Source organism: Arachis ipaensis, chromosome B08, assembly GCF_000816755.2.
Source record: "Arachis ipaensis cultivar K30076 chromosome B08, Araip1.1, whole genome shotgun sequence".
Taxonomy (NCBI): domain Eukaryota; kingdom Viridiplantae; phylum Streptophyta; class Magnoliopsida; order Fabales; family Fabaceae; genus Arachis; species Arachis ipaensis.
The window spans coordinates 118483727-118555815 of NC_029792.2; the positions used below are offsets into that span (position 1 = coordinate 118483727).

Below are 72089 nucleotides of genomic sequence, written 5' to 3' on the forward strand. Positions count from 1 at the left end.
CACTAACACTAACAGTAATCCTAACAAAATACTTTCTGCATTTATTCTTTTGCTTGTACTCTGTTGGTTGTATGACAGGGAGAAGAAGCGGTGCTTCAACTTCTTTTGATTCTGAACCTGAGAGAACCTTCTTTAGATTAAGAAGGGAGGCAAAAGAAAAATGTGTGGTTGGTGCTGAAGAAGAGGAAGAACACTTTGAGGAATACTTTGAAACAACCATGGAAGAGAATATGGAGAACCATCGTGAGGAAGGGGTTCACAACCATGGTGGAGGAGGTAGAGCAAATCCTGGTAGGGAGGATAGAAGAGTCTTAGGCTCTTACATCAATCTAAACCCAGGAAACTGTGGAAGTAGCATCTAAAAGCCAACCATCCATGCCAACAATTTTGAACTGAAGCCACAGCTCATCACCCTTGTTCAAAACAATTGTTCGTTCGGAGGAGGGGTCCAAGAAGATCCCAACCAACACTTAAACACCTTCCTGAGAATATGTGACACAGTGAAGTCCAATGGCGTTCAACCTAACGCCTATAGACTTCTATTGTTCCCATTCTCACTCAGGGATAAGGCAGCCAAGTGGTTGGAATCTTTTCCAAAGGAGAGCTTGACAACCTGGGATGATGTGATGAACAAATTCTTAGCAAGATTTTACCCCCCTCAACGAGTCAATCGGCTGAGAGCTGAGGTCCAAACTTTCAGGCAACAAGATGGTGAGACCCTATATGAAGCATGGGAGAGGTTTAAAGACCTAACAAGGAGATGTCCACCCGATATGTTCAATGAATGGGTGTAGCTGCACATCTTCTATGAATGGCTGTCATATGAATCAAAGAAGGCCGTAGACCATTCATCCGGAGGATCTTTGAACAAGAAGAAGACCATTGAGGAAGCCATAGATGTCATTGAAACTGTGGCTGAGAATGACTACTTCTATGCTTCCGAAAGAGGGAACACTAGAGGAGTAATGGAGCTCAACAATGTAGATGCTCTGCTAGCTCAGAACAAGCTCATTACCAAGCAGCTAGCTGACCTCACCAAGAAGATGGAGAGGAATCAAGTAGCAGCAATCACCACTTCAACTCAAGAAGAAGTAAGTGAAGAGGAAGAGGGCACTCAGGAGCAAGCCAACTACATTGGGAATTCACTAGGCAAAACCATGATCCATACTCCAAGACCTACAACCCTGGATGGAGGAATCACCCAAACTTTGGGTGGGGGAATCAACAAGACCAAGGCCAAGATCAGAGACGTCACAACCCCAACATCCATATAGCTCACCAACAATTCACACAGAGGACATATCAATAAAACCACATCAACACATCTCATCCTTCTACCTCTAATCCCAAGATACCCTCATTTGATGACAGAATCTCTAAGATTGAAACCTTACTTGAAAGCATATGCAAAGACATCGAAGACAATAAGGTGTTCAAAGAAGAGGTGCGAACCAGCATCAAGAATCGAGGAGAAGCAATCAAGAAGCTAGAATTCCAAGTGGGATATTTATCTGAGAATATTCCCAGACCAACTGATAGCTTCCCAAGTGATACGGAGAAGAACCCGAGGGGAGAAACAAAGAAGGTAAGATGGGAAGATTGCAAGATGGTCACTACAAATGATAAGAAGACTGAGGATAAGTCAAGCAAGCTGCCTGAACAACCTGAAGATACCTCAGTAGAAAAGAAGGAAAAAGACCATCAAGAGCCAGAAATCTCACAACAGGAGTTGCTGAGACTCTATGCACCATTTCCCCAACTACTCAATGGTGCTGTGGGAAAGAGAATATACTCAAGATTTCTGGATTTGTTTGCATCTCTGCATGTAAACATACCATTCATCAAGGCCATCCAACAAATGCCTGAATACATCAAGTATATGAAGGAGCTTCTGCCCAGGAAAAGCTCACTCAAAGGAGGCCAAACTATAGTGATGAACAAAGACTGCAGTGCCCTTATTCAAACACAACTGCCTGCAAAAAGAAAAGACCCAGGGAGTTTTCAAATCCCCTGTGCCATAGGGGAAACAATGTTTGATAGAGCACTCTGCGATTTGGGAGTAAGCATCAACTTAATACCCTTATCCCTGGTAAAGAGGCTGCAGATCAATGAGATAATGCCCACGGATGTGGTCATTAGGCTGGCTGACAAAACTCAAAAACAAGCAATAGGGGTGGTGGAGAATGTGTTACTGAAGGTGGGAAAATACTTCTTACCAACAGATTTTGTTATCCTGGACATGGAAGAAAGTCACACTCACCCACTCATATTGGGAAGACCATTCTTAGCTACAGCCAGAGCACTGATAGATGTGGAGCAAGGGGAGCTAATATTGAGAATCCATGATGAACGGCTTAGCTTCAATGTCTTCAAATTCTCACAAGAAACAGACCAAGAGGACAAAGAACTAAGCAAAGATCATCATGAGATACTGAAGGAAGAAGCAAGGATTGAAGCACAACCAGCCCACTCTGAGATTCACTGGGTTGATGGACAAGGCAAACAGCAAGTGCCACAGGTCAAGGAAAAATTGGAGGAACCTAAGCCACCAGAGGCTTGTGAGGACATCAACAAAAGCTCATCAAAAAAGGAGGCCACCAAGAGTAAGAAAACAGCACCAGGGACAAAGAAGAAGGTACCAAGGGGATGGCGGAACAAGAAGATTCCTACGGAAGACTTCTCTCCGGGGGATAAAGTGATCTCAGCCTACTACATAGATATCCCCCCTAATCTCCCCACTGTACCATCTCAGCTACCTAAGGTTTTCACCATAAACAGAGTTCTCTCCTTGGAGCATGTAGAGATCATTGACACAACCAATGGATATAAATCCACTGCCAGAGGAGAAGACTTCAAGCACTACCAACCTCCTTGATGGAAGCAAAACGTCAAGCTAGTGACGATAAAGAAGCGCTTCATGGGAGGCAACCCATGTTTTATATTGCTTTTAGAAAATAGTAAATAAGTTAATATTCATGAAGTCCAACAAAAACTTGACAAAACACTTAGTGAAAATCTTCATATGCAGTATATAGTGAAGAACAAGTTTGGTGTTCAAAGCATTATTCTTGAAGCTTTGAACAAAACTTTTCATCACAGTGCTCCACACTAAGTTTGGTGTCACCCCATGGTGCCACCTATGTACATATGAGGATACACAGTTAGTCAGTTAGTTGGAGTTCATGAATAAGCAAAAATTCTTTTTCTTTTTTTTATTATTCTAGCCGTAAAGATGAAGTATTTTTGTTTCTTTTATGATAGTAATTCTTAACTTTCTTCTTTTTGTCCTTATAGGGAAAAGAAAGGAGCATTGAAGAGGATTGATTGGACAATTAAATGGGAAAGTTCGGCCACTTCATGAAGAGGAGCCACACACGTGTTTCAAGAGGGAGTGCATTGGAAAATGTTGCCATGCAACATTGAAAAGAGAAGACGCTTGAAGACCGAGCAATCTTCATCATAAAGTGGTGATCCTTGTCTCTTATCCATGCACTACCCCAACCGTCCATCAAGCAACCACTCCAACAATCCACACCCTCTATTCACTCACCCATTCTCTATTTAAGTGGATTTAGTCCACACCACTTCCACACTCAAAGTTGCTACTCTTGCACTTCCCTTTCTGAAAATCAGTTCTCCAACTTCCCATTCTCTAAAATCCTACGTTTCTTCTTTTCACTACACCCCTCACATTTAACTTAACCCATGGCAGCATCAAGTTCCAAAAGGCAAAAGAGGAAGGAACCAATGGAAAGTGTCCCCTTCGATAAGAGTAGATTCAAATCAGCCTTTCATGAATGGGAATTTGAGCGGATAAAGCTCAAGAAGATACTACCCGAGTTAACCTTCCAATTCGATGAAGATGAATGTCCATAGATTCGGGAGAAGATTGAACGAAGAGGATGGAAAAAGCTCACTAATCCGGAGGGGAAGATCAATGCAAACCTCATCAAGGAGTTTTATGCAAATGTGGTGAGAGAGGACAAAACCAAGGCCTCTACCTTCACGAGTTATGTGCGAGGAAAGGAGGTGGATTTCAGCCCTAATGCCATAACAAAGGCCCCTAAGCTGAAATCTCCACACTTCAATGAGTCTAGCTATCATGCAAGGATAAGTGGAAGTCAAGACAATGATGAGCTGAGCGAGATCGCAAGTGACATCTGTGTTTTATGCGCAGACTGGGAGAGGTATGGAGACGGGAGACCCCGATTCATCAAGAGGGGAGACCTTAGCCCGGAAGGAAAAGGGTGGTTCGAACTCGTGAGAAGGTCTATCCTCCCAGCTGCAAATAACTCAGAGGTGAATATTAATCGAGCAACCATGGTGCATTGTCTAATACAAGGTGGAGAAATTAGGGTGCATGAACTTATAGCTGAGGGGATTCAAGATGCAGCTGAGAAGCTTGAATCAGGGTCCAGACTTTGGTATCCTAGCACCATTCTCCGACTATGCAAAAAGGCCAAAGTAGTCTTCGAGGATGGTAATCCGAATTGGGTAAACCCTGGGAGGCTAATGACAATCCAGCGTCTGGAATATACTACGGCCGCTCAGCAACAAAGGAGACCTCACATAGGAGGACGAAGGCCAAGAGAAGGAACTCATCAAGAAAGACCTCATCAGGAAGAACATCAACAAGAAGAGCATCCTTACCCAGCTGATTTGAATATGAATTCCATCCTAAGAGCCATTGAAGATTTGGGGATGAGGCATATGGAAGGACAAGATCAAATATTACACATTCAGTCTAGCTGGATGAACAAACAAGAAGAGTGGCAGAGACAACACATGGAGCAGCAACAGGAGCAATACTCACAGCTCACTCAAGCCATCCACCAAGTTACTGAGAGGCAAGAGCGGCAAGAGAAGCACTTGCAAGAGCTTAATCAACGAACAGTGGCTCAGATGAAAGCATTCAATGAGTTCAATGTGCTTAACGAAGGGAGGCAATTGCATAGGGAAGAGTTCAACGTGAACACTCAGGCAAGGTTGAACTATATGTCTAATCATTTGCATCATTTACACTATGCCATTCCCACATATGATGAGGTTCAAAAAGATCTTGAAGAGCAAGAAGAAAGGAAGGTGAAACAGCAAAAAGAAACACTCAAGAAGAAGATGGAAGATGGGGGTTTCTGGAAGAAGTTAATTGGAAGAAGCAAAGGAAATGGAAGTTCGAGCACACAAGGAGAACAAGAAAAAGAGCACAACCAACCACATGAATAAAAGGTGGTGGAGTTCCTTCTTTACTCCATTTTTTCTCTATGTTTTAAATAAGGAAGATCTTATATGAAATAGAACATGCTTCCATGCTAGTTTGAACATTTCTTTTTAATTCTGTCTTTTAAATTTCTTTTCATTGAAAATGGTCTGTGATTCTGGTTTTAAATGTCACTGCATCTTTCATTTACTTACTTGTATGTTTGTTCCTTAGAATCAAATGAAAAAGAGAATGAGTGTTTACAAAGGACCAAAGAGGAGTTTTTAATGTGGAGTCAGTTCATGAGTTTGTGGTGTGATCATAAGTTAGCTAAGTTGATTCAACCACAAGGTGGGAGGACAACTATCTGTCATGAATACTTTGCTTTGAACATAACCATGAGACTAACTGAATAAGAATGATCCTAATAAGAAAAAGAGAAAGAACAATAAAGGTTGAAAAATAAAAGAAAAAGAGTAAGCAATAAGGCTAGGCACCAATGGTTTTAGGCTTGAGGCATGTGTCTGTGGTGCTCCTGTGTGAGGGATCTACTTGGATGAATAAGCTCTTTGGGGTGCTTTATCACCTGGTAACTTGGGTTAACTAACTCGGGATTATCAGCTGAAAGTCCACTATCAAGAGTAACCCTCACCACAGAGTATTTAGTAACCCAAAGAGGTGCTGGACACCAAGGTCTCAAGCCAAGAAAAATAAGTAAACTATGTGCCTGTGGTGTGTATGTATGGGGGAGAGGCTTGAGCAAGTAAGTCCTTAGGGGTGCTTCAACACCTAGCACCTTGAACCAACTGGTTCGGGAGTGTTGGATGAAAGCTTATTTTAAAGAGTTACCCCCTTACAAGGCACTTAGCCTAAGAACACAAATAAGCCCTGAAATGACAAACAAAGGATCAATGAATAAAAGTCTCATGGTATGCAGTCACAGTGAGTATTCTAGGACATGATAAAGGTCTGAAAACTAGGAATGAACCTAAGTTGCTATGCATGAAACCACCATAAAACCAGCAACATGACCTCCACAAGAATGACTCACTTCTCTTGGCATTCCATTCATCATTCTCTTGTTCCAGTACTTGCTTAGGGACAAGCAAGCTTTAAGTTTGGTGTTGTGATGTCAGGGCATTTTGGTCAGTTTCACTGACCTTTTCTTTACTGTTTTTAGGTAGTTTCATTGCATTTTCTTAGGAAATAAGCTAGTTTTGGATAGAAAATCATTTACATCTTGATTCAAGCATGCATTGTGCATTTTACATGATTTCATGAGGATTTTGCATGGTTTTAATGACAAAATTGATATTGCATATCCCATGACTTGGATTAGAACTTTGATGCACTTTACTGCTTGATTTCAGGACAAAGGAAGCAAGGAATGGGAATAACTTGCAAAGTAATGAGACAAACAATTGCCAATAAAGCTATAGAAGCCATCATTGCCCACGTTAAGAGTCATGTTAACTAGGTTAACGTGAGCTCTAACGTAGAAGAAGAAAAATGGAACCAACGTTAGTGACACTTAACATTATCACTAACGTTGGTCCATGCTCATAAGTGGCCACGTTAGTTGCCACGTTAACTTAGTTAACGTGGCCTCTAACGTTAAGAACAAAGGGGGAAGCCAACGTTAGTGACATTAAACATAATCACTAACGTTGGCCAAGGGTACAAGAGCCACGTTAACTCCCACGTTAACCTAGTTAACGTGAAGCAACAAAGTGGTCGACAACGTTAGTGACACTCAACATTGTCACTAACGTTGGAATGAAACCACAAAGCCCCTAAGAAGCCACGTTAACTTCCACGTTAACCTAGTTAACGTGGAAGCTAACGTGAAAGAGGAAGGCCATCGCCAACGTTAGTGACACTTAACATTGTCACTAACGTTGGAAGCAACCACTCAAGCCACTATGAGCCACGTTAACTCCCATGTTAACTTAGTTAACGTGGAAGCTAACATGGATAAAGGATTCAAGAGCCAACGTTAGTGACACTCAACATTGTCACTAACGTTGGAGATGGCTACCAAGGCCACGTTAACCAAGTTAACGTGGACTCTAACGTGAGACTAATGGAACAATGGAACATTAGTGACAATGTTGAGTGTCACTAACGTTCTCGAAGATTGGCAAGCCTACGTTAGAGGAGCCACGTTAACTAAGTTAACGTGGACTCTAACGTAGGGAAGTGGAAGGATTTGCAACGTTATTGGGAATGTTGAGTCCCAATAACGTGTGCGAAGGATGAAAGGGCCACGTTAGTGGCAACGTTTGTGCCACTAACGTCAAGGTTAACGTGGCTTCTAAATTGGTGAGGAACGTTAGTGAAAATGTTGAATGACACTAACGTTCTCGAATCCACTCTTCATTTAAACGTTAACACCCTTAACGTCCTAAGCTCAAGTCTCTGCCCACTTCACACTTTCTCTCTGCAAGTGAAGTTAAGCCCAATGAAGAAGAGGAACTGCTTCAAACTCAAGATCCAAGGCCCATACCCAAGACTTGAAGAATCAACTAGAAGAGCAGAAGAGTAGTATATATAGGGGTAGTTTTGAATTAGAGGGGAGCTTTTGGAGAGTTAGAAATTATAGAGAGCCTCTTGGCTTAGAACTACTCTCTGTATTTTACTTTCTCTGCACTTCTAGTTCTATCATGTATTCTCCATCTTTGTTTTCATTTTCCAGAGCTATGAACAACTAAACCCCTTTCATTGGGTTAGGGAGCTCTGTTGTAATTTGATGGATCAATACTAATTTTCTTGTTCTTCTTCTATCTTTCCTCTTGATTTTACTTGAAAGCTTTCGATCTTCATCCAATTGGATAGTTATCTTGGAAAAGAAGCTATTCAAACTTGGATCTCTTCGGAGCCTTGAAAGAGGAATGAAGAGATCAGCTAGAAATGCTTTCTCATGCTGGACCAAATTGGGTGTGGATGGGTATGTGGCTATAACCCTCTCAACACTTGATTTGGGAAATGCATGTGGTATAATCAGTGACCACACTTCATCTCTTTTCATGAGTAATTGACCAAGGAATTGGCTATTGATCAAGATTTGAGAGATTGAATTGCAAGAAATTGTGATTCAATCACTTAAGATTGCCAAGGAGATCAATGAGTGCATTGATTGAGGAAGAGATGAAAATGAAATTGATCCGGAGAATGCAACATCTCCTGAGCCCAATGAATTCCCCATTCCTAATCTTACCCATTCTCTTTAATTTCTGCAATTTACTTTTACGAGCAATTCCCCAATTCCCATTTACAATTCTGCAATTTACTTTCAGTCATTTATTTTCCCGCCATTTTATTTTCTGCAATTATCAACTCTAATTCTGGATTCGTTCAACTAGAACATTCCTCTAATTAAAGTTGCTTGATCAATCAATCCCTGTGGGATTCGACCTCACTCTATTGTGAGTTTTTACTTGACGACAAGTTCGGTACACTTGCCGAATGGAAATTTGTTGAGAGACAAGTTTTCCGCGATCAGCCATTACCATGAAGTGGACGCGCAACAGCCTTTTTGTGATGTGCATAATGAAGTAAGGGTGCTCGGACTGAAATGTCTGCTCCACCTCAGCTGCAGCTGCGCTCCTAGGAACATTGATGCACCCCGTTCGACCGCGGGGCTTTTGAGGAGTGCGCGGACGGTTCCTTGGCACCTGGGGGGGTGTGAGGTCACCGAAGTCATCACCGGACGCAGCATACGTCCTCTCCACACCCGGTGATTGAAATATGCGAACGCTGAAGTCGTCTCTGCCCTTGTGCTTGAACAGCAGAATGTTAAAGGGTTGTAGCTTGTAATCATGATAAAACCTTTGCCATCCCCTCCCGAGAGTGATCTCTTTCAACCCCTTGGGGCTGCATGCAATCTGGTAAGTACGGTCTGACTCGTCGGCGACCGTGATGTAGATATGGTTGCTACCCTTGGGGAGGAGACCACTGGGTAATGGTAGACGCTGCAGATATGGGCATATCAAGATACAGTGTAAGAGATAGAACAAAATGCGGAGAGGAGAGTCAGAAATAATGGAAAGAATAGAAGAGCAAGCTTTAACCTACCATCGGTCGCGACGGCTCTCCTACCGCTTTGATAACCCTAACGACGTCACCTTTCGCGTGTTCTTTGGCCATTTTCTCGTCCAGGCGCCAACAGAGAAGAAGGAGATATTCTGAGTTAGGAGAACAACAACAGAGTGGACAGCGTGTGAATCGAGCAGATATGAAGGGTGAATCCTATCTAATTAATTAATTTAGTCAGAGTTTCACCCCTTAGGATTGTGTGCCATCACCCTTCCATGAAGTCTTCCTCTAGAAGCCAAAAAGTTTCGTGCCTGATGGGTCAGATGGGAATATATTTTTTTTTTGTGGTTGTGTTAAGCGAGACTTTGGATTTTAAAACAATTTTGTCCTGAATCCGTCTCCATTAAAAGGCCATAACCAATCGGTACGCACAAAAAAACTCATGGAACCATATATTGTGGGCATAAAGGAGGATATGAGTACGTAGTTGTTAGTGGGCTCAGGTTATTGCGTTGGCCTGGCCCATGAAAGCGTAAATCATCCCCTGGCGTTTAGTATGGTCCTTTTCACTGCACGAAAAAAAAATTCTCACACGGCTGCGCAAGGAAGAGGAACACCAAGATAGTTATCGCATGTATAATAAGTTGTTGAACCGTTTAACAGCAATATTAATTTTCTGTATGATATTAATTGTCTGTATGATACGGTAAATGAAAAAAATCTGAATGTTTATTCCGGTGTTGTAAAACTGATTTGCAAGGACATAACGCACCCGTAAATAGTTGCTGAAATGTTCTGGGATCATGATTTGGAAACGTTAAATGCTAACGGCGCAATACGATTCCCTAATTTTGTTTAAACCGCTCAAACGACTTGTTTTATTTGGCTGATTTATAGGCAGAGGGGCTGAGTTATGAGTAACTCCAAACAATTCACGATAAGCAGAGAACGAACCGATGAAAGTAGATATAATAATCGCTATAGAGTTTTAATTAGCATTTCATAAGATCAAAAGGACAACGAAACAAACAAACTAGATAGATCATTCAGGGCTTTAGGCCTCGACAAAAAACCAAAACAACATAAAGATGTCACCCATGTGCACCAGGTCAAATACCTTCGTCACTGTGTTCAATCTACACCGGTTGAACGCCTGCCTGGCGGGACAAAGATTTCTCCTTGACCTCCAAAACATTGATGACACTGTTTGCCAGGAGAAGCCACCTTGAGCTTTCCACCATCATTTCGTCTGCTTTGTGATACAGTCGGCGAGCGGTCGCTTCAGACTGTTGCAAGCCCCTGCGAAGCAACTTTTCCTGCCGGCACCGTGCCTTCTCCTCTTCCTCCAGTTGATCCTTCTTTTTCTTTAACTTGACCATTAAGTCTAACCTCTCGTTATCGACCTCAGAGAGTTCACCTGAGGCTTTTACAAGCCTCTCCTCTCAAAAATCCTCCCTCCTGAGAAGTTCGGCCTCAACGAGATCACAATCCGCAGACTTTTGATCTGTACGGACGATGTTGATCAGATTGGAGATCGGCTCATTCGTGAGGTCGACGGGACTAACGGCGTGGTCAGTGACGGTCTCCTTCGACATTTTCTCGGATGTACACAGAGGAGAGAGCAGTGGATGGTGGCAGAAATAAGGAGGGGGGTAAGGATAGACGGAGAGGTGAGAGAAGGAGTTACGGCAGAGAAGAACTGGCAAAGAAGCGATAGGAGGGATAGGGTTTGTCATTAGACGGCACATATACATATATAGTGTAAAGTGGGAAGCTGCTTCGAATACCTTTATTTATTTGTAGAAAATGTGTAATTAGTGTACTTCGTTTATTTTTGGGAAAATAAACGATTTGTATTTAAACTAGTTCGATGGAAGAAAAAAAAAGGAAGAGATAATAATTTACTTACATAATAGCTTAAATTAACATTTCGCGTTAATATAGTTTTAAGTTTGTTTTTCAATTACAATGCTCATCTTTAATAATTACGTCTAGGATCCCTTCGATTCACGTGCAAAACCCACAGATATAATAACTACGTCTAGGATCTCTTCGATTCACGTGCCAAACCCACAGACGGGGAGCATCGGTTACAGTGGGCGCAAATGAATGCGTATGTGGCACGGTACCCCACTTATCTAGTAAGGCGGTTTACAGTATATAATCTCCCTCCCCAGCGTTCCCTCATCGCGTCTGGTCTTCCATGCTAACAACGCAAGATAATTCCCTAATTATGTATCAACCCCTCAGATAAATTGTTTTATATTGGATGATTTGCATCCCCCGTTTTTTTGCTTGGCGCAAATGATTCGCCGAAAAGTGTGTTTAGCGTATGTTTACGTAATATTTATTTCAATTTAAATCAATCAAATTATTACTAACAAGCAAGGAGATGAAAAGATATTGATTGTTAACCGCATCTAGATTAAACGAGTTTATGCTGGCTACGAAGAATATAATATTAATCTTCCGAATCAATGGCACTCAAAATGGAAATAACTCAGAAATTTTGTTCTTTTCGTGTGATACTCACTGGCGAGGAAGGATAAACGAACCGATTAACAATTGAAGATAAACAGATTTTTAATATTGAACAGATGAAAGTAGATATAATAATCGCTATAGAGTTTTAGTTAGCATTTCATAAGATCAAAAGGAGGACCAAACAAACAAACCAGATAGATTATTCAGGGCTTCAGGCTTCGACAAAAAACCAAAACAACATAAAGATATCACCCAGGTCAAATATCTCAGTCACTGTCTTCAATCTGCACCAGTTGAATGCCTGCCTGGCGGGACGAAGATTTCTCCTTGACCTCCAGAACATCCACGACCCTTTGTGACAGGTCACGCCACTTTGAGGTTTGCGCCATCATTTCGTTTAATTTGTCATGCATTCGGCGAACGATCGCTTCATGCTGTGGCTGCTCCCTGCGAAACAACTTTTCCTCCCGGCGCCGTACCTTCTCCTCTTCCTCCAGTTGATCCTCCCTTTTCTTCAACTTGACCATTAACTTCAACCCCTCGGACCTGACCTCGAAGAGGTCATCTGAGATTTTCCCAAGCCTAGCCTCCCAAATTTCCTCTCTCCTGACAAGTTCGGCCTCAACGAAGTCACATTCCACGGACTTCTCATCTGTACGGACAATGTCGATCAGCTTGGACATTGGTTGTTCTGTGAGGTAGACGGGACTAACGGCGTGGTCGGTGACGGTCTCCTTAGACATTTTCTCGGAGGTACACAGCGGAGAGAGCAGTGGATGGTGGCAGAAATAAGGAGGGGGATAAGGATAGACAGAGAGGTGAGAGAAGGAGTTACAGTAGAGAAGAACTGGGAAAGAAGCATTAGGGGGGATAGGGTTTATCATTAACGGGCACGTATACATATATAGTGTAAATTGGAAAGCTGCTTCGAATACCTTTTTTTTTTTTAGAAAATGAGTAATACTTCGTTTTTTTTTATTTTTGGGAAAATAAATGATTTATATTTAAGGAAAAAGAAGAGATAACAAATTTAATGTAGTTTTAAATTTAAATTTAAAGTTATTTTTCAGTGTTCAAGTTTTAAAATTACGTTTACGATGTCTTCGATTCCTGTGCCAAAACCAAAAACGAAGCATCAGTCACAGTGGGCGTAAATGAAGGCGTACGTGGCACGGTACCTGACTTATCTAGTGAGCCGTTTTGCAGTATATAAGTTCACTACCCAGTTTTCCTTCATCGCGTCTGGTGATCCATACTAACGACGGTCCTCCTGTAACCTTCCCCTTCCACCACCTATTCAATAAATTTAAATCAAATAGGATGAGATCTGGTGCAACCTCCGAGAAAGGTAGAATGGGAAAGAAGGTCGGATATGGAAGAAGGAAAGGGAAAGGGAAAGGGGTGCCACCACGCGTCTGTCTGCTGACTCTTCTGCCTCGCAAAATATGGGAGAGAATTGCATCAAGGGTTGCGTCGTCCTCGATCCAGGATCTGTTTAACAGGCAGGCGACTTGCAAGGTATTTTTGGACACAGGCCGCTCATCTGCGGTGTACAAGGTGGCCTCCATAGCGGAGATACTCGTCGTGTTCGGTTATGACTTGGAGGACCGTTCTGAGGATGAGTTCCTTTATAGAAGCGCGCGCGCAGGAAATCCGGCCGCTATATTCCGTATAGGGATGAGAGAATTCTGCTGGATGGACCGACACGTCGCTGGGGTCGACACCCTGCTTGAGGCCGCCAATGCGGGTGACGTCCAAGCCTGCTACATGTGTGCGATGCTGCTACTGACGCCAGGTGTTGGGGACGGGGCAGACGCTGGCAGGGGGGTTGAAATGTATGAGAATGTGCTGGCTGCTGGAAAAATCGAATTGTGCAGAGAACTCTTCGGGCAGTTGTTCGCAAATCCGCTGATTGTGGTGCACCCGTCGGATCCAGGGAAGCCCGTCGTCTGCCGGTCAAGCGTCTGCCCGACCCGCGGGACCATGGGTGCCGCCAACGATTCCTCGAGTGTGCCGTGCGTCCACTGCCTTGCCGAGTTTGAGGTGTTGCATTTCTTTAGTCTGTTTACTTTCAGATGAAGTTTCGTTGTAACCAAAGTTGAATGTATTTCATTGTTAATGATTCGGGTGTTTGAGTTGGGTGGCCTTGTAAATCCCCGCTTTTGTGGACCAGATAAGTGACATATTCGAACCGATGCATATCACCGTGTTTAAACATTTAAACGGTCACACGCATAACCTTCGATAGAAGCACTATTTCATAACTTCATTAGCTAATAGGCCAAGACGAATAAAAAAAAAACGCGCCACAAAAGTTCAATATTAGCATTGGGCCTAAACAGTACAATAGTAATCCTAAACATACATTGCCGGGGAGGGGAGGGGTAGTATACGGTGTCTCCATCCCGTTGTTGCACTGACCCGTAAGACCTGGGACTTCACCTGTCCAGCAAAATGTTGGCCAACTACCGTATGATTTCTCCCAGTTGAGTCCTGAGTTCCTGTCTCTCTCTCGATCTGGGATATACGGTACTCGATCGACGCAACGGCCCATTGTATGTCCTCAATCGATTGGCTGGCTACAAGCGAAGTAACTTTGTTAGCAACGTATTGATACCGACGCAGGTGACTAGACGTGGGGGTGCTGCAAGAACACATTTTTCGCTTACCCGATGCACCTGGTTCTGTCGCGGGACTATTTCTCACCGTCGTATCGTGCCGTTCGCCTTGAATGACGAATCGATTGAACTCATACGGCGGCGGGAGCTCACTGCCCAAATTGGAATCGAGGCGCATCGGTAAACGAAATCCTCCTCCCCTGCGTTGCGTGCAGCGGTGCATGACATCCTGAGACTGCATAAGTCCCTGACGGACTGTGCTGCGGTCCTCCCGGTAATTAAGGTCCAAACATCGTGGGGAAGGTTGGCGGGGTCTGTCGGACGATACATCTCCTTTCCTTGTATTGAATGCATGAGACGCTTGATGAATGGGCCGTTATGTGTAAGCAGTGGACAACACAAAGGCTCCAAGCAGTTATCACAAAGGCTGTTGTTTACGGTGTCCGTCTTTATAGTCACCCGGTGCCGTGTGCGATCGAATCCCATCGGTTGTGTACCGTGCCTCTACACCAACTCAGTCACACTCACATCGATTAGGGAGCCTGCCGATTCATTCCCGTCGCCTCGCACACGGCTTCCTTAGCAAACACGTCCCTTGTATTCAGAGTTTTTTTTGTTTAATTTTTTTTAACTTTCCGGTCATTAACTTTATGACTTTCATTTTGCCCATTTCGTCGCTCGGGGATTCCCAATTTCTTTTTTTTTCTCTATATGTTTTGTAGTACCCGGTCAATATATCCCATAATAAGTATCAGTTTAACCAAAGAACAGTTTGCCTGTTATCCGTTGGGATTTATAAACGAGTAATTGGTTAGATAATATAAATCCGTCAAATTCTTACATCATGGATATATAAAAAACATGAAACAACAAAGCATTCATTAAACAATATGTCAATACTAAACCTAATATGATGCGTCAATACTAAGCCGAAATATTATACGTCAATACTAAACCTAATATGCATGACAATCCTAAACCCTAGGAATGTCTACGTATCGTTCCACCTCATAGTCGACGCGACAGCGAATGCACCGAATATGGTCGGCGCCTCCGACACCGTGGACGGAGCCCCGCTCTGTCGCCCTCCGGCGGTAGTCATAGAGAAGACCCATATGGCCTCGGGTCATGCATCTGGTCAAGTCACAGACCGTATGTTCTTCTCCCTTTTTCAGCATATGGACTTCATCCGGCCAAGAAATTATGAGGACCGCGAAGCAACTCGAGTAACATGCGGGGAGTAAGTCACCTGCTTCGAGCGTGCGAAATAGTTCCAAACCTTTTTTGTCTTCGCTGTCGTCCATTCGGATGAGCAACTCCATTGAAAGTGCGTACTTGGCAGCGTCCACCCCATTGCTTGCTGCATTTTGCAGCATTTCCCATCCGATGGCGTGGTTACGTCGTATGTAGAGCTCCCGCAGTGCCTCCCTAAATAGAAGCTCCGGGTGACCAATCTCAGTGCACCTTTCGAAAAATTTTCGCCCTACAGGGTCCCGTATTCACAACCAATTCATCTCATGCGGGGGTGGTATGGCAACCATCCTGAGCACAGTATCCTCGTCGCCTACATCGCGCGTAACGCAACACGTCATACGGAACCTGCACAGGTCCGCAATGGAGTTCGTCGCAACTTTAATGGCTATGACTAACCAAACGTCGCAGGGTAGTTCGAAGGCGGTAGACAAACGCTCCATTGTAACTTCCCGTTGGACGAGGGCCTGGCAATGTATATGCTTAAGATGGTGTTATCCAGTGGTGTTGAGAATATGCATGCTAGTATATTTATGGTTGAGGATCGCCCTTTGGAATATAGTTCCCTCGGACTTAATCGACGCATCTTATGGTTGGCGAAATCCATTCTCGTTTTTTTTAAAAAAAAAAAAAAGCCTTCTACGCCCTTGCGTTGTAAACAGAAATAACATTATTAATTGAGGGCATTTATTAGATTTGTCGTTACGCGCTGGTGCATATTTAGTTGATGGCTAGGAGGGTTAAAATAAAATCTAATTAAAATATATTTTAACTAATCGTCATCGCATTCATTCATATGTATATATATAATTAAGGAAGATTAGTCTTGGAAACTTCAACAGGCGTCCATGCACGAAATACGAAATATGAAAGGAAAGGCCGTAAACACACAAAGTCTTAATTTGTGAGTATGATGAACTTGAATCGGCACGCATGCTCGCAGTGAACCCAAATAAAAAACTAGAGAAGGAAGCAACCTAATACTAACTTGGGCATGGGGACATTGGCATCATAGCTGGCTGAACGATGTATCCTACGCAGTACCAGGCTGTCGACTTAGGTGTTCTTCTTTGATTTCGTCCGCCATAACTCTGCCTTGCTCAACACACGATCCCTGAGTTTGTTGAATGGTGTGCTGGTCAGGTTCACCGCAGTTGTCGCCCTGATCTCGTTCTCCCATAACTGCAAAACGGTAAACGATCGGATTTAATGTGTCCCTACGATATAATAGCCGTAATCTACGTTTTTATTTGAGCATACTTACAATCTCGTCTATGATCGGGCTGAATTTGTCTCCCATGTTGAGCCACCCAATGACCCATATCCCGGAGTTAATGCTGAATGTTGGTCGGACGAATAGACAGTAACCGTTAGTATGTATTACGGATAAAAAAAATGCTTCACTCTCATACATGCATGTTTCACTTGGTGATAACGTACCTCTGCCCACAATTTGGTATCCCTATGGGGCTCTTTATCTGGAAATCTCCGAAGTTGCTTGGCAAGTTCATTAAGTTCTTCTCGTAAACTGCCTGTGTCACGTTGTATAAGACCCTTGCCTGCACGAACCGTGAAACATAGGTCAGAACGCTATTATGCACGTCGTGTTGCATGCTATGCCAAATTAAATTAAAGACTACAATCAAAATGGTTGCATGGTTTGCCAAATTAAAGTAAAGACAAAAATCAAAATTGTCTGGTAATTGTTTTTCGGATCCGGTCTTCCCGGTGAGGCGTCTCGAACTGGTTCGGCGATGAATCGAGGTTGTAAATTGCCCAGTCTTTGAAAGACACGAGCATCAAAAACCAATGGCCCAACGCGTCCTGCATGGGGACATAAATCTGCACAAAATAAAAACCTATAGTTAATCCACTTAAGACACTTGTTCGTGGTTTAGGTTTCGATTAACAAATGGTACTCCGTCAACAGATAAGTTCAAGGAATCGGAATGGCCTCATCCATTTCTCCATGTAACGATTGAGCATTAGCTCCGTCGTCTCCCCGTTCAGAATATCATCCTACAAAGACAACGTTGACGAATAAAATAAGTCGTGTTCTATAAGTATCAGAGCGTGGACGACTGTCAACGAGTGTTAATGGCGTAATGATTCATTTCGAGTACCAACAACAGATAGAGTTAAGTTACCGAGACACACGGCGGAAGGCACCAGTACGAGGGGGACGTGGCAAGGATCTTAGCACCGGTCATTGTCATGGCAACCATATGTATGATCTGGTAACGAAGAGCAGCAAAAAAAAAAAAAAAACCCGATGAAGTATCGCGATACGTTATACGTGTTTTTTCCTCGTTTAAACAAGCGTAGACAGGTGCCATACCTTGTCATCAACGTCATTTCCCGGTAGTAAGGAGTGTAAATCAACTCTGTCCGCGGACTTGACTCCAATACGAACAAGTTCCTCGCTACAGTAGGAGGAAAGAGTTTAGGCGGGAAAATAACCGTGATAAGCGGGTTTAAACACACACATGCTCGAGTTTTACCATGGATCAAGGCTCCCGTCGAACACGTACGCAAATAAGGCCGACTGTCGGTTGTTGAAATCCATGGCAGGAGTGATCTTGAACCTCATCTACGACACATGTTTGTCAAAAGTCAGTCGGTAATCGCATTTTGCGTTAAACTAACTAATCGATTATTTACCTTCTTGCTCATTGAAAGGGTAGACTTTTCCCTGCTGGAGCCGGATCGCATAGATCTATCGGTTGCCTCATCGGAACGTGGCCGTTTGGCGTTCCTAGTTGCCGAGGGTGGTGTTCGGAACAACTTTCGCATGATGGTGTCGGTTCTTGTCAGGGGTTGAGTACTATCTCAGCCGGATCTGGGGCAACTGGCGTTCCACTAGCGATGCCAGACGCAACTTTCATGGACTGCGGGGTTGACTGTTCATCCGTCTCTCTGTCGGAATCCAACAACACGATAGTTTTCTCGGGGATTGCAGCAGCTGAGTTGTCGGTCTCCTTCTCGAGGTCCTTCTGTCAGAGTGTAAGCTAAACCGGTTTATGATAAGGGACACCAACAAGACACGTTACATACATGGCCAAGGAGTAAATCCTAACCTGAACCTTTTCCACGAGGCCCCTCATCAAGTCCTTGACGATGAGACCGATCTTCGGAAACGACCAGTCCTCTTCCGACTGGCTCTGATCACCCTTGACCGCATTGACATCATCCGGCTGGCGAGCTTCGTCTGAGGTTCCAGAGTCAGCTTTGGGTCCACTGGGGAGCTACATATTATAAAAAAAGGGTCCAAAATCGAACAGTTATTTGTTGAAAGATTGTGTGAAGTACACCTGAGCAGAAGATTTACCTCAGATGCTTGCGGGGGCTGCGAGTGCTCAACTGTATCTGCGTCGTGGACCTCTTCGAATACGTCCCTGCATGTACCCCGTACGTGGTTGTTAATACGAATATTCATCTACCATGCATATGCAACGTACTGCATTTTGTTGTATTCTAATAGTCATAAATAAAACTTGTCTAACCTGTTGTGTGTGTCACCGTCGGAGCTCGAGCGTGCTTCTCCGTCGCCCATTGTTTTTCCTTTTTTTTCTTGGTGTGTTTCGAATAATGGTGGTTTAGAAGGATGGGTGGGTTTATTTAATTGCAAAGACCCTTGCAAAATTCGACGGTTGTGTACTCCGTTTACGGATGCGTCTATGATAACGTTACTCGGGTGTTGTGGGTGGAGTCACGGGTATACGTTGTAATCGTCACACTCGCGACAAATCTTTCACCCGTAAAGTACGTTCGTATGCGGCCTCGTTTTATGGTCTGTTCCGTATCCAAAAGTGTAAGTTCTGAGTGACATTATACTGTAAAATTTCCTTTTGCAATCACTTATTCTAGGATGATTGCGGTCAAATCTATCCAAAACTACCGACAGGCTTCCATTACGGCGTTAAATCTGACCATGCCTTCCCCACCCCCTCCACCCATTATTTTAAAAATTATATCGTACAGGCATGGGACTGCGTGCTACTTTTGCAATGGGCGTAATGCTTTATTTCCTACACCAGTACACCGCCAAAAGGCATTTGTTGGGAGATGGGACAAAGCCAAAATGGATAATACATTAGATACCTTTAGCTATTTGGTTCCCTTCCTATCGTACCGATTAACCGGTTTGTCCAAAGATTGTGCCATACTTGTTTAAGCATAAATATCTATACACAGTGTATTGTCCCATACCCCGAATTAACATATACACCTACTAGTCTACAGCTATCCAGACCCTAGGTCAGCGCGTCACAAAGTTGGACACCTCATGCGCATCAACACGAAGGGCACGGATTTGGTACGCAGGCCTCTCTTGGGAACCAAAACGCCAAAAACTTATTTATTGGTGCGCCTTTTTAATAGGAAGGCATTAGATCCTTTATATTTTTTTAGTTCAATGGTAAAGATTATCCCGAATATAATTTAATGTAATTAGTTTTTTAATATTTTTTTAGCTTTTGTGTTAGTAGATTATTTTAAAGATATTATTTTTTTATGTTTGTTATTGTTATATAAAAAATATATGTGGGCGTATATAAAAAAAATTAAGAATATGTAAAATTAAATTAATTAGAGTTAAATATTTCCGATTATGTTAAGTGTCATCTTCAACTTCTTCAACGGAGACGACGTTGCCGGAGAAACCTTCTTCGACGATTCTGGCCGAAACAGCACGGCTCTGATATTCAACGGATGAGGTAGTTTCGACGAAGCGCGGTCATATTCTTTGCTTATGTGCGTCAGATCTTCGTTGTTGGTGAGGGAGATCAAGGTTTCTAAGTCTTCGTTCGGCAATTGACACCGTAATGTCACAGACGAACCGCACAACGCTCCTACCTTTACCAACAAGTCAGCACAACGCAAAACATAAACAGTTAATGAACAATCACAGAAAAAAAACGAGGAACACTTAAAATTGAGAGAGAAACAACGCTAAAAAATGGATATGAGAAGCAAATGGAACGGTCCACGGTGACTCTGGTGTGGCCACCGATGAAACGGAGCCCGCCGTCGGTAGCACGTGGGAGGATCTTTCCGCCGTAGCTGCAGAGGAGCTTAATCGTACGGCTGGGACTCGTTTCCATGGCGATCTACTCTGTTAGTTCGAAAACAGAAGAAGCTTAGAAGATTCTAGAAACAGAAAACTGAAGAATAGGAGAGGTAAAGGAAAATTTGAGTCGTTATTGGCGGTGGAGATAATAGAAGGGGCAGCTTGCAACGGCAGAGGAAGGAGAAAAAGAGAACCAGACGGAGGAAGGAGAAGAAGATAACCAGGAGCAGGAGGGAGCGGCAGTAATAATAACACGATAATGGTCCAACTAATTTTAACAATTAAACTAAATATGTTCATTCAAGAAATTAATAAATAACTCCTTTATTTTTTAAGTAATTGCAAAAAGACTCCATTAAAATTAATATATTATTTTGGCCTTCTCTAATTGCAAAAGAGACTCCATTAACCAAAATTAATATATGAACCCTAAACCCTAAACCCTAAACCCTAAACCATAAACCCTAAACCCTAAACCCTAAACCAAAAACCATAAATCCCAAATCCTAAACCTTAAACCCTAAACCCTAAACCATAAACCCTAAACACTAAAGCCAAAACCGTAAACTATAAACCCTAAACCTTGAACCCTAAACCATAAACCCTAAACCATAAATCATAAACCCTAAACCATAAGCCCTAAACCTTAAACCCTAAACCTTAAACCCTAAACCTTAAACCCTAAACCCTAAATCCTAAACCATAAACCCTAAACCATAAACCCTAAACCCTAAACCATAAACCATAAACCCTAAACCATAAACCCTAAACCATAAACCCTAAACCATAAACCCTAAACCATAAACCATAAACCATAAACCATAAACCTTAAACCATAAATCATAAACCCTAAACCATAAGCCTTAGACCATAAACCATAAACCCTAAACCCTAACCCTTGAACCCTAAACCATAAACCATAAACCATAAACCATAAACCCTAAACCCTAAACCCTAAACCATGGACCATAAACCCTAAACCATAAACCCTAAACCATAAACAATAAACCATAAACACTAAACCCTAAACCCTAAACCCTAAACCATAAACCCTAAACCCTAAACCCTAAACCTTAAACCCTAAACCCTAAACCATAAACCATAAACTGCAAACCCTAAACCTTGAACCCTAAACCATAAACCATAAACTGTAAACCATAAATCATAAACCCTAAATCATAAGCCATAAACCCTAAACCCTAAACCATAAACCCTAAACCTTGAACCCTAAACCATAAACCATAAACCCTAAACCCTAAACCATGGACCATAAACCATAAACCATAAACCCTAAACCATAAACCCTAAACACTAAACCCTAAACCATAAACCCTAAACCCTAAACCCCAAACCCTAAACCATAAACCATAAACCCCAAACCCTAAACCCTAAACCCTAAACCATAAACCCCAAACCCTAAACCATGAACCATAAACCCTAAACCATAAACCATAAACCCTAAACTCTAAACCATAAACCCTAAACACTAAACCCTAAACACTAAACACTAAACCCTAAACCATAAACCCTAAACCATAAATCATAAATCCTAAACCATAAACCATAAACCCTAAACCATAAACCCTAAACACTAAACCATAAACCATAAACCCTAAATCCTACACCATAAATCCTAACCCGTAAACCCTACACCCTAAACCCTAAACCATAAACCATAAACCATAAACCCTAAACCATAAACCCTAACCCATAAACCATAAACCATAAACCCTAAACCATAAGCCATAAACCCTAAACCCTAAACCCTAAACCTTAAACCCTAAACCCTAAATCATAAACCCTAAACCATAAACTCTAAACCCTAACCCATAAACCATAAGCCATAAACCCTAATCCCTAAACCCTAAACCATAAACCTTGAACCCTAAACCATAAACCATAAACCCTAAACCATAAATCAAAAACCATAAACCATAAACCATAAGCCCTAAACCCTAAATCCTAAACCCTAAACCCTAAACCCTAAACCATAAACCATAAATCCTAAACCATAAATTATAAACCCTAAACCATAAGCCATAAACCCTAAACCATAACCCCTAAACACTAAACCATAAACCCTAAACCCTAAACCATAAATCATAAACCCTAAACCATAAGCCCTAAACCTTAAACCCTAAACCTTAAACCCTAAACCTTAAACCCTAAACCCTAAATCCTAAACCATAAACCCTAAACCATAAACCCTAAACCCTAAACCATAAACCATAAACCCTAAACCATAAACCCTAAACCATAAACCCTAAACCATAAACCCTAAACCCTAAACCCTAAACCATAAACCATAAACCATAAACCATAAACCTTAAACCATAAATCATAAACCCTAAACCATAAGCCTTAGACAATAAACCATAAACCCTAAACCCTAACCCTTGAACCCTAAACCATAAACCATAAACCATAAACCATAAACCCTAAACCCTAAACCCTAAACCATGGACCATAAACCCTAAACCATAAACCCTAAACCCTAAACCATAAACAATAAACCATAAACACTAAACCCTAAACCCTAAACCCTAAACCATAAACCCTAAACCCTAAACCTTAAACCCTAAACCCTAAACCCTAAACCATAAACCATAAACTGCAAACCCTAAACCTTGAACCCTAAACCCTAAACCATAAACCCTAAACCATAAACCCTAAACCCTAAACCCTAAACCTTAAACCCTAAACCCTAAACCATAAACCCTAAACCTTGAACCCTAAACCATAAACCCTAAACCCTAAACCCTAAACCATGGACCATAAACCATAAACCATAAACCCTAAACCATAAACCCTAAACACTAAACCCTAAACCATAAACCCTAAACCCTAAACCCCAAACCCTAAACCATAAACCATAAACCCCAAACCCTAAACCCTAAACCATAAACCATAAACCCCAAACCCTAAACCATGAACTATAAACCCTAAACCATAAACCATAAACCCTAAACTCTAAACCATAAACCCTAAACACTAAACCCTAAACCCTAAACACTAAACCCTAAACCATAAACCCTAAACCATAAATCATAAATCCTAAACCATAAACCATAAACCCTAAACCATAAACCCTAAACACTAAACCATAAACCATAAACCCTAAATCCTACACCATAAATCCTAACCCGTAAACCCTACACCCTAAACCCTAAACCATAAACCATAAACCCTAAACCATAAACCCTAACCCATAAACCATAAACCATAAACCCTAAACCATATGCCATAAACCCTAAACCATAAACCCTAAACCATAAACCTTGAACCTAAACCATAAACCATAAACCCTAAACCATAAATCATAAACCCTAAACCATAAGCCATAAACCCTAAACCATAAGCCATAAATCCTAAACCATAAACCATAAACCCTAAACCATAAGCCATAAACCCTAAACCCTAAACCCTAAACCTTAAACCCTAAACCCTAAATCATAAACCCTAAACCATAAACTCTAAACCCTAACCCATAAACCATAAGCCATAAACCCTAATCCCTAAACACTAAACCATAAACCTTGAACCCTAAACCATAAACCATAAACCCTAAACCATAAATCAAAAACCATAAACCATAAACCATAAGCCCTAAACCCTAAATCCTAAACCCTAAACCCTAAACCCTAAACCATAAATCATAAACCATAAACCCTAAACCATAAACCCTAAACCCTAAACCATAAACCCTAAACCCTAACCCGTAAACCATAAATCATAAACCCTAAACCATAGGCCATAAAACCTAAACCATAAACCATAAACCTTGAACCCTAAATCATAAACCATAACCCATAAGCTATAAACCCTAAACCCTAAACCCTAAACCCTAAACCCTAAACCCTAAACCTTAAACCCTAAGCCCTAAACCTTAAACCCTAAACCTTAAACCCTAAACCTTAAACCCTAAACCCTAAACCCTAAATCCTAAACCTTAAACCATGGACCATAAACCATAAACCCTAAACCCTAAACCATAAACCCTAAACCCTAAACACTAAACCCTAAACCATAAACCCTAAACCCTAAACTCTAAACCCTAAACCCTAAACCATAAACCATAAACCTTAAACCATAAATCATAAACCCTAAACCATAAGCCTTAAACCATAAACCATAAACCCTAAACCCTAACCCTTGAACCCTAAACCATAAACCATAAACCATAAACCATAAACCATAAACCCTAAACCCTAAACCCTAAACCATAGACCATAAACCCTAAACCATAAACAATAAACACTAAACACTAAACCCTAAACCCTAAACCCTAAACCATAAACCCTAAACCCTAAACCCTAAACCTTAAACCCTAAACCATAAACCATAAATCATAAACTGCAAACCCTAAACCTTGAACCCTAAACCATAAACCATAAACTGTAAACCATAAATCATAAACCCTAAACCATAAGCCATAAACCCTAAACCCTAACCCATAAATCCTAAACCTTGAACCCTAAACCATAAACCATAAACCATAAACCCTAAACCCTAAACCCTAAACCATGGACCATAAACCCTAAACCATAAACCCTAAACCCTAAACCATAAACCCTAAACGCTAAACCCTAAACCCTAAACCATAAACCATAAACCCTAAACCCCAAACCCTAAACCATAAACCATAAACCCCAAACCATAAACCCTAAACCCTAAACCATAAACCCCAAACCCTAAACCTTGAACCAAAAACCCTAAACCCTAAACCATAAACCCTAAACCCTAAACCATAAACCCTAAACACTAAACCCTAAACCCTAAACACTAAACCCTAAACCATAAACCCTAAACCATAAATCATAAATCCTAAACCATAAACCATAAACCCTAAACCATAAACCCTAAACACTAAACCATAAACCATAAACCCTAAATCTTACACCATAAATCCTAACCCGTAAACCCTACACCCTAAACCCTAAACCATAAACCATAAACCCTAAACCATAAACCCTAAACCATAAACCCTAACCCATAAACCATAAACCATAAACCCTAAACCATACGCCATAAACCATAAACCATAAACCATAAACCCTAAACCATAAACCTTGAACCTAAACCATAAACCATAAACCCTAAACCATAAATCATAAACCCTAAACCATAAGCCATAAACCCTAAACCATAAGCCATAAATCCTAAACCATAAACCATAAACCCTAAACCATAAGCCATAAACCCTAAACCCTAAACCTTAAATCCTAAACCCTAAATCATAAACCCTAAACCATAAACTCTAAACCCTAACCCATAAACCATAAGCCATAAACCCTAATCCCTAAACCCTAAACCATAAACCTTGAACCCTAAACTATAAACCATAAACCCTAAACCATAAATCATAAACCATAAACCATAAGCCATAAACCATAAACCCTAAATCCTAAACCCTAAACCCTAAACCCTAATCCCTAAACCATAAACCATAAATCCTAAACCATAAATTATAAACCCTAAACTATAAGCCAGAAACCCTAAACCATAACCCCTAAACACTAAACCATAAACCATAAACCCTAAACCCTACACCCTACACCCTAACCCGTAAACCCTACACCCTAAACCATAAACCCTAAACCATAAACCCTAAACCCTAAACCATAAACCCTAAACCCTAACCCGTAAACCATAAATCATAAACCCTAAACCATAGGCCATAAACCCTAAACCATAAACCATAAACCATAAACCTTGAACCCTAAATCATAAACCATAAACCATAAGCCATAAACCCTAAACCCTAAACCATAAAACCTAAACCATAAATCATAAACCCTAAACCATAAGCCATAAACCCTAAACCTTAAACCCTAAACCCTAAACCCTAAACCATGGACCCTAAACCATGGACCATAAACCCTAAACCCCAAACCATAAACCATAACCTCTAAACCATAAACCTTAAACCATAAACCCTAAACCATAGACCCTAAACCCTAAACACTAAACCCTAAACCATAAATCCTAAATTCTAAACCCTAAACCCTGAACCTTAAACCCTAAACCCTAAACCATAAACGCTAAACACTAAACACTAAACCATAAACCATAAACCATAAACCCTAAACTCTAAACCGTAAACTATAAACCATAAACCCTAAACCCTAAACCCTACACCCTGAACCCCAAACATAAACCCCAATGTAGAATAACATAAAGTATTATAAAATACATTTCTTTATAATTGGACATTTTTGAAATACCATGATTATTCATTGTTTCACGGCTAACAATGTAATAACGATGTTAATATTGTTATCATTATTATTATTTAGTATTAACATTTATCCCTCACATTATTATAAGAGAGAGAGGAAACCACGCTACATTTCTTGAGGCCACCTGCCTACCTTCGTCCTGGCCAGCTGGTTTTTTTTATTATTGTTATTATTAATATTATTATTATTATTACTATTATTTCATATTTTATTGTATTTAAGGGGCATTTACGTTTCTTGATGTGACGTGAGTGACTGCTCAAGACGACATGCGGAACAAGATGGTCAGACTCATCATGATGCCCAACTCTACGCGGTCGTCGACTATATAATACAGCAAATGTGAGAAAGTGTATACTATACGGTTCCCTTAAATGCTTATTCGATTGCCCCTGTTGTGGATAGTCTAACTCACGGCATAGGAAGGAAAAAAAAGGGAAAAGAAAAGCAATTTCGAAAATAGAAAATCAGTTTCTGGATTCGTTGGCTGAGATGGGTGAGCAGGTCTTTCCAGACGATCTTTTGATGGAGATTTTCACTCGAATAAACCCGAAGACGGCGGCGAGATGCAGAACCGCAAGTACAACCTGGCGTGTCCGACTGTCTTCCGACAGATTTAGGAGAGACAACACACTCGCGAACATCAAGAAACACCGTAAGGTGTTGCTCCAGATTGGTGACCCGGAGACGTACGGCAAACGAATCTTTCTGTATTGTGGACTGTGTAGACGGAGGAAGAGTAGCCACGCCAATGCCAGAACAACTGGGTCCCCGCGGATGGTGGAATGTCATCGGCTCCGATTGCAGTGTGATCTGCGTGCAGTATAGCACGACTGGTCCTGATTTGAGACTTCTATTATGGAACCCACTGCTGCGAGTCGCTCGGGAACTGGACGATCCGGCCGACAAACTACTTAAACAAGCCGTCATCGGTTACGCATTTGGATACTGGGCGGGAACTGACAATTACTGCGTCGTCCATATGTCCAAGAGGCACGTCCTAGACAGGTTTTTGCACTGCAATGTTTTCAATTCCGCAGAGGGAAGCTGGAAACACGCGTACATAAATGATCAGCGTCTCACTCACCTCGATGAGGGATCAACGTTCCACCTTGGTAAGGCCGTGTGGGTCAACTGGGGTGGACGTGGTTTGATGATTGCAACGCATGTGGTCGTGTTGGATGCAGAAACCTTTCTTCTGAGCAAGATAAGGATAAACCGTAGGTCAATTCAGCACGTGCAGGCTCTCGACAGCATCCCACATCTGGTCGGCTATGAACGATCCCCGTACGGAGGACTGTCAACCATATGGTGCAAGATTGACTTGGAATCGATGTGCGTCGTCCCGTTCATCAAGCTAGGAGTTGCCGATCAGTATGGCGTTCCATGGAATCCTGTGACCATCATGGGTGATCATATGATCACAGCACGTGAAAACAATCGCAAACGGGCTGGAGGCGCTAACGGTTCTTTTCTGACAGATATTTCGTTGGATCAGATTAATTTTGTGAGCCGACACAGAGTCACCACATTCAAAGGTGAGTGGCCGAGAGACATGTCCCTTCAGCGCGTTATAATTGTGGGGGTGGGTTGTCTAGTTCCCTGAGGGAGCGGCCGATTGTGTGATTCGATCGAATATGCGGCAAGTAGGCTGTCACTCCGTAAATCCGTCGCGAGTACGTATGGACCAAGTGTAATCGTTGTTTGTATTCCGGGTATGTTTAAATTGTGCTTTTCAAATGGATTGATGTGCATCGCGGTTTATTATATTTAGTAGAATGCATAGGGGAAACGAAAATTATCCAATTAGACTGAAAACACAGTGCCAATGTAATCAAATCCACGCTACAACTCAGGCTAAACAAATCGTTCGAAGTAATTATGTTCTCCAGACGTGAAAAAAAAAAATAGGCTAAGCTAGCGACTTCAATCGAAAAAAAAATCAACAAGACGATCACGGATATCAGCACGATGATCACAACCCCACGCCTCCTCGTCGTTGCGACACTCGCAAGCATGTTGTCTTCCATGGCCGTAGAGGCCGCAATGACAGCCTCGAGCTCTGCCCTTGTTTCATGCACACTCTGTTGCAAACGACGCAGCTCGTCTAGGAGTTCCTGTCTTGTCTTCTTCAACTCTGTGTTCTCGCTTCTAATGCACTCGTTCATTTCTAGCAACCTGCGAATGACATCGGAATAACGAGCCGGGGGCTCTGGATCGTACCACTGAAAGAACGAGCATTTCCTGCTGGTTCTGTACCCAGAACATCCATAAAACCTTCTGCCTGGATAGTCAGATCTCCAAGCGGTTTCTGATTGGCGATGTCACGCCACAGTGACAGCGAGGCGTCGGTGCATCGACGAAGATGAGCTTATGGAGGAGGATCTCTGCATTGTGTGTTCAATAGTTCACGGAGAGAGTGATAGAGTGGCTTTTGAAATAGCAGTTCGCAACGAGGGTTCATATTCACCTCTCTGGTAATGGCACCATGTCCTCGCATTCCAACGGTCTTGTTGTTGACTGACACCTGTGACGCCAACCTGGCAGAAAACGGTCGATTAAAGCCCCTAGTCACAGGGCGGAGGCATCTTCCCCCATGGAGTTGTTAGCTGACGATTCAAAGTTCAAACCATTAACATTAAATATGTGACCCGTTGTCTCCAATTGGTATAATCTTTCTCTACGAAAAATGGTATGGAAAAAAATAATTCATACGTATATATCTTGTACGATCTGGTTGCATCTGGGTCTATGGGGAGATTGGGTTGGTCTGCGGGATGGATTCTTTCTACTGTTTTGAACCGTGTCGGACGGCTGGCCCATAGTAACGTTTTAAAAAAATAAAAAAGGCTTTCCATGGTCATTATTGCGGGAGTTTTCCCAACGCAATCGCCGTAGGTTGATTGTAACTGGAATAAAACGAATTTATTGTCACCTAATCTCTTGTTATTCATTGGAAGATGATGTTACTTAATGAGGCGTTTCATATTTTTTTGTGTTTAAGGGGCATTTACGTTTTTTTGGTGTGACGTGAGTGACAGACCCATCATGATGCATAGCTGCGCGCTAGAGCGCTACAATCTAGCAAGAGTGGGGAAGTGTATATTACACGCATCCCTTAATTGTTTACTCCATTTTGTTCTAGACGTTCTAAGTCACGACATTTAAAAAAAAAGCAGAGAAGGAAAGCAGTTGAGATTATGGCAACTTAGTTGGCGGAGTCATTGGGTGAGATGGGTGACCAGGTCTTTCCGGACGATATATTGATGGAGATATTCACCCGGACAGACCCAAAGACGGCGGGGAGATACAGAGCCGCAAGCACAACTTGGCGTGTCCGACTGTCGTCCGACAAGTTTAGGAGGGACAACACGATCGCAAACATCGGGAAACACCAGAAGGTGTTGCTCCAGATTGGTGACCAGGAGACGTACTGTTCAAGAGTATGTTTCTGTCTTGTGGACTGTCTAGACGGAGGAAGAGTACCCGCCCCAATGCCAGAACAGCTGGGTCATCGCGAATGGTGGAGTGTCATCGGCTCCAATTGCAGGATGGTCTGTGTCCGGTATAGCCGGGCTGGTTTTGATACGGGACTGATGGTATGGAACCCACTGATGTGAGTGGCTCGGCAACTGGACGATCCGGCGGACACCCTATGGAAACAGGCCGTTATCGGATACGCATTTGGTTATCGGGCGGGAGCTGAAAATTACTACATCGTCCATATTTCAAAGAGGCATCTCAGAAACAGGTTTTTGCACTGCAATGTTTTCAATTCCACAGATGGATTCTAGAAACACGAGTACATTAATGATTTGCATCTCAGTCATCTCGATGCGAGCTCAGTCTTCCACCTTGGTAAGGCTTTGTGGGTCAACTGGGGTGGACGTGATGCCACGGTTGCAATGCATGTGGTCGTGTTGGATGCAGTCACCTTTCGTCTGAGCATGATAAGGATAAACCGTAGCTCAATTCAGCACGTGCAGGCGATGCGTGTGCTCGACGGCATCCCACACCTGGTCGGCTATAAACGATCTCCACATGTAGGACTGTCGACCATATGGTGCAAGATTGACTTGGAATCGATGTGCGTCGTCCCGTACATCAAGCTAGGAGTTGCCGATCAGTATGGCGTTCCATGGAATCCTGTGACGATCATGGGTGATCGTATGATCACAGTACAAGAAAATATTCATAGATGGGCAGCAACAGGTGCTAACGGTACCTCTGTGACGGAGATTTCGTTGGATCAAATTGATTTTGTTAGCCGACACAGAGTCACGGCATTCAAAGCGGAGTGGCCGAGTAATATTTCCCTTCAACGTTCTTTAATTGTGGGGGTGGGCTCGCTAGTTCCATGAAGGAGCGACCGCTTGTGTGAGACGATCACATATATCTGAACTTTATTTTTTTAATATTAGGTCTGTATTTGTATAATCCATCAAAGTTCTAAGAAATTGTATTTAACATCTTTGTAACAATATATTCAAAAAAAATCAGCCTTAACATTATTATAAGTTATTGATTCTTATCATTTTGGATTATTAACTTTAACGCCTCGTTATTAATTTATTATGTAGAATACATAATAAGAAGAAATAGATCGGTCTCTTTATCTTATTTTTTTTTGTCTTACTTGATATCGTAATTCAGGATTTCTGTTAACTTTGTTTTTAATTTTTTGTCCTATTTTAAATCGTTACTCACGATTTTTTTTATCCTACACCAAAACATCATAATATTAACGAAGTACACCAATAATAACCTAATATAAAAAAAAATTTAGCATATTCGTATAATCTATCAAAATGTCTAAAATAAAAAATATAAATCTTCTATTTTTTAAAATAAAAAACTGCATCAACGTTTTGTATTTAATAAAGGCGACCACTCGAATGAAGACACTGAAAATGTCTTCTTTTTAAAGATATTCACACATGTTATGTTATTATTGGACATCCTTATTATTAAACCGGTTAAAATTTTACTTTTTATTATAAACCAGAATAAAAATTTATCGGAGCATTCCCCTTTAATAAATTTAAAAATTATTTTTACATACCAAACGGCGGTGACGTTTTGTATCTCTTTAAAAGTATAAAAAAAAAATCAGCCCCTTGGCAAGCACTTCCTGTAATAATAACAATGTTAAATGTTCGCATTAGAATTTTTGTCATTTTGCATATTAAGTTTTTATCCTTCACATGTCACACACTTTAATTAAAATAGTTTTTAATATCGTATCGCCGTGTGCAGACACTACTGATCTCATGCAATGGCAGGTCACCTCTTGCTATGTTAGGAAGCACTTTGCAAAGGCTTGAACATTGGACGGCACCCGAGGTTGCCTAACCGGTGCAATTTTAAACGCATGTGATGCATCCTGCCTCGATGGAGCTGACCGTCTTCATACTCCAAGAAAGGTGTTTGCAGACCCAACTTTTTGACCGGGCAACATCTAGCCGATTCCATCCTCTTCACAAATCAAGCCATCGCCAAAACACAACCATCCCCACCCACAACCAACGCGGACCAACCCATCGGACGCCGACGACCGATACTGCAACTAACAATGGCCGAACATGGGACACCCGCTGCATCCAACAACGTGAACGACGACACGGCCCAGGTACGATTGTGGTGCATTGGCTGATTTTGACTTTTTATTTATTTATTTTTTTAAGTTATGCTTATGCTGCTCTCGATTCTACTGAGTTAGTTGTATACCACAACGTACTAACAAGCGCCCTATGCCAGGAGGACCAGAGAACACCGAACCCAGACGACAACACTTCAAACGGTGCGTTACTGGAAATAATGAGAAAGGTGCTCGAGAACACAAAGGTTGGTAACACCCGTCTCAATTTCCGCTCTAACTGTTTCGGTAACTCCAACCATCTGACAGATCTGTTACGATTTTCTATGGAAGAACACGCAACGCCGAATGGACAGGGTCGAAGTGGAAATGGTGACGATTCGGTTGTTGGTGGGCGGTCTCAGAGAGCCTATCACCGAGGCACAAAAGGGACCTGCGAATAATGTCAACGCAACGTCTGATGGAAACCAAATTGAGAAACAAAGAATACCGGTCGCCGACAGAGAACACATACACAACCCGATGTCACGCGCCTCCATTCCCAACCGTAGACAGTTGATGCTTCCAGGAGCGATGAGGAAGAGACTGCATCAGTCGTCGACAAAAAGCAGCGGCGGAGACGTCGACATGTCTGTTTACGATGACGACGAGGATTAGAAACGGGCCATGTACCCAAAGATGTGCAGGTCAAACACGCACGGCATCGAACATGGGGCTAAGGGTGGCAAGGCCACATTCTTCTTCACTCGATTAAAGGAGAAGGTATACGGGGGTAACCAGGGGACTATATCGCCCCAACGAAGCAACAATGCCGACAACCCGACAGGGCGCAATGGACTGCAGCCAACGCAAAACAGAAAAGGCAGTTTTCCCTTTAACACGATGACGTCATACGACGAGAGCTCATCGAAGCCGGAAAGCAGCCACGAACGGACAGCCGACACCTATAAGAAGATTCCGCGACGACCCCCGTCAAACTTGACCAAGAAGGGAACAAACACCACCAACGCATGGCCCATCTCTCAGCACGAGATGGACATCTGTAAGTACGTCTACGACCATCATGCCGACCCCACGTAAGTATTCGATCTGAACATCAACGACTGAATCTGCCGTGTGCCGTCATTAGTGTCGGACGGCCGCAGTTAAATGGGCTGGCGTGTGTAACATCTTCCATTTGTTGACGGCAGGGAGATCGTTGTACGCGTCGGGTCGCAGCATGCAACTCGTTCTGACATGGGATGCCTGTTAGACGGACGGCAACCAACCCCGAAGGCACGTGGCAATCCATCGTATCCTCTTTGAATTAATGGAATTTTTTCCGCTGACCTGGATTTATTATTTCCATGCGAAGTCTGATTTTTTTGTGTTGGGCATGATTTGCAGATAATGGAGTTGATCACGATCATGGTTGCATCGGAGGGAGAAACCGATGGAGATCACCCTCGAGCGGTGTGGTGCTTGCATCCAAATTTTGCGGTACACCCAAATCCTAATTCGGTAGTTTATTTGAGTGCATACCTATGATTTAATGTTCTCTGTTTTAACACGAACCATGTACCGTTGACATGTACGGTGACTTGTTTCAACTTCTGAATACTCTTTGAGTAACCAGGCCGATGTAATGGAGGGCGTCCACCCTGAAATTTTGGCGCAGCGATACGGCAATGACCACATGCACCCGACGGAAGACCTGCGCCTTGTAAGCTACCGACCGATTAGATTATTGTACGCAAGTTCTGAACCTGGGCGCACTGAATTATGACTCTCTTATCGTATTCAGCTTTTTCCATCAATCCCAGGTCTATATGCCAATACTGGAAGAAGATTGTGAGAAGCACTGGTTCTTGGCTGTGGTTGACCTGTCGGAGAGGCAGGTCTTCCAATTTGACACAAATGCAACTAAGGAATCAAAGGCAAGAAGGAGACGTGTCATACAATGCATGGTAAGCGACGCACATAGGTTAATTCAGCGTCCTATCCGAATACACTAATCTTTATTATCTTGGCGAATCTGTGCCAGCTGACTGCGCTGGATGGAATCGTTGCAACTGACGGGTATAAAAACTCACACTCTAAGAGCGCTCCCGAGTTTGCCAGTTTGGACATCATGGCCGTACCGGGAGTGCCAAAAAACAGCAACAGTACAGACTCTGGTATTTGGGTCATGCAGTGGATGGCAATGGGACAGAGGTTCACCCACGCGGTGCTGCCAATTATAAGTTAATGCTTGCCTACTAGTAGAATGCAATTGCACTGTGTGTCTCTAATAAATGCCGCATTGACCATTGCAGCTGGACGAAGAGAAGATCAGGATCAAAATGGCAATTGCACTGCTAACGGGAATATGCAATGAGAAAAGCGGTCCATTGCTTGCGAAGGCGGTGGAAGCGGCCAAGACGGGGGAACCGTGTCTAAGAGACGTGTGAAGGGGCCGAATACAATGTTTTTTTTCCTTCCACTGCAATTTTTTTGGATGTTGGATGCATTGATGCCGGTTATGTTATGTAACATTGTTGGGTCTCCTCACTAGACAGACAGTCTTCGTGGGCTGATTATATCATGGGCCATATATCCTATTACTGTTATTCTATCTTTATGTTGGGCCCCTTTATGTTATATCATGTTATTTTCCAGCGTGCATCTTCGTTGAGGATGATCGGCCGTGTCATCGCCACCATGCATCAAGTTTTCCGAGTCTTCCGAGCTTCGGTCGGAGGTGGAGTTGACATCGGCGGAGCGAGGAGTTTTGCCTTGGATGAAGAGGAGAGTAGCTTCGAATAGGGTCGGGCATTAGAGGTTGGGTCGCTATGCGAGTTCGGTTTCTGGGTTTTGGGTCGAGTCAGTTTCTCTGGCCCAACACCTAGTAAAAAAAAAAGTTATTTTCCAGCATGAGAAAAAAAAAGTTATGTTCCAGAAAAAAAAATTTTAAAAATTGTAAAGATACCAAAAAAATAAAGTAATTATGAACAACTTACCTGCTTCCATCGCCTACATCAATCCGTCCATCCATCGCCAATGCAAGGCTGCCAATACGAAGTGACTATTCACTGACCCACGCAATGGAATGAATGATTAAGGCTATGTTTAAATCTTGAACTCATTCGGTGGTTAGCGCTTTTTTGGAAATCCGGTTATTGCCCTTGGTAATTGCACCAACATTAATGACCCATTAATGCCCAGTCTAATCAGGTTTAATAGTTATTTATTAAAAAAAAACTTAAAAAGGCGGGAGTTGTTTCGCCTATTTAACGCGCGTACGTTTCTCATTTACCAAAAAAATAAAAAAACGCAAACTTTTCGAAGAAGGGAACCCATTGTTGGAGACTCAAAAACTCCCGGCAGTAAAGAACTGGAAACCATCAAAGAAATCACAGGTGAGGTATGACAATGCCGACGCTCGCTGATTTCTGCTTCTTCAGATTCATAATCCCCAACACAGATAATCAACTTGTAAGTTTTCAGTTGTTTTTGTTCTACTACCCTATCCCCAGGACCCGCATGCAAGCCCACATCAATATCGATTTCTTACTCGTGCAGAGAATGCCGGTGCCCTTCTTCAACGCTGTCCGGGAGAACATGAGCAACCCCATCAAGGTAAGCACCACAAATGGTCAATCGTGGAGCATCTCCTGGGTTGTCGAGGAGGAGCATCCGCATCGAATCGTCTTCACCGGAGGGTCGAGCCTTTTACGAACACTACCATCTTTGAATCGGTAACACAATGCTATTTTCGTATCACCAACCAAAGTTTTTCTACGTGGCCATCCATGACGCAAGATACTGCGAGATCAACTATGGAAGGTAACAAGATTATTCTAGCGGGTTTTCTGTATGCACTCGGCTAAGGCGTTTGTTTTATGCTGTTTTACGTTGTACCAGAAACTTGCGTAACGGAAGTCTTCCAGCAATCCCCGCACATGGCAACTATACAGTCCAGTTCTTCGCGATAATCCTGGTGAACGACCCTGATACACTGGTATAGATGCCAATTTCAATTCCTTTACTACCTGCAATCATCAATCCATCCATGTGTGACACATTGTAAACCTTTTTTTCCACCATCCGCTACAGATGCTCTCGCTACGGTTCTCGCGGGATTATGGCCGGTCCCTACCGCGACCCCTGACCCTAACCACGCCTACAGGACATCATCATCGCATGGGCTGGAATATGGAACCTAATGGAAGGATCCTGCTTCGTGGAGGATGGGACGCTGTCCGGGAACACTACGGCCTAAGGGATCAGTGGCTGGTGCTGTTCCGTTATCACGATGCTCAAAACACCATGTATGTCATGTTCTTCAACGGTCATACAATGGAAATCAACTACTTGGCCCATGCCGAGCCGGGGACGGACTCCACTTGTATAAGCTATCCGACGGCCCCCAAGTCAAGGCACATAGCCGATGGGTTCAGATCGACCAATCCCTTCTTTGTCAGCCCAATCGTGCACAGACTGCCAACCCGTTTTCTCGTAAGTCTCCCGACAGTTATTTTTAAAGGCAACTATTTCCGGTGCTATTGTTCTATTCAATTATTTCATTGCTCTCACCCTACAAAATATGTCCTCGCTTCCAGCCGAATGTCCCCCCTCTGCCGGGAGTATACGAGGATAGCCCAATTTCGATTACAAACGAGAGGGGCGCGTGGACCGTTCAGTATACGCACTATGTCGGGAGGACGGACGGATGTTTTGGAATGGGCTGGTGTTCCTTAGCAACAGCATGTCAACTAAGACACGACCATGTGTGTGTCTTCGAGCGGCGCGGCTGCATATATATTGAGAACTCCTGTATCCTAAACCCCCCAGCCACCTTGCCTCAGTTTGTCAAATACAATGATGCAACCTGCATGTCCATACATCTGTATCTTTAATCTACATTATATTTCCAGGCATACAATTCTACCTTGCCCTCATTAACTTATGCTTTAGATGATAAACACGATAATCGTTTCTGTTGTTAATGTGCGCGTAGCATTGCAAATAGACTGATCTCCCAATATTAGAAATGTATTTCAATTAGTGCCTATGAAGTTTGAATGTAATTTTATGATGTGAAGCTTGAATGTAATTCGATTCACTTCACCTACATTTTGTATGTTTGAATTTTGAATTTTGAAACCTCACACTGATTTGTTAGTACCCTAAAAATGAGAATTAGTGGTGGTTGTTTATTGATTCAGATTTGTTGCCGTGCTTCATTTAGTATTGATTCAAATTTGTTGTCGTGCTTCATTTAGTGCATTTTATTCATCACGTCCGGTGTTTTAAGCGTGTGCTTTAAATTACATCCAGAAGCCATGATCCCTTACAAAGAATTTCAAAACCGCGATTGAACCACATGCATTTTCCAATTAGCACACAAGGTAGTACAAGACGTAACCAGTTCCGAATGTCTGCTGCAAAGAGGCGGACGAAGGGAGTTTTTTTAGGAGACGTCCATCTGAATGTCCACATAAACGTTACATACAAAATATCCACTTAACATACATACAAAATATCCACTACACATAGAATCGCTATAAAGATGTCCCTAACTAACATGTCCGGTTCAACAAAAGGGTCGAAAACGAGCGATTAACAATACATCAGGTTGGACAGTGGATTTGCAGCTATTCGCATGACACCACTTCACACCTCCACTTCTTCAATCCCAATTAAAACCTGTTCTATCTAGAGCACAGCTACATACCAACGAAAGCCAACATAGCAAAAACTTGTTTTAACGTCGATGACATATAGACGGTTCTGTACCCAGATGAAATGCAGACAATATTCTGTGTACGGCTACAGCCTACCGGAAAATGTGAAAGGAATCGACCAACCTACTGTTGCAACACACAGTCGTGACGATTGTAGGCCCCTTTTACTCAATCGGCGAGAGACATGACAGGCCCGGACGTGTTGGTCCCAGCGAAGTTGTTGTTAGCAAACCCAGCCTGCGTGTCACTATCGGAGCATTGGAACGAAGAAATCTCGGCGGTCGCATACATATCGCCGGATAGGTTATCATAGAGCTGACACCAATGTGAAAAACAAATTATTAGAACCATTTAACAGGGCAGAAAACTTAACTAGATCATCTATAAAGCGACTAACCACCATGTCAGTGTCCATCGAATCCATGTCATCTGCAACTGCGCTGGATGACTCCATCGTGGGGCGGTCTGGACAAGTCGTCCTGTTGTGTCCCACCTCCCGGCACAAACGACATCGCTGGGTTTTCTTTCCACCATGAACACCGTTACCCTTTGTATTGCGCTTGGGTGGATTCCGCGTCGAGGCTCTGCCATCCTCAGTAGGTGGCCCCTCGGGTGGAAAACGGGTGTTCCCTGCATCTTCGTTCTCGAAGTGCTTCAGCATCAGCATGACAATGTCTCTTGCAAACTGGAACTTTTCAGTGTTGTGACATGCAATCTTGCACACTTTCCGGTACCAATCCATCAGGCACCAGTGTTGCGTCAGTTGTACAGAATCCCAAATCACGCCCATCGACTGCACCGCCACAAGTTTTGCATCCTTGGTCCATCTCGGCAATATCAGAGACCTCGGGATCTCATGAACATTGTTAAGAACAAGCACCGCAATTATATGTTTGCAGGGGACCCTGAAACATTCCATTCTCATGCACGTGCATCGGACCTCCCTCGTATCAGACGTTGCAACAACACGCCAATCCTTCCCCGGAGTGCCGTATCGAGAGACGGTGTGGATAAAATAGGAACCGTTGTCTTCAGAGTCAACCACCCTCATTGCGCAGGCCCTGTCAAGAATGGGAACAAACAAATAGAATATTGCACGAGTGTAGTTCTCGGCTGCACTCCGCTCCAGCTGTTTCAGGTTGGTGGTCATAACAGGGTCACCCTTTGCACACTCGAAATCAGCCTCCACCTCCTTTGCACGCACGAACATCAAGCATCGATGGAAATGACGTAAAAACTCAGTGTAGTTGTATCGAGACTTAACATACCGTGATATCACAGCATGCAAGCCCTCACACCTTGATGTTGTTCGAAATCCAGTAAAGAACTTTCCCCGTATGTGTGCTGTGGCCCAACTGTGCCTTCTCTCGTACATGTCCTGTACCCATCTTTTATCGGCGACGCCAAATTTCTCAACCATCTCAAACCACTTTCTCTGGAATGTTCGGACCTCGTAGTCGCCAAACATGCAATCCCTAAACATCCTAGTGAATTTGGGCTTTCCGATGTTGCTCGTGGCGTTTCGGAGTAGATGCCAAGCGCAGAGTCGATGGTAAGCCTCCGGAAAAACTTGCTCGATCGCAGACTTCATTTGCCTATCACCGTCGGTTATTATGGACACGGGAGTCTTCCCTTTCATTGAAGTTTGCAACTGTTGAAGCAGCCAGACATAAGTCTCTTCTTTCTCGTCTGCCACCAGTGCAGCGGCAAAGACAACCGTTTGGTTGTGGTGATTCACACCGGAGAATACTACAAGAGGTGAAAGGTAAACGTTTTTCTTGTATGTTGCATCAAATGCAACCACGTCTCCAAACACCTGGTAATCAATTTGGCTGGTGCCATCACACCAAAACAAATGTTGCAACACGCCCTCACCGTCAACAACTTTCTTGTAGTACAGTGCTGGATCATTTGTCTTGCACTCTCGGAGATACCTTAGGCACGATTCCGCATCTAGGCCACCCTCCCTTCGTTGCTTCGCATTTACATTGTGCATGTCCCTTGTTGTGTACGGGACATTATGATACCCGCCGGCTAGGCTCGCCATAAAACCGTGGATTCGGGAGACGCCAATGCCCCCTTTGCGCATGTCGTTCATCTGCTCGATGTCCGCTTCGCTCATCCTCCGATGGCCTGGAAGAATGGAAGAAAATCGCAACTCAAGAACGTGGTGGTTATGCGCGTCTGAAAAGTACGCAACGTGCCAACGTCCTGATTCATCGTCCATGCGGAGTAGCATCCTTGCAGGGCATCCATAACGTGTCTCGGCCCTCGGCCTCTTTTGCCGGTTAGGCATTGAGTAGAACTTCGGGGATCGGTACCCTTGTCGGTGGCATACGAACTCCTGCCGTATCCTTACTTCGCCGCGTTTTTCGCTTCTGGAACGTCTCGCCCCGAAGCCATGGTGCTTTGCATATTGCTGGTATAACTCAAATGCAATGTCAACGTCTGCGAAATTAAACCGGAAAATATCATCCTCGCTCAAGTTCAAAAAATCAATCCAACCTATCGACTCCACGGAATCAACAGCGTAAAACTCGTCTTCCGCATAATTGTCAGACATTCCTCCGGCGCCGTCCAAACTGTCTTCCAATTCAACCGCATCCCCATTGTCGACATCGGCCTCTACATGATGGTCGTGTTCTATTTCATCTTCCTGAAAGTCGTACTCGTCCGACTCCATCCCTGCAGAGCCTTCGCCCTCAAACGATCCAACTCCGTGCTCTGCTCCGTCAGACATTTCTAGTTCATCAGCGACGCGCACGCCTCCAGTGGTATCTTCATCCCCGGCAACCCTGTGCCAAACAGCAACAATACGGTAATTTAGCGAAACACGCAAAATTGGGGGATGTCCTCCAAAGAAAATTGCAGTCCTATGAGGAAGAGAAAGGGGGATATTTGTAAATCAAGTGAAGGGTGATAATACAACGGGTACCTTCTTTCCGTTGATGGAGACGGCGAAGCCATCAACTGCCGAAGACAACCGACAATGCAGATCAGGCTCCATCGTCGTCAGAGGTAAGGCTATCTGTGGGCTTGGATCCGCCTGAACAGACTCGTTAACACTGAGTGGGGGGGGGAGAAGAAGTTATCTGAGTGGGGAGGCTTTAGTCGTTCTCGGTGGTGGAGATAGGAAAGGACGGTGCGATTGTGACGGAGGGGAAGGGGAGGAAGAGGACGCGATTGCGACGGAGGGGAAGGGGAGTAAGAGGACGTTATTGCGATGGAGGGAAAAGGGAGGAAGAGGGTGCGATTGCGACGGAGGGAAAGGGGAGGAATAGGGCGGCAGTAATAGTTGATAACCAAATACTGAGTGTCTAGCTAATTCTAACAATTAAGTTAATTGTATGCATTTTAAAAATCGTAAAAATGACCCCCTATTTTAAATGAAATTGCAGAAAGAACCCAGGAAAAGCATTAGATTTCATTTTGGCGCTCCCTGGCTGACCGGTGCGCCAAACACCAAAATGGCGTTTTGGTGCGCTAACTGGGCCCGCGTACCGAATCCGTGCCCTGATAGAAGTTACAAAAACAACCTCCACTCACTTTTCTATTTTCATACACAGACACTTTTAGTAACATTGCTTGAATTGAAACAACATTATTGCATTAATCTTATATTTAAATTTGTTAGAAAGATAACTTTAAATACTAATGATATTTTCACTTTTTCTTTTCCAATTTTGATAAGAAATTGTAGTAACAGTAATAACAAGACATTGTATTCATCAGGTTTATTATATAATTTATATTGCAGCATTATTATAGTACTAATGAACTAAGAAACCAAGATGGATACCTTTCTTTGTTTGAATATAGAGAAAGCAAACCAGAGAATAACATATCCTAAAAATCCAATTAAAATATAACCAGTTTTAGGATCGTTAGAGGCTGCCTTTGTAAGCAATGCCTTGTAAACAACATAAGGAGAGGAAAAAAACAAACAAAAAAATATTAATATTGAAATGCCATTAATAAAAAGAACAGCATAAATTAAGGAATTGACAGAGAAAAATCATGCTGTGTATGAGAGAGAGAAAAAAAATAGGTGATTTGAAATTATTTTCCTAACAACAATTTCTCACCTGAGTTACCGTATGAATATGATCCTTCCCTAATAACTAAACTGGACTCGGAAATAGTTATTAATATATTTATGAGCTTGAAAGCAAATATATATTTTATTTTTTTTCAAAAAAGCAATTAGAAGGATAAATCATAAATGGAAGTCCATAACTTTCACTAGATACAGTGGATGAAGCCTTAATAGAGTATGTGTTGAGTGTGAATGTGTGTAAATTATATGACTAAGAAAAAAATAGATTAATGTCAAATAATTTTATTTATCAAAGTAAATAATATTTCATAAAGTCACTTATTGATGCACCCACAGAAGAGAATGTTGAACATATATACTACAACTCATAGGGGTTCATCACTTTCTTTTGACATCTCGTCAGTTAGTGATTCAAAGGAATAGAAATAATCTGTCTAGACTCTAATTTGATATATTAGTATTTCTTATGTATATGATCACATTAAATTAGTGTATTATGCACTAATCAATCTGATATCTAGTCAGTTAGTTGCATGTTCTGTATTTAGCTAGCTTATGTATATTAGTCTTTCTTATGTATATGATGACACTAAATTCATTCCTATGTGGTCTATATATACTTTTTCATCAACTTAGATAATATATATGTGAACAATAATATTATAAAAAATAAGAGTGACATTATTATTTTTTAATAATTATGGTGAATTCTCTTATCTATTAATGTATAAAAAATTGGTTTTACACTCTTTAGTCCACAACTTGATTAAACTAATTAACCATCAAAAGCCACCATCCAAAAATTGATTACTATGATAAATGAATGAGTGAGAAATGGTCTTCATCTTCCTAGTTTTTGATGATCATGACTTCAACTATTTTCTAAGTGTCAAAACTCAATAGAATGCAAACACTGAAACATAAATTCAAGAATCCGGTGTGAGTAAACATAAAACAAAGAGAAGAAGACAGAATTGGACGATTGTTGGTCCTTTGGAAGCATTGGTGTCCTTACTCGGTCGTAAATCAGCCGTAAATCAAGTCACTTGTATAAGAAAGTAGTAGTCTTATGTTCAAATCTATAATCAAACTTAATTTATAAGTTATATAAGCAAATATGATTCATGTTGATAAACAAATTTCTAATTGTATCCATTCACGATTGTCACTTGCTAGTAGGATGCTGAGTATAAAATCAGAGGAAAACCAATCCAGGAATCTTTTGACCAGTGGATAACTTTGTTTAGAGAAATGCAAACAATTCCAAATGAAATTCCTGCTAATTACTATGAAGCTAAGAAAATTGTTTCCCAGCTTGGGTTTAAGGAGGTTAAGATAGATTGTTGTGTCAATGGTTGTATGATATATTACAAAGAGGACAAAGATCTTAGACAATGTAAATTTTGTAGGGAGCAGAGATTTAAGCCTAGGAAGGGTAAAAATAAAGAGGTTCCATATAAAAGAATGCATTATTTGCCATTGATTCCAAGGCTACAAAAGTTGTATGCATCAATGAGTACTGCCCCTCATATGTTGTAGCATCACGAAAATCGCAGAAACGACGACGTGATGATGACACATCCTTCTCATGGTGAAGCATGGAAATATTTTGATACCAAGCATCCTCATTTTACAAGCGAATTGCGTAATGTTAGACTTGGACTTTGTTTTGATGGGTTTTCTCCTAATGTTCATTTTAGCACACCGTATTCTTGATGGCCTGTTATAGTCACCCCTTATAATCTTCCACCTCATATGTGTATGAAAGTTCATTTCTTGTTTCTAACGTGCATCATACCTAGAAAAGAAAATCCTAAAGCAAAAATTGATGTTTATCTTCAACCATTGATAGATGAACTTAAAGAGTTGTGGGACGAAGGCGTCCTAACATACGACATTCATAGAAAGAGGAATTTTCAGTTAAAGGCCGCATTAATGTGGACCATTAACGATTTTCCTGCTTATGGAATGTTGTCTGGTTGGAGCACGGGGGGAAGATTAGCGTGTCCAATATGCATGGAGGATACCAAGGCCTTTTGGTTAGATTATGGCGGAAAGAATTCGTGGTTTGACTGTCATAGGAGATATTTACCTGAAGGTCATCCTTATAGGTGTAATAAAGTTGGTTTTAAGAAGAATGTTGAGGAGGATGAAGAACCTCCTATTAGGCTTAACGGCGAATAGGTCTGGAAAAGAGTTAGACAATATTCTAAATAAAATAGTTGACACAGGAGGACAAGTGTGATTGAGCGAATATGGGGTGGAACACAATTGGACCAAAAGGAGTATATTTTGGGATCTCCCATATTGGAAAGATCATTTGGTTCGTCATTGTTTGGATCTAATGCATATTGAGAATAATGTTTTTGATAACATAATGAATATTGTTATGGATACTCAAAGAACAAAAGACAATGAAAAGGCAAGGTTAGACATGGCTGTACTTTGTAGGCGACCAGATTTGAATTTGGTGGAAGTGCATGAAGGTCATTGGGCAAAGCCTAAGGGTAACTATGTCTTGACACTCCAACAACGAAAAAATATTTGTAAATGGGTACAAGAGTTGAAAATGCCAGATGGATATGTTTCAAATTTACAAAGGTGTGTCGATGTCAGGGGAGGAAAATTGTTTGGGATGAAAACTCATGATTGTCATGTATTTATGGAGTGTTTACTTCCATTAGCCTTCAAAGAGTTGCCAGACCACGTGTGAAAATTGTTGACCGAAATAAGTCAATATTTTAGGGACCTTTGTTCATCTACTCTTTGGGTTAACGATCTTGTACAAATGGAAGCTAATATTCCTGTTATTTTGTGCAAGTTAGAAAGAATTTTTCCTCTTGCTTTTTTTTGACGTAATGGAGCATCTACCAATTCACTTGGCATATAAAGCACATGTTTGTGGACCAGTTTAGTATAGGTGGATGTATCCATTTGAGTGTAAAATAGGCATGTATAAGAGATCGGTGAAGAATCGGGCTAGAATAGAGGGTTCAATTTGTCAAGCATACCTGGCTAGAGAGACATCAAGTTATTGTTCTTATTACTTTGAGCCACATGTAATGTCTAAGAGAACAAGACCGAACCGGAATGGCATAACTTGTCCTCATCTATTGAGTTTAGCATTCGGTCCAAAAACTAGGGCAACGAGTGTCGGTATGTTCAAGGTCAACGGTATAGATTTCATACTTCTGAGCTTGCATGTGGAAAGAAGACAGATAATACAGGTATATATGTTAAAGGTGATAGAGAGAATGATGCATCTGATTGGTATGGTACTCTTAAAGAGATTTTGATTGTTAAATATCCAAGTCTTGTTAGTTTGAGAGTCACCTTGTTTTACTGTGAGTGGTATGACCCTACCAGGCCTCGGGGAACGCATAGACACAAAGACTACAAAATAACTGAAGTATTACCTACTAGGAGATATGGGAGTTACGATCCATTCATCCTTGCACAAAAAGCTAGATAAGTGTATTACATGCCATATCCACAAGGCTGTAAGTGTAATTGGAAGGTTGTAATTACATGTAAACCGCGAAAAATAATAGAGGAGACACAAAATGAGTCTGAAACTGAGGTGTATCAGAATGATGAACCTCCACATGCTAGGATCATTTCAGAAACCGAGTTTCCAACATCATTAGCATCTACATCAGGAGATGTTAATATGATACAACTTCAAGTAGCTAACCTCCAGGTTCTTAATGTAAATAATGAGGAGGATGATGATGTTGAGATCTATGATGACGATGATGCTTACATTGATGATGATGATGGAAGTTTAGAATTCTCGGATTGAGGTTTTAGTTCGTTGTAATTCATATTTCGTAATTTCTTGTATCGATTACTTGTAATTCAAATCACAAGCAATTTAGTTGTGAAAATAAATATTTAGTGTGTGCGTGTGGAAGATGACACTGATATAATTTAGATTCTGAGAAATTAGGTTTTTATTTTCTCCCTCTGTTTAAGTCATAAGATGATGCTGGTTTGTGGTTTTGGTGGTCATTGCAGCTTTGGGATTGAATTGGTCATCACATAATCATGTATTGATTCTGCTATTATTTCTTTCTTTTATCAATGTGTTGTATTTCCTTTTTTGATGTTATTGTTTTCTTATGAAGATTGTGGTCCTGGTTTGTTTGTTTAACATGGATAAATCCAGGCAGAATCATCCATATCTATTATGTATATCATCTTGATGGTCCATATGAAGCTAAAAAGAGTACAGTTCATATTTACTCATTCATATAAACTGTCTACATTCTTTTATCCTTTTGTTTTCTGCATCTGATTGAGCCTTTTTTTGGAGTGTTCACAAGCATCTTTTTCTTGTAGTAGAAACTGTATGTGTTAGAAAAAAGTGCTTGGCATCTAATGCTTTTTTTTTTAATTTTCTGTTTTACCTTTTAATACAGTATTGAGAAGCAGCCCCCACATCAAAAAATTTGGAAAGTTGGAATATAGTATAGAATATGGTTGGTAGAGACGGAGATTGCAGCTGTGGCCGTGGCCGAGGCCGAAAGGGGAGGCCTAGGCTTTCTACTGGTCACCCCCTTGACTTACATGCAGATCCATACACTTTTGTTGGGTCATCATCAGCCATGACTGCTCCGACCAATGGGAGACCGCCACCTATTGCTACGACTACCTTCTCTCGTCAGGAGCCTCAGATACACATGATGCCTACTCCGGGTGTGCCAAGATCATGCACACAACAAGCCAATGAACCTTCCAACACTGCCTCACATGGTGTGCAGAGTGATCCAGCTATTGTAGTGCCCAGTCGAGCAGGATCTTGTGGGGAAAGACAAACCACATCTAATGGTATCCAAGATACTCATGGTCAAGGAATATCCACCGCCACTGGTCACTCCAGCACAAGTGCTCCCAAGCTTAGATATGATGGTGCCAAATGGTTTGTTATTTGCTTTAAATTTTATGAATTGCATGTCTCATTTTTACTAAGTAATCTGTCCTTATCATTTTTTTTTGTTTTTGATGTAGTTGACACCCACGTAAGCCTAGTTTGAAGCGTATTTCTCAGGTTTTTAAGGAAAACTACAACAAGACTTGGCTGAGTTTTGATGAGGCAGATGATGATACTCGAAAAATATGGTGGACAGAGTGGAGGGTAAATTTTAATTACTATATTACAGTAATTAACTCGAAAAATTATATGGCTGAGTTTTTAAGGACCTGCGTGTTTTTACTGCACATGCTAATCTCATTAATTAATTACTAAAGTACATGTCATAATCTGTTTAATTTCAACGTGATGAAGGGATAATTTGTTGCTGATAGATTTTTTTCTCAAATCTTGTTGTTTAGAATTTCAATGGAATATTATATACTATACCATCTGATTTATATATATACTTGCTGGCTGCTTTAGTTAACATGTATGTCCCTGCATCATGGACGAAATATATAGTGATTTATAAGGGTAATGATCATACTATATAAACTTTAGAAACACCAATTATTATAGATACTACCCAAGAAGAATTTGAGTCTTACTTTTTGGAATCTCTTGGTTACTTGACTTGTAAGATTTTTTAGTAATTCAGACTACTACTACCTAATATTTTTAGATAAATTAAGATTAGAAAAGATATGGTGGACATAGTGGATAGAGTAGAGGGTAAATATGTATCATAGTATGTTATATAATAACAAGATATTATTTTTTTTACGACAACCATGGCCTGAGCTCTGGAGAGAGGTAGTGGGGGTGGAGGACTGTTTTTCTTAACACCCTTAGAATAGGAACTCCTTCTGCCCCTGCCATCAGCGGCACACACTTCCAGAGGAGAAACTTCTTTATATCTCCTTCCATTGCGCTTCATTGCCTCTGTTATGTCAGATGCTCTCTTTAAGAGCTCAGAGAAAGTATTTATGTTGCTCATAGAAAGATAAATTTGGGATCCATCTTCCACATTTCTAATACACCCGTACACCAATTGTGGCTCTGGGAGAGTGTCTATACAAAGTAAAGCTTGATCTCTGTACCTCTTGACGAACGCTACCAATCCTTCTCCTTGTCTCTGTTTCACTCTCCCCAGGTCCATGATGTGCATGGAGGGGTTCCTCTTCCAGGAACTTGTTGCAGAACTCCGTTACTAATTGCTCCCAGGTGTTGATGCTACTGGCTTTCAACTTGCAATACCATGTGAATGCCCTTCCTGTCAGTAATTTTGAGAACTCCTTGATCTTGAGCTCCTGGTGGTTCCTGAACACTCCGAGATCGTCCAAGAATGACAGGATGTGTTCATTGGTACTTCCAGTACCATCAAATTTACGAAAGGTAGGTGGTTGGTACCCCTTAGAGTACGGTTTTGCCAAAATATGATGCCCGAATGGTGGACTTATCTCCCAAGTGGGTTCACTTGCTTCTCCTTTGCCCTTTAGAATACGTGCCAACTCCCTACTAGTGACTGGGGTGTTCTCGTCTTCCTCCATATTCTCCTGGTTCGCGAATAGAGGCGGTGAGGGGGTTCTATACCTCGTTTGATCTCTAGCCATCATTTCCGTGATCAAAGCTTGCATCTTTGTTTGGTTGTCTATCATATAGTTGTACACATGAGCAGAAATGGTTACATAAGTGTGCATGCCAGTGGTACCTCCAGCATGGGGTGTGAAGAAATTTTCATGGGCATGAGCTCCTTCTCCTCCTGCACCCAGATTCTGCTGCTCTATGTGTTCCTCTTCTTGGTTGTGCCCGTCCTCGTCTTGAGGTGATCCCAAGCTGAGGTTGAGATCCCGAGGAGCTATTGAGCGTCGCTTAGGTGGTCGATTCTGCCCAGGATGAGTATTGCTAGATTCAGCCATCACGTCGAAGTGTTCCTCCCCAGTGGAGTCGCCAGATGATTCGGGTGGGTTTCGTGAAAAATAGATTAAGTGAAAAATAATAGTTAAGATGAGAGATTAGGGGTAAGTAAACTTGTGAGGAAGACACTTCTATTAATGGCAAATAAGCAATACAAGAACTAATAATGAGGAAGAGAGGTGGAGAACAAGTGTTGAGACCTCCACTAATGTCACGAGAGGATGAATGAGCTTTGTTTAAAGTGAACAGGGTTGGTGTAAGACCCAGAATATTTGAAAAGTCTTATTAAGATCAAGTCTCAAATCCTACAGTTATTTATAGCCTTAATTTCAGAGATTATTTTATTAAAGATAATTAAGGCAAGTTTTGATTTATTGGATTTGAGATAAGTTATGATGATTATCCAATTTTATAATTATTGGACTATTTTCTATATTTAAAGTATAAGGTTGATAGTTATGAAATAATAAGGATTTTATATGATTCAGATTAGCTAAGTAATATTTTAAATATTAATACTGCTATTTTGAAAAATGAAGAAATTAAGTATATTATTTCTAATTTTTGATTTGAACGTTTTATTGAAAATAAAGTGTGAAATTGATGAGCAAATAGTATTTTTATACACTATTATTGTTGGATTAGAATTTATTTCTAATTACTACATTATACCAATTTTTGGGTGAAATTACAAAAATGCCCTCAACCCTAGTTTTCAAAAAATGAACGAAACCCTGAGGCCTCCATTCCAGCATCCGAAACCCCATCTATCTTCCCTTTCACCCACGGAGCAACACCCATGATTTCCCTTCTTCCACGGACGAAAGGAACAGAATCAAGGAAGGGAAGGGAGATTTAGCTGCGGCGAGGAGGGGAGGAGGGAGCTCATCGCCGTCATCCCGCCTCACCACGCCGCGCCGCCGCAGCAGTCCATGCTGCCAGGGTCGCCGTCGCCAAGCTCCCTCACCGTCGCACCACCATGTCGCCACCAATTTGCCATCGTCGAAGCTCCCTGCGTCGCCACTGTTCGCGCAGGAGAGGGTTTGAGAGGGGGCAGTTGTCGTCCGTGCGTTAGAGGAGCTCGTCCTTGCCGACCAGTCACCGTCAACAATGGAGGAGAGAGAAGGAGTCAGACGCGTGGAGGAGGGGGAAGCAGGATCTGAGGCCGAGAGGAGGTCCAACCACCACGTCGGGACCCTTCCATGTCGCCAGCGTCGCCGTAACCTCCAGCCGTGCCGTCGCTAGTCCTGCTTGTCCAGTCGCCAGTCTGCTCGCCGCCAGCATCGTCGGTATTGAGGTCAACCACTCCTACCACCGTTGAGCCTTGTTTGGGGCTGGTACTTCTCTTGGAGGTTTGGAGAGAGGAGGCAGAACTGCGAGGTAGAGGGGCCAGTGGGGGTTTGCCGTCGAGCTGCTGCACCAACCACCACTGCCAGTGTCGCTGCCGGAGGAGGGAGCTGCATCTTTGTAATTTCGGCCACCGAGAGTGGTTCTGTGACTTCCGGGATCACCGCCGGAGCTTCTGGCTACTCCTGCCATCGTCGGAAAAGTTGCCGGTACGGGTTTTAATTTGCGGTTTCTGTCCTTTTTGGATTTCGGAAAGAGTATTGACACTACGTGGTTGTACAGCTGCTATTATTAGAAATTCAGGCTGCCGCCGTCGCTCGGAAGTTATTGGCGGAGCCGCTGCCGGGCCGATTTGGAGTTGCGGCTGCTTCGTTTTGTTAATTTAGTGAGTATTTCTATTTCGAAAGCCTCGCGTTAGTATTTTGCTGTGTTCGGTTAATGAATATGAATTTTGATAACGTGGGATAAAGTCCTGATTATTGTATGTTGCGATTAAAGTCGTTGAGATTGTGCGAAAAACAAGCGGAGCCGAGATTTTGGTTGTTGATTTCGGTTGAGGCAGAAAAGACTCTATGAGGCGTCTGGATTATGGATTTGCGTTTTGAGGTAGGGGCGCTTTCCGAAAACTATAGTTTATTATTGGAATTATTACATATGGGTACTGATGTGAGATATTGTGTATTTGGTGATTGTATTGGCCTTATGTATTATTTGATTGACTCGAATGTTTATGGATGTTGGTTTGGTTGAGTTGTTGTGTGGTTTGTGAAATGTAATGTTTTGAAGCTGATTCTTTAAAGATTTGAAATGAGTTTAATCCGTTGAGGATTGGTTTGAATCGAGTCAATTATTTTGATGATGTGAAAGATAGAATACTCTTGAAATTCAGCTTGGGTTGCTTGAATTGATTTGGTTTTGATAAATGATTTATTGATGAACCGATTCTTTAAAGCTTTAGAAATGAGTTAAACCGGTTGATATTGAGTTGATTTTTGGAATGGTTTCCTTGAGATATGCCACTGAGGCGACTGTTGGATTTAGTTTGCTTTTGGATTGATTTCTGGTTTTGAGCTGTTGAAAAGAAATGAGAAACGGTTTAGTTGGGACCCGAACCGGGTGGCAAAAGTCCAAGTTTTAGGGGAGGTGCTGCCGAAATTTCTATAAAAATCCGAGTCTTTATTGAAATGCTATTTGGAAAAATAATGAGTTAAAGACTTCTACTATTTTATTTGAATTATCAAGAAAAAGATGATTCATGCTTTTGAAATGAGTTAGTAAAAGAGGAAATTGTAATTTAGTCTTGCTTCTTAAGAAAGGTATTGTATCTCTTTCAAGAGAAAGTTATTTAGATGAAACTTGTGTTTTAAAGCTATTTGAACGTGAAAAGGGTTTATGCCTTTGAATTTGACTTGGGGGTTTCGATTAAAGAAGTTTCAATGACTTTGAAAGAACTTGAATGTCTATTGACAAGTTTCATTTTGAAATGTTTTGAGAAAGGTTTTAAGTACTCCTTAAATTCTGAATTCTTGCAAGACTAAAACAATTTTTGAACAGTTGAAACGCTTTAGAATTTATCATAGGGGTGAAGTTGGTTTTGCCTAAGTAAAGGAAATGGCTTGGAAAGAAGTAAATGATTACATGGCTCGGTTTGGCTTAGATCCTGTTTTATTACTCAAATCGGAAAGCCAAGGTTTAAATGATTTTAAATGAATTTGGCGAAATGAGTTATGCTATTCTCCCCTAATGACTTGGGACTTTGCCGAGGAACTTTTGTTACAAAAATCCCATTTGTTGGATGGGTGATTTTGAATATCTCAAAGAGGCTTTTAACTTGCCATGATTATGGAAGTTTTGGAAAGAGGACGCCGAGAGTGGCATTGTTTTAAAAAGGGAATTTACCTTGATTAAAAGTGGCTTATGAGCCTGAGATAATTTGAGAAATGAGATCTTTAAAGCCAAGGCTGAAAAGAGTTGAAACTTGATTTCAAAGTGAAATGAATTGAGAAAATGATTTATGGCTTAAATGTCGATTTCATGAATTTGATGATTTTGAATGTGGAAGTGCTGTTTTGTTGAGAGCCGGAATGGCTGTGTATGTTTATACATATTGATTGGTTCTGGATTGAACCGTGAGCCGGAATGGCTGTGTATGATATGAATATTGGCTGGTTCAGGAAGGAACCGTGAGCCGGATGGCTGAGATGGATGTTGATCCATGGATGAGATTGATTGCATGTTTATGCTGAATCATTGATAAATGTGAATGTTGCACTTCCATTATCGGAGATGAGGGTTTCCCTAGAAGGAAGCAGTGGCTAGCCACCACGTACTCCAGGTTGAGACCTGAAGCTCTTTTGACCTCTACGTCGTAAGTGTGGCCGGGCACTGTGAAAGGCCCGGATGAGCTCGCCCCCGTAATATTCACCAGTGAGGGTGATGGATATGGATCATGATTATGATCAATTTTATGATGAGTATAACTCGAGTTGGGGATGCACGACAAAGGGACAGTCCAATGGTTAGCTACCAGGACTTGTCGGGTTGGCTTTATAACCGACAGATGATATCATCAGCCACTAGGGACAGGCATGCATCATATGCATTTATGTGACATTGGTTGGGTGTACATATTATACTTGGTTTGCCTATGTGATTAATTGCTAATTGTTCTACTTGCAATAACTGTTTATTTGTGCTTGCATCTTCCTATTTGTGTTTGCTACTGGGACTCTGTTGGACTGTGGTGATTGGTTGATGGTTGGATAATTTGGGCCTAGGGCCGTGGTTGGAATGAGATGAACCGATGGTTGATTTCGGTTTTGTGTTTCTGGTTTGGAATGAAATATGAAAGGCTATTTTGTTTCAGCATAGATAAACCGTTTTGAAAGGCTTTTGAGTTTTTGAGAATTGAATGATTCCTCTTTCAGAAAAAGATTTCCGACTTTACTTTTATTGTAAACCGTTGTTTTTGAAAAAAGGTATAAGATGATTATTAATCACTGGTACGGTTTATCTTCACGTATCCTATTACAGTAATTCCTAAAAACCCTCTACTGAGAACCCTTTCGAGGATGATGTTCTCACCCCCCTACATTTTTCCCCTTTCAGGATATGGGCGCAGAAGTCACGAAGAGTTTATTTAGTTGTGGTTGAAATGCTCTATATTGCTTTAGACTATTATTTGTACCCTCGCCTTTATCTTGAGATATTCTATAAGAGAGATAGGAATTGTATTGTCTAATGCTTGTAATATTATTTATATATATATGTGTATATATATATGGATGTACTCTTTATGAGCTTTTGTAAGTTGTATGGTATTTGTGGATGTACGTTATCGAACGAAAGTATTTTTGGGAACGGTATTGCGGTTTAAAGTTTTAAATAGGCTCATATTTTAGTATTAAATAATATAAGTGTCGTCGTAATGTCCGAGCTATCAGAGTCGCGCAGCCGGAAGCGTGAGCTTTGGTAGTTAGGGTGTTACAGTTGGTTAATGGTTGTTGAGCGTTTTGGTGGAACACCAGAACGCCAGTTTTTACTCGTGAAGGTAGTGAATGAAATGAAGAACAATGAAAGGAAATTTGGGTAGAGGAAAAGATGGATTTTTTAGCTTCTTAGCTTCAGAAGTCAGAAAGGTCTATGAAGAAGAAGATGAAAGTGAAAAGTGAGAGTCTGGTTGAAGGTGAAGGTGAAAAGTGAAGTGTGGTTGAAGGTGAAAAGTGAAGTGCCTTACAGAGGTGACTTGAGGTCCTTTTTATAGTGTAAAACCATGATGAAGAGGACACTCCTTAGCCAATGGTTTTAGTCTGACATTTAGTTTACTGCTCTTTCCAAAATATCTTTAGGTACTCCTGTCACCTCAAGTCTTGTCAACTGAAAAGGTAGGAAGTTGATTCCCACACGTTAAACTAAAGCTCCTGACATGTGACATTAGTGAAGGGACATCTAGTTTGGTTTTCTTTCAACTAGATGACACCTTTACACTCCAAATCCAACCAATCCACTTCCACCAATATAGTTCCCACTGAAGAGAAATTCAACTCCTTAAGGTGTTCTTTTGGGTTCCATCCTTTTAGCCCAATACCTTTAGGAGGAACTTAACTCTTTTTTTACCATGTTTGTAGGTCATTATAAAAATTAATTATGTACAAAAAAGGTTTATATTTTTAGTATACATTCAATCATAGAGCTCAAACTCTTTAGTGAGAGTTGACGGATTTCTTATTGACTAATCATTAATTTTACAAGTATTTAAATTATATCCAATATCCATTTAACTAGCACCCCAGGGTATTAGGTGTCCGGAATCAAAGTATAATAAATACATTGTTAATTATTATGACAATGGCAGGTCAAAGAAAACCCTATTACCATGTTCATCTTGAGAATATCCTATTGACAAATATGCGGTAATTATAACCATTAAGAATTCTCAAATTGAACAATTTAGATTAAATTATAAAAGATTTATCTCTCAATATTATGATCACTATCACAATAATAAATCTCTAAATTTAATCAAAGACTTTATTATATTAACATTTTAATATAATAACAATAACAAATTATTTGACACATAATTTATTAGATTGTGGTCATACTACTTATTCCCAACAGTAATATGATGATCAGATAAAGCTTTTTCGGAAAGTAAATATTTGATCATTAACAAGTAAAAAATTATTATCTTCTAAACTTTTTCACATTATGTTTGACTCTTATTTTTTCAAATAAATATTTGCCATGATAGCTCGTGCAAGTGTCTTCAACGTTCATTTTATTTTCTCTTTCGTTTATTTTGCTGCTTGCATTGTTTGTAAAAATATAAAGTAAATAAATTTGTATTTTTTAAATTTATCCTTAGGTTATTATTATCATAATATTGTTATCAAACTAAACTTTGGTTTCACAAGTTCGTGAATTTCACTGAGATCTGATGATCATATGCAAAGAATGAAACAGAATTCTAATCACATTGCGTTAGGATTTTATGAAAATATGATAATAAATTGAAATATAAGGATATATTCATATATAATAATAACTAGGTTCTAGTTGCCTTTATATATATGGCGTAGAACCTGTTATCACCAAAATAATGTTGAACATAATATTATTAGAAGAATTCAAATTAAAGCGCTTTTAATGCAAGCTTAATACTTGGGAGGCGGAAGTGATGTGTGGACGGAGATAGGCTTGCTTTGATGGAGGTGGTGAGTTGTAACGTAAGGAGGAGGAAGTGAAGGTGAAGAATGGCGGTGGAGATTTTTAATTAAATATATGGTGGAGGTGGTGACTTGTAAAAATATGGAGGAAGTGGTGGAGACTTGTAGACATATGGTGGTGGTAGTGATAGAGATGATGGTGGTGGCGATTTATAGATATAAGGAGGTGGTGGTGATGGGGATGGTGATGGAGGAGACTTGTAGAAATATGGAGGTGGTGGTGAAGGTGAGGGTGGAGGAGGAGACTTGTAAATATATGGTGGTGGGGGTGGAGAGTTAAAATAATAGGGAGGAGGAGGAGATTTGTTGATATATGGAGGTGGTGGAGAAAGAGAAGGAGAAGGTGGAGGAGGAGATTTATAATAATATGGAGGAGGTGGCGACGGAGAAGGTGGTGGTGGAGACTTGTAAATGTATGAAGATGGAGGAGGGGGAGACTTGTACATATAGGGTGGGTGAGGTTTATGTGCGGGTGGCGCCGCCTGTGGAGCTGGGTGGTAGGGAGAGTTGTGGCCTCCATAATAATTAAGGACTCTGATCATCATCAGCAGCAACATTTGTAACACCCTAACTACCAAAGCTCGCACTTCCAATGCTACAACTCCTCAACGCATAATAGAGCAGTAACTGGAGGCCTTTCAGATCGAAACGCTTACCGAACCGAAGGAACAGCTGAACCGTAACAACGGCGGTCTCTGAACCGGTTCGGCGGCAGCCCCAGGAGCCATCCTAGGCGGCAACGGTGATCAGACTCCGGCGACTGAAATCAATATACAATGATTGTAACGTTTCCGGAAACTCAAGAGAAACGAAACCCAATACTTAAAACCTTACCGGCAGGATTCTCCGGTGACGGCAGAAACAGCCAGAGGCTTCGGCGGCGGTCCCAGAAGTCACGGAACCACTCCCGGCGGCCGGAGTCACAGAGATGCAGCTCCCTTCTCCGGCAGCGACACCTGCGGCGGCATGAATCCCTTTTTGACGGTGGCAGCTCCGGCGAAGGCAGCGCCGGCGACACAAACGGCGGCTGGACGCGGTGGTTGGACTCCCAACCCAGCCTCAGATCTCTCTCGCCTGTTCTGCTCCCGAACTCTCTTCTTCTGGCTCTGCCATACATGACAGCGGCTGACCCTGCGAGGACGACGGCGGCTTCCAGACACGGCGTCTTCTCCCCTCCGGCCATGGCTCGCATCTCCTCCCTCTCCAGGTCGCGATTCGAACGGCGACGGCAAGGAGGATTCGACGGCGAAAGGCTGGCGAAGTCGGCGGCGCTGTGTCTCCCCCTCACCCGCGAGCTCGACGTTGGCTCCAAGGTGGACTAGCGGCGGCACGGGCAACAGCGCGGCTTATAGGTGACAGCAACGCGGTGAGTTCCCCTTCTTAATCCAATAATTATAAAATTGGATAATAATCATAACTCGTCTCAAATTCGATAAATCAAAACTTGCCTTAATTATCTTTAATAAAACAGTTTCTGAAATTAAGGCTATAAACAACCATAGGATTGAGACTTGATCATAATAAGACTTTTCAAAGGTCCTGGGTCTTACAACATTGATAGCAATTAAGCAAAATGCTAATGCATAAATGAGTGGGGAAATGGATCCTCTCAATTTTTTTTAACAATTGAGGGAGTAAAGTGTAATCTCTCACTATTAATTGTTATAGGTAGGATCAAAAGAAAACATGAGAGAGAGTGTATTAAAGGGTTATATATCACACTTTACTCTCTCAATTTTTTTTCAACAATTGAGAGGATCTATTCCTAATAATCGGAGACAAATGCTTCCATGTCATTGAGGTTCCCATAACAACTAACTCTTATTAAGTGTTAAACCCTAATTAGTCCTCTTTTCCTTACTAATTAGGGTTTATTTTTGTTGCTTGGCATAGTGAGGATTGCAACCCTATATAGTGCAAGCATCCAATACCTTGACTTATAACAATTATTTGTTAAATTCATTAATAGATTGCTGCCTTATTTGTTTTCAACTTGATGTGGCTTCCATAAAACAAAGTTCACATTTTCCACAAAGTCAAGGTTATTTGAGAGGGTTGGTGATGGCATACGCACGTCTTGAGGAACCAGTTTTATTAATTAGTAGCATATGTATGATGTATCAACTATCAAGATTCAAGAGTGTTATTATTTCTCTTCGGGCACTCCAAACTCCAAAGTGTGAAGCAGCTTATCAAAGTCAATCACTAACTTGCTCTAACATGTCTTTTTAATTTCTTTATACTTTGATTTATTTGTTCTTTCATCCATATTTAGCAATATATATTTCTGGATTATAAAAACGTGTTATTAATTAGTGTTATATATTTGCTTTTGTGCTCACATTTTTGTTGGTGAATAATGTTTAAACTGCCTCAAAAGAAAAAAAAAGAAAAAAACCCTTATCAATGTGCTAACAAAATATAAACCATGCATGATGGCATATGGTAGAAAAGTAGAACTGAAATATTTTCTATAGACATATGTAAATAAATGTTTCTCTAATTCTTTATTAATTTTTATATTTCCTCCAATCCTTTCATCATCTAGGTTTATGTCTACAAGAATTTTAAAGCAAAGTGATTGTATGTGTTAAATATCTTTAAATTTACAAGTCAGTTCAACATATAAATTAAAGGACAATTTACATAAATAAATTATTGGAAATAGAAATTTACACAAATACAATTTTCTAAAACATCTTACATTCATATTTTGAATGAATTTTATGTAAATCGCAACATTCTACCACGGTTTAAGAATTACACGTAATTTGCACAAGTTATCGCTGATTATGTTTAAAACACATATAAGCATAATCCATTGTACTCTATTACAGACTATGACTAAAATGCAAGACATAAATCGCTGCACTTTATCGCAGTTTATGAAGGAATGGTGAAGCATAGTCTGCTATAATCTATAGCGGATTATGAACAGGTGGATTCATTATATACAACAGTTGAAGGTAATTGTGAAGTAGAGTGTCAAATTCACAATGTCTAGTGAAGAGAGTTTTTTAACTCTATTGTATTGCTCTGAAAATTTTTAAAAAAGCAAAAGAGAGGATGTAAAGTTTACTGGAGAACTTTTGAGTGTCTTTATCCGGTTATCGAATACCTTGTCAGATCTAAAAATCAGTATATTGCAGAAGTTTGGGGTGTATGGGATCAAGTGGGTGAAGAATTTATTTTACCAGATCTCTATTGCATTTGTGTCAAATGGTGTGAATGAAATACGATACGTTTGTGATAACATCCGACGAAGATCTGCAGGTTCTGTAAGTGAGAACACACGAGTTGTATGCAAAGTTGGAAGATGGTGTCAACAGTTCTGAAGCATCGTCTCCGAATCCTCAATCGACTGCGTTGAGGGTGCTTCTAGTTCGATGCGTGGTTGCTCCGACTTATCCGTTGGTTGCATCTCTATCTTTTATAATTGGGATGACTAGTTCTCTTTGCATGATTCCTAATTCTGTAGTTGACAGTGAACCGAATCAAGTTGAAAATGCAATGCGAGATGATGATTCGGACGAAGAGTCTGTCGACATAGTTGTGGACAGTGATGAGGATACAAGGAGCAATCTACCTACACAATATGGCCCATCAAGTTCTGGCACACAGCAACATCCTCCACATTTCTTGACCTTGAACTTGGAAGCTATGGGGCAACAGCTGGACTTAGATGCTATCTTTGGGGGTCAGGGATTGCATGATAGAGCCGCTCTTATAAAACTTCAGATTGGGCAATCTTTTCAGAATAAAGAAGAAGCTGTGTAAAGAGTTATACCATCTGTCGTGGAGTTGAGTACAGGATATTAGAGTCAGATCATTTTAAGTACCATGAGAAATGCAAGGAGTTTGGTAAAGGTTGCAATTGGTTGATTCGCATCCCACTTAGGCAATAAAAGGGTACCTAAGAGGTTAGAAGGTACAATGGATTTCACACTTGCTTGGCTACATTGATTTCAAGTGATCACCCACAACTTGATTATTACGTCATTTGTGCGAAAATTTTTCCATTGATTAGAGCCGATGTTGTGGTTACGGTAAAGATGTTGCAGCAAGCTACAGAAGTAACCTATAGTTTCAGAACTACTTACAGAAAGGTTTAGCTGGCAAAGCAGAAGGCAAGAGTACAAATATATGGAGATTGGGAAGAGTCCTACGGCGAGTTGTCCCGTTGGATGCTTGGTGTGCAGTCCACCATGAGTAGATAGTAGCATCATAATGTAAGCACGGGCATATATACGCACCGTATCCTCACTCGCATCGGCTGGGAGCACCCTAAACCTCTCATCGAACTATGTAAAGTGGATTGTCATCTGCTTGACTTTATTCGGTAGCGGCAGCTCGCCGAATAACTCCTGAAATCACTCCCACGCTGGTCTGCCATCTTCAATAAACTGTTTAGAGTCAGTGAGGCACCTACTAACAGTCTCTCCATCATGGGCAACCCCAACTGATACGTCCTGCAGTATGATGGTACACTCTCCAAATGGCATGTGGAAGCTGTGTGTCTTAGGATGCCACCTCTCAATGAATGTACTCACCAATCTATAAGCTCATCCACTCAAAACCAATGAGTGTTCATCTTAGTCAAGTGATACAAACCATCCCTTTCCAAATAAGGTATGATCCGGTCATGCAAAGGCATATTTTGTTTCCTCTTAATACTGTAAATACACTTAGTTGACTGCATTATATGAAAAAAATAACTACGCAATTTATGAAAATATCCTAATCAGATTTTAAATACATAAATGCGTGTTTTCTATTTAATCTTTTAAACATACAAAAATTATATAGATGTTACGTGAAAATAAAAAATATAAAAATTCTAAAACATGCAAGCCTAAACCATAAATCATTTATGAAAAAGTCCTAATCAGATTTCAGATACATAATGTGTGTTATTTATCTAATCTTTTAAATAAAACTGGATATATGTTATGTGAGAAAAAAAATATAAAAATTCTAAAACATAAAAGTCTAACTCATAGATTATTTATAAAAAATATCCTCATCAACAAATAAATATACAAATACGTGTTATTTATCCAATCTTTTAAATATACAAAAATTGCAAAAATATTAGGTAAGACAAAATATAAAAAGACTTATATATTTAAACAGTTACAACTAATCTCTTAATGCAACGACAACTCTTATAGTTAGAGAAAGTTTAGGAGGCCAGCAGTTTTATTAAAATTTGGCCAGCACTTAACCATCAAAAGAAAAATGAGTAATCATACACCATTAGATATAATCTCACATCATTAAAAATATCAATGATGGCTAATTGATGACTACAAATCATTACTGGCCCCCAAATACTCCTCCTTACCGTTAAAAAAAAAACTAACCTCTTCATTAATACTTACAGCAATGAGAGCAATGCCGTTTCAACTGGTATAAGCGATTTTCTTCAGCCATAGTCCCACTAGAATATGGTATTCTAAAATTCTCTCTCAACCTCCTCTCAATCTAAAATTTGTTCACACAAGTAAATGAAGAATCTGTTACTGATTATCGCCGTTTTATAATGCTGCAACACATAAACTGTAACAGCCTCTAGCAGATTATGCTTCACCATTTCTTCATAAACCGCGACAAAATGCAGCAGTTTATAGCTTGTATTTTAGTCATTATCTGCGATATGGTACAACAAATTATGTTTGTGTGTTTTTTAAACGTAATTCACGATAACCTATAACGAATTACTTATAATTCTTAAACCGTAGTAGGGTACCACAGTTTGCATAGAATTCATTCAGATTTTAATATTATATCATAAAATTATTTTTTAATTTAAATTAATAAATAGAAATATATAAATCATTACATCTTAACGCTAATTAATTATTTGTCAAAATTAGCTTACCTTCTAAAAATCTTTATTAAAATTTAACTTTTAGATTTAGAAGATATATATGTGATGGAAAAAGATATTTTTAAAAAAAAATTGATAACATGAGAAGAATTGAGTTTTAAATAACTATCGAGTTTATAATTTTTATAATCTGAGTTTTATTATTTTGATTTAAAGGTAATCAGATATTTATTATTTTACTTTATTTTTTTTACTTTAGAAAAGATTAATCTATATTAAATTAGCTCAATTCAATTTGCAGTTAGGTTTAATTATTTAATTGAAATGATATTTATACAATAAACTAAAAATAATTCAAAATTATTCATACTAGATAATTTTTAATTCGTAATACATGTAAATAATTTATAAATTTAATTTAAAAGTTAACCTTTACTTTTTTTATAATTTTAGGGAGAAAATGAGATAATTAAGATAGTTAGAAAAAAAAATAAAGAAAGAAGAAGAACATGTTGAGAAGAAAGAAATGAGAGAAAAAATATAAGGAAGAAAAGAAAAGAGTTGACAAAGAAGAAATCTCCCCCCCCCAAACCAGTTATGTAACAAAAAAAAAAAAACAAAAACGAAAAACAAGGGAAAAAAATCAAGCATTAGAGGAGGAGAAAGAAGAAAAAAGTTTAATTTAAAACATAATTAAAAAATAACTTAATATTCATCTAAAATAGACAATTACGGTAACTTTTTGGCTGCTACAAAAAAGGGAAAGACTTAAATCAATACTATAATGTGTTCATTTTTCTCCAATAAGGCAAAATGTTATGTTTAATAGCAATAGTATAGTACATTGGAACTATTTAATGCAAAATATGATTTCATTTCATCATTATATAGCATAACAATATCTCAGAATTATCTTATTATAAAAATTAATTACTTCTAAAAATTAATTTCTTTTATTATCTTAATGATCATATAAAATTACCCTAGCACTCCTACGGATTAAAATTAATTGAGTTTTATTAACTATTTTCCTAAAAATATTGGTTACAAATTTAAAATTATTTCAAATGTTAGAAAGATTGAATTTGTCACTATTGAATATTGATGATCTAGAACTTTCATCTTCTTAACCCAGAGATTTTATTTTAAAAATCTTAACTAATTTATTGTAGATTGGTTTAAAATTTAAATTAACTTTATTATAAGCTTTTGTAGATTTTCGAATTTTAATTGAAACTCATCTTTACTAGCTACTTGGCCTGATTGTGTTTGGTATTGATCAAAGACCTTTACAAAATAATCTTATGCCTAAGGTTTCTTTAGCACTATTTTGTCCTTTTTTTTTCCGAACATGAATGTTTTGTTCAAACCAAGACACTGATACGTCAATATCAAATCTTCAGCAAGGAGAATTTATACATGAAACAGAACAAGCATACATGATTAAACTTTTAAAGAAAGAAATTCTTTTTTGGAAATTGACCTGTGAACTTCTTTGTAAATACGTTCAACTAAACCTAAAATAATTATCCAACAACAAACATTCATAATTAAATAATTAATTGTTCCATGTTTCCACTAAGAAAACTTCCTGTCGTGTAATACTATAACATTCACCTTATATACCGAGCATCAGCAAAAGAATTTAAGCATGGTCAAATTCAAAGAACCATCATAATTTCTTATATATATTTTATTTGAATTAAATTATAGATAGTTGATTTTTTACATTATTTTTATGATCTACTAATTCCTGAAATTTGTAGTAAAATTATTATGATCTTTAAAACTATTTTATTTAATTTAATATCTATAATTTTATGTATATAATATTTATAGTTCTATACATTAGATTCAGAATTCATGTTCGGAAAAAAAGGACAAAATAATGCTAAAGAAACCTTAGGCATAAGATTATTTTGTAAAGGTCTTTGATCAATACCAAACACAATCAGGCCAAGTAGCTAGTAAAGGTGAGTTTCAATTAAAATTCGAAAATCTACAAAAGCTTATAATAAAGTTAATTTAAATTTTAAACCAATCTACAATAAATTAGTTAAGATTTTTAAAATAAAATCTCTGGGTTAAGAAGATGAAAACTCTAGATCATCAATACTCAATAGTGACAAATTCAATCTTTCTAGCATTTGAAATAATTTTAAATTTGTAACCAATATTTTTAGAAAAATAGTTAATAAAACTCAATTAATTTTAATCCGTAGGAGTGCTAGGGTAATTTTATATGATCATTAAGATAATAAAAGAAATTAATTTTTAGAAGTAATTAACTTTTATAACAAGATAATTCCGAGATATTGTTATGCTATATAATGATGAAATGAAATCATATTTTGCATTAAATAGTTCCAATGTACTATACTATTGCTATTAAACATAACATTTTGCCTTATTGGAGAAAAATGAACACATTATAGTATTGATATAAGTCTTTCCCTTTTTTGTAGCAGCCAAGAAGTTACCGTGATTGACACTAATAAATATTCTATGAGGCTTGCTTTTGCTTTTCCTCAGAAAATCTAGGAAGTTGGACCAATGAGTTTACTCGGGTGACACCTTTCAGACCCGACCAATTTTGATCTTTAGCTGCTACTACTGCTGAAGCTCCATCCTCACCATCAACAGATATTCCTCTATAGGTTTGATTTTCTTCCGAGGTTCATACAGTGAAGTTCCTTTGCAAAGAAGGCTCGGCCGTTTGACCATTATCGGATTCAACTGGATTACCCGAATGGTTGCTTTGGATTGTTGCAGAAGAATAGCATTGCTCATCACAATCAAATTCCACATCCATTTTACCATCCAAAAAAAGGCATACAACAGCACAATCATCCATCTTTGACGTGGGATACTTGAGTTTCCACTCTCGGGCTGCAGAATCCACTAGAACCCTTGCTGTTGATGCTCGAGTTAGTGCCGTGGATACTATCTCAACCACTTCTTCATTGCTTAACACATCCCAGACCTACACAAAATACCAAGATGGATATTAAGCATAAGTAGCCTTAAAAAAAACACAGGAACTAGTTAAAAATTTTTCAAGTGTTGGATTCAAATTCATCATATCATATGTCTATTCACTTACAAAAGTAAATATACACATAGATGAGAATGACAGCTTTTCTTGCTTACATGGGTAGAACTATTATGCATAGCAAAATTTTCCTACAGCAAGTTATACATAGCTTAAACTAAGTTACTTTGATTTGATGACTTTCACATGGTCCAAAACTACAAAACAAGAAAAAACTATGCATCTAGGAAACAGAAAATGCTGCAAATGCTCTATGCTGAGAGACTTTACCGATAATTGTAACATTATTGTGGCAACTGAGACCACAAGAACAAATAAAAGCAGATATATTTTCGAAAGCCTTACTCCATCCGAGGCAAGAACAATGAACTCGTCTTTGTCTGTAAGAAGCCGGTAAGAAAATTCTGGTATAGAAATGACACCGTAATCCTTCAAACAAAAATCGCCAAATGCTCTAGCCATTGCTAATCCAGGTGCATCATCAAAAGGTAACCACACCCTTGGAACTTCTGGTTCATCTTGCAAGGCAAATACCCTGCCCTTGCACCTTTTGATTCTTTCAGCTTCCTCTGTAAAAAATTCAGATAAGCTATCTCAAAGCAAAAACATAGACTGAACTGATAAAGGATGAACAATGATGACAAAACTAACTTGGCAAATCAGGTTTTAAATCAATTGTCAACTGAATTGCCACCATGGAGTCATTGCTGTCCTTGGATCCCATGATTGCTCGGGAATCCCCTATGTTGCTCATGAACAGATTTGATCCCTGGAAAGTGAACAACATAGAAGTGTCAGTGAAAAGAAGCAATGAAGTATATGCAGCAATTGAATGCACTACTCATTGAGCTGCTACCTGCTTCACTATGGTTACAGCCGTGCTCCCACTACAGAAACAATCCAGATTCGGATGAGACCTCAGCTCTTTGTCCATGGCCTTATACGCCTTCATGAAAGCTTCTCTCCACATGGAATTTACTAACATGTGAAACCAAGTGATAGAATATACTAAAAATATGTAGGATGATTGGTCCCTCCTCAAGAATCACATTGACAACATCAAACTCTGAGGCTCCTGACATTAATTTAATCCATAAACTATGCATTGGAAAACTAAACTTAAGTAGAAAAAGCAGAGAACACAAAAGGCTTCAATTTTCAAAAGGGTTAACAACTAAATTTCTATGCATTTTCTTTCACAGAACAGAACATAAATCTTCATAGAATAGAATATTAAAATAAAGAGCAAGGCAACACACTTGTGATAGTGTCCAAGTTTTCTCATTCCATAGCAAGGAGGAAGAATATAACGAACAAAAACCAATCTTTTTTAGACAAAAAGCAAACAATTTTGGCCTAGAATACACACAGACAAGAAAGGACACCAATTTATAAAATATAAAAATGAGAAACAAAATACAAGAAGAAATAGCCTTAAATAAATTAGCATAAGCATTGATAGAGTCACACCATCTATATAAATAAACCACATAATGCTGTTTCATCCAGCAAGTGCTAATCACTATATCCAGATCGAATTATCCATTACGTCTGGCTTTTAATTACAAGCCATGATATGGATTTGGATTGAGGATATTCAAATTTTATTATCAAAACTAATGAGGCTTGATGTAAAACACAAGAAATATTTGCATATTTAATCTGTTATTGAAATATTCATAGCCAACTAAGACAATAAACCTGTCATGACAATTGGAAAGTAAAAAAGAAAATAAATCAGTTTAACAATCTGTTACTGCACCTATATCAGAAGGTATTAAATTGCCTAAAATGCTCAAACAATAATTCAAGAAATAAAAAATTCTCATGGAGTACAACCAAACATTAAATTGCTACTGGTTTTTTTTTTGATACACAGTCTAGCAGTCCCCATCATATATCAACCTCAATGCACGACTGCATCCCATTGAACTTCGGATATTGTCCTTGTTGTACAACCTGTTCTCCACAGCACAAACAAATTTGAGATCAAAAGAAAGGAATTCAGCGAATCATAATGGATATCAAATAGTTTAAAATTTACTAATCACTAAGTTATAACAATGCAATAATTCATCTCTTATTATTGATACCTGTAATAGCCACTGATTACTTCCATATGGTGGGATGGGAGCCCCATGGCTATTAATCAATTCTGAGTCACCTAGCCCAAACCCTAACTGCACAGATGCATTTACTTCTGTATTTGGCACTGCTGATGTATCTTGAGAAGTCATAGGGTCCTTGAGAAGCTCCTAAGAAAAAATGATACATGCAATCAAACTTTCTATCAAGTATAACTACAGCATAGAATTTACCAGTTTATTTTAATTCGTGTAACCACTAATGTAATATTGTATCTTACTAACCTCTTCTGTACCGAAGCTAGCTTGCGTCCCTTGAGAAGTCATAGGGTCTTTGGGAAGCTCCTATGACAAAAGAAGGCATAAAGTCAAACTTGCTATCAAGTATAACTACAACGTAGAATTTAACAGGTTATTTTAATTCAAGTAAAGCATAATGCCATTTTGAATTTGACTGACCTCTTCTGCACCAAAGCTAGCCTGTGTGCCACCACCAATCTTATCACCCAAATTGTCACCCTCATTCTTCACAGGACAATTCTTCACTGTTTTCCATTACGTCCTAATAGCATTGAACTTGCAGGGAGTCGCTAAGACAGTAATAAAGCAAGAATTTTATATTACTGTTTCCCTTTCATCACTACTTATTTCAAAATCCATTTATTTTAGGTACCAGTTTTTTGCATAACCCATTTAATTCTGTTTGATCCCAATTATACAATTATTAATAAAATAGTAAAAAACCCCAATTTTGGCTTTAATTATTCATACAGTTCATCTTTTTATGAATACCCATGTGCCCATATTGGTGATCTTCACTCAATGTGATTATTTTTGACAAAAAATCGAACACAGCAACCAAACACAAAAGAGACGAACAGGAAAATTTTTTGAAAACTCACCAAATTCGGACCAGGTTGTGCGAAGGAAGCCGAGGAGTTGCTGAAGGCGAGGAGGAAGTCGGGGACCTGCTGCTTCTGTGTCGGCGTCGACGGGCGCAATGACGGAGCGAGACTGACTGCGAGGCAGTGACAAGATACAGAGCGGCGACGACGTCCAGGTCCGGGAGCTGCTGCTACTGCCGCCTGTGACGACGACGGCAAGGAAGGCACGCGAGATCGGATACCGGAGGAGACCGACGACGAGCTTGTCGGATGATGCTGATAGAAGGAGAAATCTGGGCTCGCGTCAATGAGATATGAGAGATGAGAGAGCTTCTGTGAAAGTGTGAGGTTGAGGGAGGAGAAGGGATTGTGAAACGACATAGTTTGGTGGATTGAAGAAAAGGACAAAAAAAGGAAAAAAATCGGACCGGTTTATTTAAACTAATTGGGTCAAACCGGATTTAAAGTATTTGGTTTAAAAATAAATTTTATTAATCGTTTTTATAAAACACCAATTATAGAGTGACACGTTAGCAACTTTAAAAAAAATTGTTTTTGCCAACGTTATGTGAGTCCCCCTTTAGTTTAAATCTTGAAAATAAATTATTATATTTTTTAGGATTAAAACCAAATATAATGACCAGCTTTGCTAGGTAGACAACAACATAAACAATGGGTTAAAAATTTGGTTCAATAAAATTAATTTCATTTAGTAATTTAAAAATTTTTACCATTCAATATACTCTAATTTACAATATACTCTAATATACTTGAAAAAGTGAAAATATCATTAGTATTTAAAGTTATTTTTCTAACAAATTTAAATATAAGATTAATGCAATAATGTTGTTTCAATTTAAGCAATGTTACTAAAAGTGTCTATGTATGAAAATAGGAAAGTGAGTGGAGGTTGTTTGTGTAACTTCCATCAGTATAAGGTTTTGTTTAATTGACGTGTGTGAAAAAGATAAAAAAGTAAATTGGTTATTATCTGAAAATAATATAGTAATTTATTATTGAAAAGTCTTTCCCTTTTTTGTGGCAGCCAAAAAGTTACCGTGATTGACACTCAATAAGTCCTAAACTAAATTATCATATTTTTATAGGGACAAAAAAATCAAATTAAACAAGATAATGACTAGACTCAAATAAAAAAATAAGAAAATAAAAAAAAGAAGTTTAAAGGTTAAAGCACACAGTTATGTTTTAACAGAGTTAAGCCACGACGGCCAAAAAAGAGAAAAGCTAAAAGCAAGCACTTTTGAACATCACATTAAGAAGTTAATACACAGATACTTCCATGAGATAATAATAATAATAAATTAAAAAAAAAAGAAAAAGAAAACATTTTTATTGAGATCTAGTTCTAGTGCATGACTACTGCATGGCGGGAAGGATCCTTCAACGACGACGTTCCGGTGTCCAGTGAGGTGCAGCTGGGCTGAAATGAACAAAGACCACCCTAGAGTCGAGCAGTTTCATTATTGGTGTGAAGCTTACGCACCTTGGAACCTTGTACTGATTAATGGACGCACCCCTGGAGATAGCATAGTCCATGAGCTCCTCAAATGTTCCATTCTTCACCACTCTTATTTCCAAAGGTCCAATTGAATTATCTGCAACTCTTCCCTGTCTATAAACCGAGTTTAAAGACTCCTCCATTGCCAAGCAGCACTGGTTTAGAACTTCATTAGTTGGAGGACGAGAAGCGTTCTTTATAATAAGCTCCCAGTAAATCACGTAATGCCCTGGGATCGATTTTGTGTCTGCATAACTCGTGTACTCAACCACCGTCGTGTTGAACTCCTTTAACAACACAGATGCGTTCTCTATGCCTCTCTGAAGCTCCGATTCATCGGTTTTGTCAGAATCGATGCTCAAAAGAACGTTCTTTCTTCTTACAAAGCGGAATTCTGGCGCGGTGTTGTGGAACCTTGTGACTTGAAGAATGTCACCCACACGGTAACGGTTGAGGCCGCAGTAGGTTGTGATAACGAGCTCGTAGTACTTCCCGACTTTGACGTCGGCGAGGTCAACGAGCGGCGGCGGCGAGTCACGGGAGAGAGTGAGAGGAGACGAGTCATCGTGTGGAATGAACTCGAAGTAACCCATGTTTGGCATAATGGTGTAAGAAACGTCAGAAGGATCCGAAATTGGCCTGAGATTAAGACCAAAGTAGCACTCGGAGGAACCGTACATGGTGCAAGCTTTAGGTAATCCACCACTGTAGTAGTCCAGCGTGGGAATGTATTGCGCCATGGCACCGGTGACGATCACGTCCAGGTACTTAGTATTTGGCCAGATTCTTGTGATTATCCGTTCCCAGTCCTCACTGGAGCACTCCATCGTTATGAATTCCGCCAGCTCCGGATCGGGTTTGAGGAGTTTGGCCATGCATTCCCTTATGGAAGGGTCGGTGATTTTGGGGCTTAGGGTTCCGGTTGAGATGTCATGGCTCAACTGTTGCCAGTTAAGCTGGAGGAAGTGGATGGCCCTGAGAAGGCCGGAGGCGAAGACGGCACCGACGCGGAGGACTTGGTGGCGCATGATGAGGCCGCATAGCATCTGTGTGTACATACTCTGGAACGAATCGGGGCAGAGGATCGCCTCATTCGGGCTTGTGTACAAGTTGTATGGGTCAAACAGACGGTTCTTGAAGTGCTCTCTTTTGTAGTAGCTTGTTAGCACCGGCCGCGCCACCAGCCCTCCGGGGGTCTTCGTTTCTGCCTTCACGAACAGGAAGTGAAGCGCTTTTCCTTTGTCCAAATCAGGGACGTACCTGTGTATGTGCAAAGCGTAAGAACCAAATTAATTAATTAATTTTTTATCTTAATTAATTAGGAGTTAGTACTGTAGCTGATACATATACACGTCGGTTTAATGCAAGTAATGCAAGCACTGTGAAAGAGAAGAGAGAGAAAGAAACGTACTGGTTCATGACTGGCATGAGAAGGCTGTACAGTAACTGACGTCGGTCTAACTCCTCATGAATGAACGGCATCAGTTTTCTTTCGCCAGCAGATGTGCCAGAACTGGAAGTTTTCATCATTACATATCATTATCATATACATATCTCGTGACTGGTAAATAGTTACTGTGATCCAATTTGGTTACAAGATACTTGCATTAATTTCAAGTAAAAGTGTCACACTAAGTTTGGTGTGCCACTTATCTTTTATGCAATGTATTGTGCACACCTTCTTATATATGCAATCACAATGTCTCTGTTTCTTGTGCCTTGATTGTTATCTTTAATTTTGCTTGCTTGAAACATATGTACTACTAACATTTCTTGTGTAAGACATTCATGATCCATCTTAGTCCCATAGCCACGGTTTTAATGTTTATGCACATTCCGGGACAGTTTTCTCCCTCAATTTTAGTGTCCATCATGCAGTGCCATATATGCTTGGAAAGCTCTTGATTCCTACTTTCCAATGGTTTTGGAATCACCTCATTTGGAGCTCTGTAGCTCAAGTTATTCTTTGTTGGAAGTATGCCCCTTCAGGCTGTGGAGAGCAACATTTTCCAAGGTATTCCTTAGCCAACGTTTGACCTCACCTTTGAGGCAAATGTTGGCGCAAACGTTGAGCTCCTGGGTGGCTGTGCTGATGAAGCTTCCTTGATTTGATCATGGGCCACGCTTTTAAAAGCGTGTCCTAAGGCTCCAAAGTGTGCTCCAGCTTCAAAGTGTGCCCCAAAGCTCTTTTTTTCTCCTTTTTAGCTTATTTTGTGCTTCTTTGCTTCTTTTTCTTCTTATTTCCTACAAAGTTTATCAAATAAAAAGATCAAGGAAATATTCAATTTAAGTATAAAAGAATGCAATATTTAAGCACTAATTGTCAATTACTTGTATGAAAAAGCATAGAAAAACATGACATGGTGACATGTAATCACAACACCAAACTTAAACCTTGCTTGTCCCCAAGCAAGAAAAGAATCACGCATTTAAAGATTGACAATCCAAGGTAAGAAGAGTAGCAACTCAATTTTCATGGTAAGCTAGTTTTCTAAGCATGCTACAATCACAAAAGAGATGTAAATGATTGATGTTTCTATCTAGCTCAATTTATGAAATCTTTCTCTTATATTTCTTCCTTGAAACAAGCTTTTGATTTTCTTATTAGCTTCTCCTTTTGGGTGCTTTGCCCCATGAGTTAATAACAAAGCTACGACTTCTAAATGCTTTGTTTTCAAGTATTACCACTTGATACATAAGCACCACAAGCATTTGATTAGAGGACTTCATTAAACACATTTTTCTTTTCTTTTCTTGATTCTCTAATCATTGATGCTCAGGGCCTTGAGATTTGAGGGAGTGCTTTTGCACTTTGAGCCTAACCTTGACTTCTAAGTGTTTTGTTTTCAAGCATTTGGTTTGATACATAAATACCACAAGTACTTAACAAATAAATTGCCATTGGTACTCAGAGCCTTCAGCTTTCTCATTCTTTCCCTTTTTCTTTCCTTGCTTTAATTGTATTTGCTTCTTCAAGGTTTTCATAATTTTCAAAAGATTTCACAAAATGTCCTAGATGAAAACTTCAATTAAATGAAATCCAATGCAATTGAGCAACAATTA

General features: G+C 40.2%; 6 protein-coding genes across 6 annotated transcripts; 1 reads left to right on the forward strand and 5 right to left on the reverse strand.

Annotated features, from left to right (window-relative positions):
* On the forward strand, positions 13037–13795 carry LOC107611559. The gene has a single exon (XM_016313470.1). It carries the CDS (start codon positions 13037–13039, stop codon positions 13793–13795), a length of 759 nt encoding a protein of 252 aa, XP_016168956.1.
* On the reverse strand, positions 20179–27536 carry LOC107611558. Its single transcript, XM_021108331.1, has 3 exons — positions 27432–27536; positions 20554–20693; positions 20179–20458 (listed from the first exon to the last, which is right to left on the reverse strand). Exons 1-3 carry the CDS (start codon positions 27534–27536, stop codon positions 20179–20181), a joined length of 525 nt encoding a protein of 174 aa, XP_020963990.1.
* Positions 38362–41160, reverse strand: LOC107611557 (protein FAR1-RELATED SEQUENCE 5-like). The gene is made up of 3 exons (XM_016313468.1): positions 41129–41160; positions 38591–40988; positions 38362–38508 (listed from the first exon to the last, which is right to left on the reverse strand). Exons 1-3 carry the CDS (start codon positions 41158–41160, stop codon positions 38362–38364), a joined length of 2577 nt encoding a protein of 858 aa, XP_016168954.1.
* LOC110266063 lies at positions 56294–57032 on the reverse strand. Its single transcript, XM_021109841.1, has 2 exons — positions 56492–57032; positions 56294–56417 (listed from the first exon to the last, which is right to left on the reverse strand). The coding sequence occupies exons 1-2, from the start codon at positions 56847–56849 to the stop codon at positions 56404–56406; spliced, it is 372 nt and encodes a 123-aa protein (XP_020965500.1). The 5' UTR covers positions 56850–57032; the 3' UTR covers positions 56294–56403.
* Positions 63822–67881, reverse strand: LOC107613899 (probable protein phosphatase 2C 52). Its single transcript, XM_016316089.2, has 8 exons — positions 67526–67881; positions 67083–67213; positions 66909–66968; positions 66633–66794; positions 65396–66498; positions 65191–65308; positions 64885–65108; positions 63822–64470 (listed from the first exon to the last, which is right to left on the reverse strand). The coding sequence occupies exons 5-8, from the start codon at positions 65522–65524 to the stop codon at positions 64165–64167; spliced, it is 777 nt and encodes a 258-aa protein (XP_016171575.1). The 5' UTR covers positions 65525–66498; positions 66633–66794; positions 66909–66968; positions 67083–67213; positions 67526–67881; the 3' UTR covers positions 63822–64164.
* On the reverse strand, positions 68754–70571 carry LOC107612119 (probable indole-3-acetic acid-amido synthetase GH3.1). The gene is made up of 2 exons (XM_016313941.2): positions 70438–70571; positions 68754–70286 (listed from the first exon to the last, which is right to left on the reverse strand). The coding sequence occupies exons 1-2, from the start codon at positions 70554–70556 to the stop codon at positions 68909–68911; spliced, it is 1497 nt and encodes a 498-aa protein (XP_016169427.2). The 5' UTR covers positions 70557–70571; the 3' UTR covers positions 68754–68908.

Coding starts and splice junctions, on each gene's coding strand:
- LOC107611559 (XM_016313470.1), top strand. CDS start 13,037: ATGAGATCTGGTGCAACCTCCGAGAAAGGTAGAATGGGAAAGAAGGTC.
- LOC107611558 (XM_021108331.1), bottom strand. CDS start 27,536: ATGTTCGCGAGTGTGTTGTCTCTCCTAAATCTGTCGGAAGACAGTCGG. Junction 20,694..27,431: donor CCGTCTTCGGGTTTATTCGA/GTGAAAATCTCC, acceptor CTAACAGAGTAG/ATCGCCATGGAAACGAGTCC. Junction 20,459..20,553: donor GTGGACCGTTCCATTTGCTT/CTCATATCCATT, acceptor TGTTTTGCGTTG/TGCTGACTTGTTGGTAAAGG.
- LOC107611557 (XM_016313468.1), bottom strand. CDS start 41,160: ATGGCTTCGCCGTCTCCATCAACGGAAAGAAG. Junction 40,989..41,128: donor TCTCCATCAACGGAAAGAAG/GTACCCGTTGTA, acceptor TGTTTGGCACAG/GGTTGCCGGGGATGAAGATA. Junction 38,509..38,590: donor CGATGGACACTGACATGGTG/GTTAGTCGCTTT, acceptor CATTGGTGTCAG/CTCTATGATAACCTATCCGG.
- LOC110266063 (XM_021109841.1), bottom strand. CDS start 56,849: ATGCGAGCCATGGCCGGAGGGGAGAAGACGCCGTGTCTGGAAGCCGCC.
- LOC107613899 (XM_016316089.2), bottom strand. CDS start 65,524: ATGTTAGTAAATTCCATGTGGAGAGAAGCTTTCATGAAGGCGTATAAG. Junction 65,309..65,395: donor CTGTAACCATAGTGAAGCAG/GTAGCAGCTCAA, acceptor TTCACTTTCCAG/GGATCAAATCTGTTCATGAG. Junction 65,109..65,190: donor TTTAAAACCTGATTTGCCAA/GTTAGTTTTGTC, acceptor AATTTTTTACAG/AGGAAGCTGAAAGAATCAAA.
- LOC107612119 (XM_016313941.2), bottom strand. CDS start 70,556: ATGATGAAAACTTCCAGTTCTGGCACATCTGCTGGCGAAAGAAAACTG. Junction 70,287..70,437: donor CTCATGCCAGTCATGAACCA/GTACGTTTCTTT, acceptor GCACATACACAG/GTACGTCCCTGATTTGGACA.